The following is a 72,089-nucleotide window of genomic DNA, read 5'->3' as shown; positions in this document are numbered from 1 at the left end:
TTTATGAACCCCCATTCAACATACTGATTCAAAATGCTTCTCTAGAATGAATAATGTTTACATATTTTATATAAATTGATGACAGGAGAGCACAGGAATATTCTTAACACTGGTACACCACAGGGTTGCACCTTGAGTCCATTACTCTATACTCTTTATGTGCATGGCTACATTCTCACTCATACCAGTAATACTATTATTAAATTTGCAGATGATATAACAGTGGTGGGACAAATCTCCGGGGGGGATGAGTCTACCTATTGAGATGAGGTGGACCGGTTGCTTTCATGGTGTGGAGATAATAACTTGGTCCTTAATACCAATAAGATCAAGGAGCTTGTAGTGGACTATAGAAGGAACAGATCAGACATCCAGACTTTGCTTATCAATTGAGATGGAGTGGAGCAAGTGGCCAGTTTTAAGTTTCTGGGTGTCACCATAAAAGAGGATATGACCTGGGGCGCTCACACTGTATTAGAATTAGAAGAACTTTATTGTCATTGTACAAGTACAACGAAACTGTGGATGCACCCCAGCAACTGTTCGCAATACAATAAAACCAAAGCACTTAAAAATGAAGATAAGAAAGATAAGAGTACCCACGTCACCATTTGCAATTTGAGAGTACAATGTCTATGAATATACACAAAATATACATCCAACACTGACTGTAACCCTTAGTCAAGTATAATACACAAGAGATGGAATGTACTGTAATATGCTATTATACATCTGAATGGGGTATTGAGATTTCACATCTTTTCACATCTTAATGAGGTAGTGACTTTGTGTTTATTTGCGGTTCGGATGGCCCAAGGAAAGAAACAATTTGTTAGTCTAGTGGTGTAGGATTTTATTGACCTAAAACGCCATCCAGACGGCAGCAGGTCAAAAAGATAATTGCCAGGGTGTGAGGGGTCTTCTATAATGGCCTTGATTCTGCTTTGGCAGCGGGACCTGGCTAAGTAGCACTGGTCAAAAGGGCCCAGCAGAGATTATACTACCTGAGACTTCTCAGAAAACAACAACTAAATGAAAACCTGCTGGTGACCTTCTACCACTGCACCATAAGAGTATTTTAACTTACTGCACCTGTGTAGGGTTTGCCAATTGCACAGTTGCAGATAGGACAGTGCTCGAGGGTTAACATAATTGTCCAGAGGATCATTGGTTGCCCTCTTCCCTCTTTGGAAGAGCTTTATAGCTCCTGCTGCCTTAAGAAAATTCAAAACATTCTTAAAGATCCATCTCATCCTGGGCATCCTTTTTTTGAACTATTACCATCTGGCAGACTGTAAGGATAGTAAAAAACAAGGACAAATAGACTGAAAAACAGCTTCTATCCCAGAGCAGTAACTATACTGAATTCTACTGTATAGTGCAATATTAATGCAATATCAGGGGTTTTCAATTCAATTGTGTAGAATGTGAAGGATCTATTTGTTTTATTTTTATAGTTATAATGTACACTGAAGATGGCATTTAATTTCATTGTAGGAGGTGCAATGACAATAAACTAAACTAAACTACAAGTACATCAACGCATTAATATTCACTATACTAATCAAGAAAGCTTCAAATCTTTCAAATATGTTTTTCCTTTTGCATGCAACACATGATGACATTATTAAAAATGGCTGGTCATCAAATGAATAGAAAAAGCATATTAAATTTTCAGCAATCAATTTCTGCATTACAAATTCACTGAATTCATTACATTTATTATACTTAGCATTTACAATTTCACTGAATTGGTATTTATTACAATTAATATTTCCCAATTTCTCTGTTAAGATCACAGATCTGACCATCTATTGAACAAAATAGAAATAAAAAATTTACACTGGAGGTAGTATGAAATTATTTCAATGGCTGCATGTTGCTAATTTCTACCTGAGTGAATACAAGCAATGTATGATGCCACAGGAACACGTTATTAGTTCCAACAGAGATGGCATGTTCCTGATCCCTTCTATCAAGCAATGCTATCTGTTGTGACTAAGGCAGTATGCTTTCTATGTCGCAGTGCCAACCCTGTGGAACAGACTACTTCTCAACAGCCAGATAGCCCTGACCCAACTGAAGTTTCATAAGATTCTTAAGACTTGGCAATGCTCAAGCATTTGGCCAGAGTATTGAGTGAGTCCTAGAAAATGTGGTGTTAGACTGATTCGTATCTCTATTGCCAATTTGTTCTACTTTTAATTTTTTAATGATTGTTTTTGTTTGTATACTGCCCAGAATTGCTATAGGTTGAGTGGCCATGCAAGTGGAATGAATGAATAAATATCTTAGATTGATTAAATTATACTAACCCATTAATTATAATTGCCTGTTCTTCTATGAGATTACCTTCCCCAATCACGATTGGTCCAGCTTCTGCAATGATTCGAGCTTTGGGGTGAACCACTGTCCTAGGTCCTATAAAAAAAAAACGTATTGCTATAATGCTTATATATCATCAAAATATTTCAAGGGAATGTATTATCCTGAGAACAAATTTATCTGAAAATACCAATTTGCTTCAATCAACACAGGACTGCTGCCAGCCCTCTTCATCCGTTTTAAATGGGTGTAATATTTACACATTGAAAGAATCACAATCATTATTATACAATCATTTGTTGCAACTTACTTCATCAACATTTTTGTTGTCCTACATTTGAACCAAAAATACTTTTTTTTTACTTTATATAGTTATCTCCATTTGTTGAAAGGGCAACATGAATGATAAACAGGGTTTAGAACTAGGATTATGGCAGCAGCATTAAGCAAAGATGGGGAAAAGTGCAGATACAAGCATTATCTTTCACTACAATAACAAGGGATCATCCACATTCTTGATCAACTATTAGAACACCATTAGCTATTTACATACCTAAAATGAGTACTAACTTTCTAAGCTTTGCTAGTTTTAACTTTGGTTAGTTTTTGTGGCTTAGCACACTATATAGACGATTTGTTAATAATTCAATGATATTGTGATACCTAAGTTAATTCAATGATCAAATTAAGTGTGTTGGGCTAACCCAACTGTATCATTCTATAAAATTATTTTCTCTTACCAATAGTCACATCTCCTTTAATTTCGCTTTCCACACAAACAACAGCTCCAGGCGCAATCTTCACACTAGAAAAGACATATACAAATAGCAGTGATTTGGCATTTTTCTCATGCATTTGCTCATCACTGTCAGATAGTCCCAGATCCTTGGAAATGCATTTTAAAAAGCTCTCTACCTATCTGACTGTACCTGGGAGGGCGGGGGGAAAGTATACAAAGCAAAAGTGATTAGAAGACTCAATCATGAGTCATAGTAGTGTTCAGTAAAAGTTTAAAAGACCCCAAATGGAGAAATTCTGTAACTTGAGATTTCATATCACAGCTATTAACCAATAACTGCCTGCAATGACAGTTTAAGTTTAATTAGACGGTTTGAGGGCAGAGAGCTGTTTTGTCAGTAATAAAACATTATGTCACTTTTGAGAAACCATAATACTGCCTTAACTGTAGTTCTAAACTAAACTTCCAAACACTGGACCAGAGATTTAAGAAGACATGGAAATACATTGTTATGGACAAAACAGCTCCTAGTCTCACACTATCAGTGTTAACAATTGCAAAATCAATGGGAAGCTTTAGCTCACCTCCACCGGTAATGTTAACACTCAAGCCTAATAGTTTTTTAAAGAATTTCTAAGCTGATGAATGCAATGCACTTAAAATTCTTAGGAAAAATGTGAAATAATATTAAGTAGTAGGAAAACAACAACACATTTTCACAGTCAAGTATTTTGGATTCTCATTCATTATTTTCCACGATTTAGGAATATCCATAAGGTGGTTTGGCTTCTTCTAATATGAAGGACCTCAGTGAAATGTAAATAATAACAATAACAACAACAATAATAAACTAAATCAATGCAAGTCCTCATTCAAGATATTCCGCAAACTGTGGAAATCTTCCAGAAATCATCAATGCTCCTGTACACAGTGACATCCGAAACTGAAAAATAAAACCACGGGATGAACAGCTGGATTTCACCCTTTGGTGTAGGCAAGGGATCGGGAGTAGCAATGGCCCGCTTTCGTTCCTCGAACCGGCTCTCTCCGATTGGGCTGAATTGTTGGCGGGCTTGTTGAAAACGGACATTGACCGGCAGATCCGATCTCCTCTTTCCCTTTGAGAGGCTACCCTTATGGCAGCAGCTTGGTAGCAGCTGCTTAGTAGCAACAACGATCCATTGCAAGGAAACGGGCGTCCTTTTTTGTATCCTCACAGACAACGTAGCCTTGAAAAAAACGGACTCAAGGAGCGTCTAAAGAAAAATCACTCCAATGGGGGTTTTGGGGCGGGGGAAGGATCCAGAGATTAATTGCGCCCAGAGCCTTGGCCGCCCAGCCCCCTTACCTCTTCTGCGTCTTCTCCGCCATCTTTCCTTTCACCCATCCATCACTCGACCTGCGACGAGGCTCCCTTGCAGAGGTGGCGGAGTTAGCGGATCGAGGCAGCGCGGCTGGCAATCAACTCGTCAGCCTTGCAACTCGGTCGCCCGAGCAGCAGGAGGCGCTGGAGGCGCGTGCTCGCTTTGCAAGCCGCGGAAGGAGCGGGGGATGAAGAGCAGTGAGAAGGCCCCAACGCATCATAGCGATAGCCGTAGCACTTCGACTTAAATACCGCTCCACAGTGATCTCTAGTCTAAGAGATTGTGTTTTATATGTGTGTGTGTGTATGTATATATGTTTAAATGTATAATTATGTAATACTATTTATTGTTATTTTATTTATTGTATATGTGTTTATACAATAACTTTACTAAATAAATACAGAAATTATTGCTTACTATAATAATGCATACTGTATTTAATAAACTATTAAAATAAAGCAATACTACTGGTATTTACAGTAACCATAAGCGTCTGTTCCAAACTGGATAAAATTATTTTTTTACAGTGTTTATCACCCTGCAATACAAATAATTCCATTTTGACTGCTTTGTGGAAAGATAGCAATTTACTACTAGGTTGGGTTTAGTACTGAGTTTAAATTGTGGGCGGTAGTCTGTTCCTGGGTGGGAGGCACCAGAAAGACCCTTCGTTGGTTATCTTTCTTAGACCGGGTATCTTCTTACTTTCTCAACCAAGGCTGAATGGGTTGTTTCTTTATATCTCAGGGTAAAAAAAAACTTCATTGTAAAGCTGGACCCCCTGTTTCACGTTTGTTGGAAAAATAAGAGAGGTTGCTTTGTTCTTCTAGTTAGGTTTCTGAAAAATAAGATATTAATATGTGTCCCATTCTGTCTCTACTCACTGCCCCTCATAAAAAACACTGCATTTTATTTCAAGATGGTTAGAGGAAAGATCTCACCTTGAACAAGCTAGGATAGTGGTAGCTAACCTTTTTGGGCTCCCATGGCGAAAATTGCGCTCGTGCTCGCCTGTGTGCGCTTGCATGTCAGCACCCAGAAGGCAATGTGTGCACCCCCCACGTCCCTTGTGCATGCACATGCGACCCCTGTGCACGCTGCACATCTCTGCGCGATCCCCCCTGCGCATCACGTGTTTGCGCATGCTTGCACGTCTTCCATGCATCACCCTGCCCCCCGTGCATGCGCACCAGATAGTCAACAATCAGCTGTCGGGCGGGCGGCATGCACACGTGCAGTAGACCTGCTCTGGGCGAGGGCTCTCGTGCCAGCAGTAATGGCTCTGCATGCCACTTCTGGCTTGCGTACCATAGGTTCGCCATTATGGAGCTAGGAGAAGCCCTGGTGTTGCAAACATCAGAGAAAATGTCTTTTGCATATGCCACATTGGCATTTAGCTTTAGTAAATATGTCAGTGGACAGTTTGTTATGTGGTTGGTTGTCTCTCTTTTTATTTGCATTTAATCTAAGACCACTTCAGTAAAAATACATAAAATAATGTAATGAAAAATAATTCCAATTTAAGACCAACTTGAAAAGTTGTTTAAAAATAAATACAGCTTTCAAGTCCCAATGAACAGGATAACTATATAGTATTATGTATATTTCTTCTCTTTCTTTCAGTCATATCTGATTCTCAAGAGACTGCCTGAGCAAACATTGCCTCCTTCCTATGGCTGAGAAAAAGTGATTGGCCCAAGGGTAACTTTGCTGGCTTTGTGGACTATAACTCACAGTGTCCCAGTTTGTAAGCTCATGTCTTAATCACTACATCAAATTAGCTGTCATTATGTATATAACTGTCTCTTATTAGTCCAACAACTAAAATCTTAGTGATTCTCATTATCATCACAACTGCCTTGTCTCCCCCCATTGACGATACTGCTTAACTGACATGCTTATGATGGGAAAAATAGCAACACACACATGTGTTTCTCTCATTCTTCTTAAACATGTCATATATAATGGGAAAGTTAAAACAGTTCAGTATTGAGGCTCTCATCTGCTTCCAGTGATTCTTGTAAACAGTGTCCAGAAAGAGCCCCACAGATCAGGCAAGCACAATCTGTCAATTCAAACTTCATGACATGAAAGCAAAATGAAAATGCTGTTTTGGCAAGCAAATCACATTTCCTTTTTTTTCTTCTTAATACAGAAGTATTCAGGAAATCTAGGGCAGAGACTTAGATTTCTTAAGCAGATTGAATTGGCCGCTGTCTTACGACTCCTACTATTAGCTCATCCCATATAGGAAAAGTTCATTGCTGTATGATGAGCATTTGACTTAAGTGAGATCAAGGCTGGAAGATCACCAATAAAGCAGCATTTGAAAAGTATAGTCTCTGTGAAATGGGGAAGCCTCCCCAAAAAACATTTTTAGCTATATTCTAGTAGTTTATCTAGTGGTTTCTTCATGGCTTGTGATAAAAGGGTCATACCTCAGCTATCCATATCTACTTTTGGCTCTATTGTATAATCTATTCAGTCAGCCAACACCAGTTAGTTCATAAATGGGCATTCTTTTTCCAGATGGCTTGGCAATTAATGTGTCCTCTTTGGCTCCATTATGAAAAATGTTATTTTCAAAAAGTTATTTTCAAATATATAGAGAGATAGCACCTTTATGTTAGGGCAAACTAGCCATCTCTAGGTGACAAAGTGATTATTGCATTTTAAAGAACACTATCAAGCCGCATATTAAATAAAAAGACAGGATAAAGGAAGGTTTCTTTGTTTCTGTTGTATGCCGTCTACCCAACTCCTTAAGTGACTATAGGCATTTGTATTAGTTTTTTTGTTATAATTTTGTTTGGGTGTTTGTTTCTTTGTGTATGACAGAAGTACACAACTGCCTCTTTTGATGCATTTCAGTTTGCATACACAGGAGCAAAACAGACATGACAATAGTCATGGCATTAACTAGGTCACTTGAAATTAACAACAGTAATAGCAGATGAGTTTGGAGATACATTAAAATCAAGACATTTCTATTACAGGCATCATTTTATTATAATTCAGACCAGAATACATTTTTTATTTTTATTTTTTAAATCCCATGATTCCAAGCAGCACATTTCATATGTCTAATTTATTTTCATTTTTGCTTCAAGCAGGAAGTCACTCTGGCCTCTTTAGATGTTTTCTCAGATAGCTATAATAAATGGCAGGAGACAGCATATTTAAAACAGGGCTGCTTCTAAATTACTATAAAGTAAATCTTCTGTCATAGTACTGCACCTCCATTCCGTTTTGGGCTTTGTATCAGGTTTTTCACCCTCATAGCGAAGACTCAGAAAGTTACCTCACAGGGTTTGGATATCCATGTCACAAAAAGGCAAAAATGAAAGGTCCAAAAGAAGGGTTTCCTTGGATGATCTTATTCCAGACATTACCATATTGTACTTACCCTTCTTATCCTGCCTGGAGAACCTCTCTGTTCTTTCAGTTGGTTTCAGACATGAATAAACTTGTTCCTCTAGCTGAATTGTTATTCTCATTAGACACCCAATGAGTCTCTCTTCCTTGCAGCTCATTTGGAGCTGTGTTGGTCCTATCCAGGATGTTGATACTTATGGATAGAGACATTTGGACTCTAGAAACAGCTTACAATTGCTATTGTTACTTAGACATGGAACAAAAGTTGGACTCGGTGGCTTAGAAAACAGACCGCAGTTCATTGGAATAATTAATATCTTCTGCTGAACTTCTTTGACTTCTTAACCTGGTGCTGTGGCCTTCACTCTGTCCAGGTCTTTGGGTTTCTATGTTGGGCCTTATGGTTGAAGCTGATTATATTTTCAACACTTTTTGGTTAACTTGCAAATCTCCAATTATAGAGATGTTTGAGCTAACCGTGGCATGTGTTATATGATTGATATTGAAATAAAGAATAGCCCAATGCTTTGTTGACTGTCTTCCTCCTGTACATTTTCTTTCTCTCAGTGTATGTCTTTTTGTTTTTACTATTAGTAAAAGAAGACGAAGCATTGATCTTACTTACATATAATCCCTACAGTTAGAAACACCACCTTATGTTTTTTCCATTATTCCAAAGCAGAGGAGAAGATATAATTGTCCTTATATAGACATGAAAAATTCTGTTAAAAGTCTAGTTTTAAATGAAATCTAAATGTAATTTAGTTATTCGTTTTCCTCCTACTTTCATGCAGACGGCATACGTCTTCTTTTCTTTTTTTTAAATAAAAGCTGCTGGTGCTTATATATTTATGAGTTTATGAGCTGATTTGGACATTGCTAAGTAGCCCAACTGGATTTCTCCCCAAGGCAGAAGTTACAGGAAACAGATGCTTCCTGCCTCCCATTGGCTTAGCAGGGAAGCACCCAAAACTTTTTTTTCCAAGAGAAGGGAAGAAATTGGCAGTCAGGATACTCTTTTGAGGAAGAGATTTTTAATATTTTGTTTAACACTTGAATTGTAGGTATACATTTAGATTAGTAATATCATTCTGTTTTCCCCATTTTTAAATTATTACTAATTATGTATTTTTTTTAAAAAAAAATTGTTAAATAGTTTAGGGGCCTTGATTTTTTTTGGTAATTAATTGGGGTTTTAAAAATATGGTTTTGTATTTTAAAAACTTGTAATAAAATAAAGTGAAAGTTAATTTAAAAAAAGAATATGCTCCTATATTTTTGTTATGATGTTTATTAAGGGAATCTTTCAAAAATTGTTTTTGTTTTGTCCTTTGTGTCAATATTGGTTCCTGGTGATCACCTGGATGAATTCCTGAAGTTTTCCCACCAAGATTTCAGAAGTAGTTTGCCACTGCTTCCTTCCTAGGGCTGAGAAAGTCACCCACCTGGCTTTGTGCTTAAGGCAGGACTAGAACTCACAGTCTTCCAGCTTCTAGTCTAGTCCAGGGGTGGGCAAACTACGGCCCGCGGGCCACATCCGGCCCGTTGGTCTGTCCAATCCGGCCCGCCCCTGAAAAAAAATCGCTGGCCGTGGCGTATTGCCCTGCACCATGTGGCCCCCAAAGCTGCAAAACAGTGCAGAGCGCTCTCGGGGTAGGAAAGAAAAGAAGAACTTTGCAAAGGCCTCGGCTGGGAGTTCGAAATCACCTTCGAGTGCGACCTCTCCAAAGGTGAGTCCCCGCCGATCCCCCTTTTTTCCGGGCTTCCAGGCTTAAACTTTGCAAAGGCAAAGTTTGCAGGCGGGAGCGTCTTCCGGCCGAGGAGTGGGAGGGTTCCGCCCAGCGGGCGGGCGGGCTGCTGGAGCGGGCTGCTTGGAGCCACCTAAAGCTAGGACGCTGCTGGTGGAGCCTTGCCCTGCCTTGGTGCCCGTTCCCGGCTCGGCGGTCCTGCTCGGGCGGCACTTTAAAAGCCTGCTCCCAGCACCCGAGCAACTTCCCAGCAACTTGCGGCTTCCTTTTTCCTCGGGGCGCCGCGCCTGGCCCCGAGCCGCGGCGGAGGGGAAACCCAGAGCACCGCCGGGTCGCCTCCTCCAAGCAGCCTGCCCGCCCGCTGGAACCCTTCCCGCTCCTCGGCGGGAAGACGCTCCCGACTGCAATCTTTGCCTGTGCAAAGTTTAAGCCTGGAAGCCCGGAAACCCGAGCAACTTCCCAGCAACTTTTGGCTTCCTTTTAACTCGCGGGTGCTCACGCCTGGCCCTGAGCCGCACGGCGGAGGGGAAGCCCAGCCAGTGGGCGGGCTGCTTGGAGGAGGCGACCCAGTGGTGCTCCGGCAGCAGCAACAGGCAGTTCCGCCCGGGCTCCGCTCAGGTGTCCAGCTGGGGCTGTCAGGAGTTGCTACCGCCGGCGCAGCTCCGCGCGGCTCCAGTCCCGCGTTGCCTTGGGAAGGAAAAGGCAAAACTAGGAGCCGCTGAGCCTGAGCCTCCGGTGCCGCTGCTGCCGTTGCAAAGCACCGCCGCGGCTCTTCCTTTTTGCCTTTCCCTTCCCAAGGCAATGCGGGACTGGAGCCGCACGGAGCCGCGCCGGCGGTAGCAACTCCTGACTCAGGGGCCTCCGAGGGGAGGGGAAGGAGGAGAAGAGGGGGAGAAAGGGTGGGGGGCGATTCCCAAAAATCTTGTGCTGACCCGGCCCGTCTGTCAAATTTTAAAAGTCCATGCGGCCCCCGAGCCAAAAAGTTTGCCCACCCCTGCCTTAACAACTACAGGTATATTAATGTGGCTGTCTTCAAAATTTGGAAGGGGGCAAAGAGTCAGTTTCTATAGAACTCATGAATATTATAGCCTTATTACTGTTATTATTATGAAATCTGCCGAATTGCCTGAGGATCAGTTCAACTGTTTTGTAAGCTTATTACTTGCTATGATTAAAAGCAGACCTTCTCTTTTTTGGATAGAATTAGAGGACATTTTAAAGAAAGCAAACATATTTCACTCAAATTACGGAGATTGATGAGCTTGCCATTATTGTTAGATAGATAGCCATTTATTCATTTCCATCATGGCTAGAGAAGGATGATTATACTTTCCTATAAAAACTTTATGCCTGTCTGTATAGTTTTCCAAAGAATCACATTGCTGAAAATATAGTAACTTGACTGCAAAGCTATGAATTGTCACTAGTCAGCAGCAAAGAATTAAGAGTTTTCTATATCTTGTTTTTGCCATTGATTTGTTGTGGGTTTTTTTTGCAGCTCAGATATGCTACTTCTAGAAATTGCTCACACTATTTATCATGGTCCTGATTCAGTACAAATTACTTCAGAGTGATTTTGTTTCTCCATATGGTGTCTCAGAATTGGTTTGAACTGTAAGGTGTGTGTGTTTTACATTTGTGTATAGGCTATAGCTGTGATGAAATGATGGGTTGTTGCTATAATGAAAATTATCTATTTATTTCATTGGATTTATATAGTCTCCCCACACCTCACTTACATGACTCTGGGTGGCTCACAAGTTAAAACAACAAAGACAAACTTGTTTAAATGAATCAAAACTATTAACTGACTTAAGAGGTTGAGTGAGAGAAAGATAAAGTTGCTAAGAAAAGAACCATTAAAACCATTAAAATAGGTATTCTAATTAAACAAAACAACAAGCAAACCTGCAAGTTTAATATTTTGGTCATCGATTTTATTCCATATTTATTTATTTTCACGAGCGCCACTCTCAAACATAGAAGAAATTATGCTATTTCTTAGCAAACAAAGCAGATTTTTCTAGACTAAACAGAAGATAGATATTGAAGTTTGGATTAGTGTGCCCTTCACATTTCTTCCCTCCCTGGAAGTAATGTGCCAATTCATTGCTAGCTCCAATGTTTCTCTAGGGATGGTATTTCCCCTAAAGGAGCAGGTAGGTCTATAAATTAAATGACCTTCTGGACTCATAGATTCCAATCTCCAAACTCTGCAGATAATCCAGAAGGATAGTACATGTGGTGGTATAAAAGCCATATCAAGAGGCCCGCTGGAATCAAAAGAGGGATGTGTGTTACCCCCAAAGCTTCCTCATTCTAAGCAGTTCATCCAAAAGGAATTAACAAACATGTCAGAAGGACAATATCTCTCCCTTCATTGTCATTCCCCAGCTGCTATCATGTTTGAATATGAATATTTAGTGTCATACTAAATTAGTGTCATACATTTTAAAAACTTATGATTAGCAGCATTATGCAGGAGAGAATTGGCTTTATCCCCAATGTTCTATAGCACACTGTACTTAAAAACAGTCAAACAGAAAATTTCACTTTATTTTAGAAATCACAAGGTGGCAGTACAGTCCAAGGTTATAGTTTATTCTAAAGTATTTTGTTTCTGCAGGGATTCTTCCTGCATGCACTATTCACTGCTGATTAAGGTTGGATCATAAGCAAGTTTTCTTGTATCCCTACAGCAATTGAAACATCATGATTTTACAATCTGACTTTAGCTTTTTTTTTTTTTTTTTGCTTATAGATCTGCAAAGTTTGTAAATGCAATGATTGGTTGCAAAGGTATTTTTTTCATCACCGTTGCAAGTGTGAAAGGTTGCTAAACAAGTCAGTCACAAAAAAGGAGGACTACTATATTGTTAGCTACCCAGAGTTATGAATTTGAGATAGGTGGCCATATAAATGAAATAACAAAGGTGGGTGGGTGGCTTCTTACATTATGATATTTTATTGCTGCTAGTCACCTGTGTGAGTTGAGCAGCCATATATATTAGATGATAAATAGGTAGGTAGGTAGGTAGATAGATAGATAGATAGATAGAGTCCACAAACTATTGATCAAAATGCCCAAGAAGAGGCAATTTATCTGTCCTATATCACCATAACAGAATATGTAACATGAAGCAAGCAGCTCGGAAGTGCTGCAAATAACAACATTGTGACACAACTACCTGGCATGAGTTTGGTTCAAACAAGCACCAGTATCAAGGAAGGGTATTTTTGTATTCCAACTCCATCTATCTCTGTTCTCTTTTGCCTTCAGAAGGCCATGGGTCATCTTGTTATGCAAGTGTTTGATCTTTGCCCGAGTATCTAAGCAAACACAATACTTGCTTGTTGGATCTCATTCAAATATTTTCTTCAGGAACAATATTCTCTTCTCCTTATGACCCCAAGTCCTACACTGCCGAGAGAATTCCTAAGAAAATATTTTTGCACATCAGTTCTCACCATCTGTTGCTTGAAGCACAACATCGACCTCTTTCAGTGAGATAGTTTTATTGTGGTTTCTGGCACAACAATCCTGCAGATCTTGATTTCAGAGTATAGAACAAATGTTAGAAGTTTAAGGATTAAAATTCATAGGACAAGAATGTAAAGAAGGGACATTCAAGGAAAGGGGAGATGTAGTTCCAAAGTACATGCCTTGGTTATTTTAAGTAAATTAAATATTTCAAGTATTCATTCATTTAATAGTACCAATAATTTTAACTGTAAGCCACCCAGCGTTTTTGGGAGCTGACTTTCCCTCTTTGTTGTAGATATGCATAGGATGTTTAAATTTTTTACAGTTGGCTGGGTTTATAGTTTTGTGAGGCTGAATTTTACTCCTGTTAAAAGTGTGAAAGCTATCTAGAATTGTGGGGTTGAGTGAAATATTAATGTGTTAAAATAAATAAGAGAGATGTAGCCAGGAGATTTAAACATGTGTATTCCTCATTCTAAGATCTGATGGTGTGTACTGTAGACAGTTAAGAGGAGTTGTGGCATCTTGGTGGATATCAGTTTCTGAGCATTGTCAGCAGTAGCTAATGGGAGAAAAAGAGGTTATAACAGACTCTGTTCAAAAATAAAATCCAAAGGAATGGTTTTGCAAAAGTTAGGGGAAATAATACCTCCATAACTCTCTGGCCAATAGCGACAACCGCTGACCAGGAGCTGCGTAAAGTCAGATCTGAGACAGTCTTTCCTTGATTGGCTTTTCATATCCACCCAGACAGACCTCCTTAAAAATAAATGCACCACTATCCCGGTGCTTCTCTTGTGTCTTTAATAGCATCTGGATGTGAAGACTTTTTTTCCTTCTTCTCTCCTTGTTTCCCAGTATCAAGAGAAACTAATAAAGGATAAAAGGTAGACAATACAGTTAGTCCTTGACTTACAACCATCTGTTTACAACTGTTTCAAGTTACAACAGCACTGAAAAAAGTGACTTACAGCTGTTCCTCACACTTATCCAGTGGTTGCGGCAACTCTGTGGTAACGTGATCTAAATTCAGATACTTGGCAACTGGCGTGTATTTACAATGGTTCAGGGGTGGGATTCAAATTTTGTAACAACCGGTTCTGTGGGCGTGGCTAGGTGGGCATGGCCATGTGGGCGTGGCCATGTGACTGGGTAGGCGTGGCTTCTTCTTCTCCTTCTCCTTCTTCTTTTTGCAGCACACCCCCTCCATTTTTGGGGCCTTCTGGGCCTCAGGGAAGCCTCCTGGGTGAAGCAGTAAGTAAGCAAGGGGAATCCTGGCACAGCTGATCATAGGAACAGCTGATCATCGGGAGGGAAAAAAAGAAAAGAAATACCTTAAAGAGTGACTGGGCAGGTAAGAACGCAGTCAGCAATGTCGGGCATGCGCACAATGTTGCGCATGCGCGATAAGGATTGATTGGGCGGGGTGGGCGGAGAGGGGCGGGGCCAGCCAGGGGCATGATTTGCCAGTTCTCTGAACTGCATAGAATCGTAACTGGTTCTATAGAACCGGTCTGAACCGGTATAATCCCACTCTTGCAATGGTTGCGGCATCCTGGGGTCATGTGATTGCCACTTGCAAACCTTCAGGCCAGTTTCTGACCAGAAAAGTCAGTAGAGGAAACCAGATTCATTTAACAACTACAATGATTCATTAACAACCATGGCAAAAAAGATTGTTAAATCAGGTGCAACATACTTAACAAACACTTGGCTTAGCAACAGAAAAAACAGAGAGAACAGAACTTAGCAACAGAAAAACAAGAGAGCCAATATGCTCTAGTAGTTAACGTGACAGGCTAGAATGTGGGAAATCATGAGTTCTAGTCCCACCTTAGCCATGAAAGCCAGCAGGGTCTTTGGGCCAGTCACCCTCTCTCAACCCAACTCATCTCACAGGGCTGTTGTTGAGGAGAAAATAGGAGGAGGAAGGTGGGTTGGGTATGTTTGCCACCTTGAGTTATTTGTAAAAATAATAAATACAAATACATAAAATTAAAATAAATAACAATTATCCCATTTGTGGTCATTAATTGAGGATTACCTGTAAATACTTTGCAGATATAAAAATATCCATTGTCTTGAAAACAAAGTGTCAGATGAAAAAGCTCTTTGGTTTAGGTATGGATTTCACCCTGTATCATCACAACCAATGTGTTGTTTCTATCCCTTCCAATATCACTTCTGCACCATTTAAAGACGATGAACAGGACAAGAAAGAAAATTATTATTTTGGGTTTTGTCATTGACAGGATAACTTATTCCGATTCTCAGTGTTATCCTTGTTAAACTTTTTTTCATTTAGAATAAATATAGAAAAGAGGGAATGTGTTATAATGACAGTATTCGTTTTAAACGTGTACGGGGTCAACAAAAAATACCCTCAAGGCCCTGTCTGGTGCCACTTGGTCTCTCTAATTTTGGCCCCAGAGAGAAAACGTATGGAATAAGAGTTCTAATAAGTCTCTTTTATAACCTTTACAACATGGCTTTTCTTTTCAATCCCTTCCAATATTGAGTTATGTGAGATCAGTAAAGGAAAATGGGAAGAAATCCAAACCAATCATAGTATGACTAAGAAACCAGACGCTGCTGTTCTTTACATTACAAAGCTGGTGATATAAACCTTACATTGTTCCTCACTGCCCTCTGTAAACAATACGGCTACTGGGGTTTCAACGCTTCCTCAACGCTTTCTCAGTGCAGATATTGTAGAGATGTTATGTATCAGATCATAGGCATTCACTCTAGATAGAAACTCAGCAAGCTTGTACTATTTACATAGCTCAAAGGCTATGTGCGCCATTATACATTGCGTAATAAATATCTGCATTTTCTATTACAGAGAATAGTCTCAATAATTGCAAAATCTCTCTTATGAATTCCACTTTCTGTGCATAATGCAACAAGAAACCTGCCAGAACTGTTAAACTTTCCAGAGGGTGTTTCACTCATCCTATACACCAGGGGAGAGCAAAATTTGGTGGCTAGAGGCTCTATGTATCACTGGCTGGTGGCAGTAAGTTGTGTTCCATGACATGAAATGGATGGACCTACATTATGAACGTGAACACAAAAATTGGTGATTTATAGAGACAGTTTATTATCCTGTGATTCTGGAGAATACATCACAATTTACATGGGAAACTGTGCCATGCATCATTTAAGCATTTGTAGTGAGAAGTTGATGAGAAGGCCATAGGGGTTTTGAAACATGGGCTTGAGCAGCTATATGCAGCACTAGGCTTTGGATGGTCCCTCTCTACCTTATACTTTGAAACTTATAGGATCTCGATTCAAGAAATAGAAATAGATAATCTATATATAAACCCAAAATTGCTAAGCCAGCCCAACATAATCACATGTGGTTTCAAATGAGGCATAAATGAAGGAGTTGGTTCAAAGGAAGTTGGGGAATCAGACAGATTAGGTTTCTTCTGCCCTTGCAATGATTACTGGGTTCAGAATCACAGTAAAAGAAACTCAGTCAGATGGGGAAATGTTGCCATGCCAAGAGATTATTTGCATATTCGAGAAAAAACACAGGAAGAGAATCTTGTTTAACAAGAAGAGAAAAATCCCAAAGAAATACACATGGAGTAATAAAGAATATAAAACCAGACTTGTGGGGAAGGTCCTGTGTTGCCAGAACGTTCTTCTGCCTGCAGATATTGGGATAAGACCATTTTGCAACAATTCCACTCATGCCTAAACAGGAGTTAATAATGATGTCAGGAGATTGTCCCCCTAGGAATTCCATTATAGCAGGGGTCCCCAAACTTGGCAACTTTAAAACTTTGGGACTTCAACTCCCACAATTCTCCAGCAAGCAAACCTGGCTGGAGAATTATAGGAATTGAAGTCCACAAGTCTTAAAGTTGCCAAGTTTGGAGACCTCTGCATTATAGTGTCACCTTGCACTGGGATCATTGAATTTCAGTGTACACGGGCTGCTTTTGAACAAGAGCCTGAAATATTGCTGAATATGGGTCTGAAGCTTACCCTAAAGAAATATGCCTATTGTTCAACTTTCCATTTTTCTCTCCTCTGAAAGATCCCATCAATCCCCTGCCCTGTCTTCTCTAAGCCAGTTTTTCTCAACCCTTAGCAACTTTAAAACGTATATGGACTTCAACTCCCAGAGTTCCCACAGCTAGCGTCAAATTGAGCAATACTGCACTAAGCACATCACAACCCAAACAACCAAGATGGAATTGTAAGCTAGACTGAAAGGACTGGTTTCAGTGGTTTAGTAAGATGCAATTTCAAGGCAACGTTGTTGGGACCTGGTTGCACAGTTCTCTGTAATTTTTTCTTTCTTTAACCCACAAGAATAAAACAAAATGCCGATGTTCTTTTAACTTAAATCTATTTCATATGAAAATAACAACAAAAATCTTACAAGAACGAACTCCTTCAAATTGGGGGAAAAAAACACTTAAAAGGGACTTTCAAGAGTTTCTTAGAGGTGGAATCTAGATAACACTGTTTACATTTTTATAACATTCAAAATGACTGCATAAAATGCATTATCTTTTTTTAAAAAACAAAAATTGGTCAGTTAATGTTAAACAAAGGAAAAAATGTGATGTGTGCACCCACTTTCAATCGAGCCAACTAAGTGCACTCTTATGCAGATTCTGCCAGAACCAATGCCAGCTTTGAAAAACGCTACAGAGATCAGAGAAGATGAAGAAGTTTCAGAGACTTAAAAAGAGAGGAGGGGTCTGCAGAGGCCAGATACTGGCAACAAAGCCAGTCCTCCAGCTGAACATTGTGCTCTGCATCCACTGCCCTCTCGGCAAACTTCATCATTAACAAAGCCCGTTTCATGTCAATCCAGTTCTGAAGAGCTCCATGAAGGGCCTCCTTGTGCTTTAGGGGCTGATCCGCTATGTCTTTCCTAGGACCCCAAAGCAGACACTGAAGAATCCGCCTCGCTTCTGTGATGGAGATCCGTCGGATTGGGTCTGCTTCCAGGAGCAAATGTGCAAGTTTCTGGAGCCCGCTGGAATAAATGGAAAGATTGGGAAGGGCAGGGAGATCACCCTGGTTGTATCCTTGTTCTCTGAGACGGGTCTGAACTTCAAATGGGTTAGGCTGGTGCAGGAGCTCATAGATGAGGATTCCGGTTTGGAATTCATCAAACTTTTTGAACTGGGAGGCCGATACAATCTCTGGAGCTAACCGGGCCTGGTTCTTCTTTGCTTTGGATTCATCGGTGCCTGGCTTTTGCATGGCTTTTAAAAAATTGGTGATGAGGAGCCTTGGCAGATGCTTGTCATTTTTGGTCCTGCTGCAGCCTATGAAAGGTTTGCAGCGCACCAGCAGCAAGTTCTCCAGGCAGAGATCTCTGTGAATGACATTGTGCTCCTTAAGATGCTCCAACCCATTGCAAAGCTGTAGCAGCAGGAAACACACTCTCCTCTCATACTGGTCTGGCTCATCTTTATGGAAAGTTTCAGCAACTCCCACAAAGTCCGCAGCAGTCTGGTGTGGCACTTCGCGGGTAATGACAACCACACACTCTTGCTCCGTGGCAGCGTGGGAAGGACACTGGCTATCCATGGAAGCATTTTTCACCATGCTGGAGGGCACAGTGGCTACAAAATGCCCACAGTCCTGCTGGATATTGAAGTGAATGGGAACAGAAGGGCTAATGCAGGATGCTGCAGCTTTAACGTCTTGGTAGGTACATATCTATGAGGAAAAAGTACAAGCAAATATTTAAAATGTCGCTAACATCTGGAAACTGATTAGGAAACAAAGAAGTAGATACAGAGGCCAAGATATTCCCTAAAGCAATTAGCAAGCAAATAGATATCCAAACAGCTGAGTCATGAAAGAGGTATCTAGAACCAATTTTGAACCAAAAAGCAATTTCAGATATTTTAGCTGTGGTTCCCAGATAGCCTTTAGCTTTTGTATCATGGTTACCTGGGTCTGATATAAATTGAATTCCAAATACCTGTACAGCATGAGGTGCCGATCACTGCTAAATATGATGACAGGGAGTTACGATTGAGCAGAAGGTGAGGAAGGATCAGAACTGGAGGAATCCTCCTAGTTTTCATATTACTTGACCTTTACTGAGTAGTTTAGATGGTACTGGCTTACTCTCTTAGGTTTTTCTCATCCCCATTTCCTTTCTGTAAATCTAATCTAAATGGAGACAACCTGTCTCTAGACTACTCCTCCGCCCCTTATGATACTATGTAAAGCAGGGGTCTCCAAAAACCGGGTCCATGGACCAGCACTGGGCCGCAGCATGCCAGAAACTGGGTTGCACAAAAAAGCAAACCCCCATCCGCACCCAAAACCACACCCCCTCCGATCCGCGGAAAAATCTCTCTCCATAGAACCAGCTCCTGGTGCCCAAAAAGTTGGGGGCTGCTGCTGTAAAGAACAGTTTTCTGACATGATGATGGCATCCAGCTAAAAACTGGGAGACTTTGAGTTCTAGTCCTGCCTTGGGCTCAAAGCCACCTCGTGACCTTGGGCCAATCACATTCTCTCGTCACTAGGAAGCAGGCAGTGATAGACCACTTCTGAAAAACCTTGCCAAGAAAACTGCAGGAACTTGTTTAGTCAGGTTCCAAGAATCTGACACAATTGAATAGGGAAAAAAAAATGTAATACACATTGACACTCTTATATTGTTGTTATTACTACTACAACAATTGATATTCCTTAAATTATTACCGTGTTAATTACTCCATTTCTATTGGACTCACATGAGCAAAAAGATGATTTTCACTGCTGTTGCTTTTTAATCATTTTCTTCAAATATAAATTGATTTATTGTTTTGATTCAAGTAGACACACACACTTCAGGATCTAAAACTTTTAAGAGCTTCCACAAAAAATGAAGTTTAATTATGAATAATCTATTATACTACTTACACTACAAGATTTCCCAACAGTGTTTTAAAAAGGAGGGTTCTTTTATATCTCTTCCTGGATTACAATTTACCCAAAGAACCATCTCATTATTAACTTGGATTAAAAAAAATACAGATATGTGGACCTCCTTGTATTGTGTGCCAAAAGCCCCATATTATGCAAGGCTATCCCATCCACCTCTTGCAAATGGCAGAAAGAAAGAAAAAAGAGGAGTTTGGATACTATGTGAAATGCTCCAGATTTTCGATATGCAACATAATGACTAATTTAAATAAATCAAAATGATCTGTTATTTCATAACCAGATCCACATTTTAGCTCAAAATTTCAAGCAGGCCTGAAACTGCTGTTAAAATTGAGGGTGACTTCAAGCACTGGTGATACTGTAGCTTTCCTCTTTTATGAATTGTGCCTTCTTTTTTGCAACATAAGGCACATGGGAAAATTATTTAGCTCAGTGACTAAGTCCTGAAATATATCAATCAATCAAATATTTAAGCGGTGAAAAATGAAAGGATTGTCCCAAACTGCTTAACTAAATTTTCCCACACAGCAGTCTCACTTAGTTCTTAGTTTTCCTGGCTCGGCCTTATGATGCAACAATGTTGGCCTGAGACAATAAAGACACATTCTGTAACATAGGCATACACGCATGTGGTCTGCAATGAACACACAAAAAAGGCTTATTTCCTTTCCTAGCAATCGCACACTCTATTTTAAACACCCATTGTGCATACATGCCGTGTGATTGCTTGACTGACAGGAGAGCAAGCCCTTTCCTTTTGTGAAACTGGCATCCATGCAGACAACAGTTCGTGCACAGCATTGAAAATTAAGGCCACAATCCACAAAAGGCAAACTCAAGATCAGCGGAACTAAAGTAATGCAGATTCTTGACTTCTTTATAACGTGACTAAAACCATCTCCCGCCTCTTTGGATTGAAAAGATGTAGCCGTATCTTGAAGTAAGATCAGGAAGCGACAATCAAAATTATGTGAGTGAAATAATTTGAAAAAAAAATTTTTTTTTCTCCTTTCGGAAAGTTCAAGCACGATGGTATTTTTTTTCTTAAGGATGTGCAATTGTGCCAGGGCACCCTTTAAAAACTTACATAACTAAAAGCCAGAACGAAGGTGGCAACTGTCAGGGAAGTCCCCCAGGCTTTCTGATGGGTTTGAGCACAGGAAGATTCTGGAAGATCTGCCCCTACATGGCCAAATGCCTTGGAATGGATGACTCATTTGCACCCATGGAGGGTTCTCATGAATCACAGGAATTCAAGGCCTCATGAAGTTCTTGGCACCACTTCGTGCTCAAATAATGTTAGAAGGGTCAAGACTCACTTCCTGATTGTTCTACTCTCCTGGCACTAAAAGGGTGCCAGGACAACAATCCCAGCCACACACCCTCCTGGCCTGACTCCAGACACTTCACTTTCCTGTTAAAAGAAGGAGAATGTTAGTGCCAAGCACATCAGCAGAGACCCAAAACCACTCTCCTTTTTGATGACAGTGTCTGAGAGTTTTGGGTTTTTTTTTTTCTTTCAAATTTCTATTTGTTCTGACTTGGCATTTTGGAGTGAATTATTCCCTGTATTTCTGTTTTTCTTGATGCTCACCTTTTAAATCTACATTGGTTTCTCAATGGGCTTAATCCTGCTACTGTAGCTGCTATTCACCCCTGAATTTTGCCATTGGAAAGGAATGGTCTAATCCAGGTAAAACCTCCGAAAAGATCTCAAACAGAAGTCCAAAGTATTTTGATCAGAATAGAAAAAGAAAAAAAAAGTTGATAGTATATTTGTTTGGCCCTATATTCCAGAAACCTGGAGATTTTTTCCCCCCAGGCCATTTATTTCAGGAATTTTGAATAAGATTAACTAATGTGAGCATTTAAATCGGACTAGTGAAAATCCTTTGACTAATTACACAGGCAAAGCCAAGCCAAGCCAAAGAAACCCGGTGATATTCTCAAGGTCTCGTGATCTGCCTATATTTCACCTCAAACAAAGCCACTCAACAATGACTTTAGGAGATACATTTAAGAGCTAGTGAAGTTCTCCAGACTAATGACAGATGTCTTTTCTTAGCAGCAAGAGACCAGCTAAAAGCCACTGCGACTGAGGAGAATGTCCACTTTGGTAATCATATGGAACTTATTTTTTTTTAATCATCCTGCAGACCTCAAGATAACAGAATAACAGAATTGGAAGAGACCTTGGAGGTCTTTCCATCCAATCCCCTGCTCAAGTAGGAGACCCTATATCATTCTGGACAAACGACTGTCCAATCTCTTTTTAAAAGCCTCCAGTGATGGAGCACCCACAACTTCTGAAGGCAAGCCGTTCCACTGGTTAATTGTTCTCACCGTTAGGAAATTTCTCCTTAGTTCTAGGTTTACCTGCTCTCTGGACCTTTGCATTGCTTCTGGAGAGTTGTCTCCTCCTCTAGTTATTTGAAGTGTCACAAAGACAAAAAAAGGACTTTGCAGGATGGGAGCCCTTGCTCCTTCTCGGCTCTGGCTTTAGCTGAATGAACTCTTGGCTTGATACATTTCCTGGAGGGTGGTATAAGGCATGAGAAATGTTTCTGACCCCTACATTACAAAATGATATTCTTCAACTACTTACTTTCACTGCATAAGTGCTAGAAGGATCCTTGGCACACGTTGCACAGAAATACACTGCATCTCCCGCGTTACAGCATGGTTTGTTGCACGTCAGTTTGAAGAAAGGCCAGTAGTTCTCACTAAAACGCAGTTCACTTTTTTGATCATGCATAAAATATTCTTCACATTTGGAGACCAGGCGGCGCAAAGATTCTGCATAGAGTCCTCCTAACTTGGTATACATGCCTTCTTTGCTATTGATATTGCCGAAGAGGTTATGGAGCTGAAGGCCAGAACCTGAGGAGGCCTGGGTGGATATACTGTGCTGCGAGGAAGAACGAGATGGAAGATTTCTATCCTGAAAGCCACAGAGGCTGCTGTTCTTAGCAGAACTTGGGAACGGAGTAGCGATGGACCCTATGAAGTTCTTTCCCAGAGACTCAGGGGAGGGAATTGTATGATGGTTGATTCCCAAGTTAGAGCAAAAGAGAGATTTTTCTTGGATACAGACATTACTTTCTGATTGACTGGAGTTCAACTTGAAGCTCGGGAAGACTGCTGCTTTGGACGGAGAGGATGAGCCCCAGTAAAATCCATCGGGTGATGAAAGAGCTCTGCTGACAGTTTTCTTTTGGGGCAGAGGGGGCGGCTCCACAGTTTTGCCCGGTGCCGTGTTTTTAGTCAAACATGGGGGGAAATGAACAGAAGGCAAGGCAGGTTTCTCAGTACGGATGGAGGAATGAAGACTCATTTTGCACAATTCTCCTAAAATGTACACAGACGAGTAAGATAATTATAAGCCAGAGAATCTTGGCAGCATAGATAAACACATTTTACAGCATGAGCCTAGTATCAAGTTCTAAAGATCTATCTAAAAATGAAAAATAAGAAGTAAAGAACAGAATCAGTTACTGATAATCTCTTTATTACCAAATATGGTATGGGAATAAATGATTTCCCATATATCAATATGGGCAACAAATGGCTGTGAAGCAACCACCACCACTGATCCCTGATGTAGCAAAGCTTTTCTGAGCACCCAACTGGATTATCAGAAGACAGCAACAGTAATGGACCCAGGGCTCAATTCACTTTACATATGACAAAATCGGTCACAAACTGGACCGTTGTTTCTCTCACATGTTACAGATGTAGCATGTGATCTGTGCAACACATGTCTATGGGATCAATAAGGCAAGAACGCTTAGTTTGATAGGCTGTTCAAGAATTTGTGTGTATAAAAGTTCTGCAACCCATAGGCTGGATCTAGACCTTTCTGGTTAGCAAGGGTGGTTATGCTCACTCGGCATGACTAGATCTGGGAAATGGTTAACATTCCTTTGAGGAAGGAGGATGTGCCATCTGACGGGATCCTTTCTTGATTCAGTCATTTTGGATAACTGTTGCTTCATCTCTCACTTTTCATTTTTGGGGGAGAAGGTTTTGGAGAAGGTAGTGAGATTATATATTTTCAAATCAAACTAGTAGCAACAACCATCTTAAAATTGGAGTTTTTCTGTAGAGGGTAGAGTTCAAAGTAGATTTCCAACTAATTCTGTAGTGGAAACTAAGTATAACAACACATGTTGTATATTCATATGGGCATACCAATCTAAGACTATAATAAACTGACTAATATGGGAAATGAATCACTAAGTACAATAAAGAAAAACTACTGAAAGGTAGTCAATCAATGCCACATAGTGTTTTGAAGATCAGCGACATTTTGTCATATAGGTGAGCATTGGTGACTGCCCTACAGAAATGAAGCTGGAACAGAGTAAATATTTAAGCAGAAAGTCAGCTTTGCATTACATGCTGAAAAACCAAAGTTGGCTGAAGCATGGCATTTTAAAAAACAATTAATATATGCTTTTTTTCCTCTAAATTTCTGGAATTAAGGATCATTCCCTTTCTAAAATTAAATTCACAGGTTAGGAATATGCTTTCTCTTTCTAGTTTTGCATTATGTATAACTGATTTGCAAGTACAGTGCAGAAAATCACACAGTGACACAGCAAGCTTTCTTATCTACTTGGGAAAACTGTGGGGAAAAGGCTAATTACAGTTATATCAAGAGTGACTTGATTGTGTGATGAGCAACTGTGACAAATGAATGAATAAATTTTTATTTCTAATGGTGACATACAATTCTGTAGTGTGCTCTACCACCTAATTAGGCAATTGCTAAGTTAGGAAAAATGTATTTTTCTTTTATGACTTTCATGCTATGTCATTACATAAGCTAGTGGTACTTCAGAAGATTTTTATAAATACTTCAATTAAAAAAAATAAGGCTGGATAATTTTTTCTGAAAGGACACCTTACTTGCCTATATTCCCTTCAACACGTCTCCACATGGTGCATTCTCAATTTGCAAAGGGTAACAAACAAATGGAATAAATACATTACTGACACTCTAAATACGCACCCTAGAAAAAATTTTTTGCAGCTCATAGTGATATATACCAAAAATATGGAAAAGAGAATTTACATTTAGCTGAGGAAGAAATAAGTTCTGTAGTTTTTCAGGGGAGTGGTAATAACTTCCTTTCAAATAGTGTCCCTCTTGATGTAGGATTGGCTCCTAATCCTGCAGGTCTTTAGAAAGGTAGTTAAGATCTGGGCCTTTTCCTAGATTCTTAGATCAGGATGAGCAGAATTCCCAATTGGTGAGTTATAACATTTTTTAGTTCCAATTGCCATTTAATTGTTTTAGCCTGCTGTTGTGGTAGATATTCATTTCCTTCTATATTTTTGCTAGATGATTTTGAGACCTAGAATTTTATTTTTTTTGATTTGGGTGATCATGAATGAATGAATAAGCTGTATTATTACTTCACTACTAACTAGTGTTCTTGTAGCCCTGCAATACCTCCCCGACTCGTGAATCAACAAATTTTATAAATTACCATAAGCATGTAGTCTACCCAAGAAGATGGCTCCCAAGATTCTTTGGAAAAGTGGCAAGCTGATTTTATAGCACAAGTTTGTTTTTGGATCAACTGAAGAAATGCAAAGTACAAATCATTTCATCTGCAGAATATGTTTCTTACATAACCATCACACTCCCACACTAGTACACAAAATTTAACTACCTCCACCGCCGAGTGGATTTGTATCCAAATTCAAGCTGGCCGTTGATCCCCTGAGGCTCTCAGTAGAATCACTGTTGAGCTGCTCCAGTTCACCATTTTTTGTTGTTTGTAGATGACGCCTAGAAATTGGGGAGGGGGGGGGGGAAATATGCCATAAAAATATGGTAACTGTGTATGCAATAGATAAGTTGTATTTGAAAAATTATAGTAGGTCTGTTTGAGAGCCCCTAGATTTTGCTAGATTTGCTTCGGTTTGTATCTATTTCTCTTGTCCCTATTTTGTTCATGATGTAGTACATACAAACAAAGTGCCCTCTTACAACAAGACAAAAAGAAACAGATAGATAAAGGTGTAGTGGCATATTTATAAACTTAAGCAAGTACTAAATTTGTCAGTCTCTGGACAGATGACAGGTTAGGGACTATGATATAACTCTGAGCTAGGGTTTTCTTTTCTGTTCAATTTTGTCTGAATTTTGAAGACTGCCTGGGCAAATGCCTGCAATTTTTTTGGCAAGTTCCCCCCTCCCCTCAAAAGTGGTTTGCCATTGCCTTCTTTTTAGAACTGAAAGAAGATGTCTGGCTTAAGTTCACTACCCACTTTATTTTTGGACAGGGCTGAGTGGAGTTGGGATGGCACAATTAGTGGTGAATTCCTTCCTTCCTTCCTTCCTTCTTTCATTCCTTCCTTCCTTCCTTCCTTCCTTCCTCACTCCCCTTCTTTCCTTCCTTTCCTCCTTCCTTCCTTCCTCCCGCCCTCCCTCCGTCCCCTTCTTTCCTTCCTTCCTTCCTTCCTTCCTTCCTTTCCTTTCCTTTCCTTTCCTTTCCTTTCCTTTCCTTTCCTTCCTTCCCCTTCTTTTCTTCCTCCCTCCTGCCCTCCCTCCATCCCCTTCTTTCCTTCTTTCCTTCCTTCCTTCCCTCCCTCCCTAAAAGCGAAAATATATAGCATTCATCTTTCCCCAAAGTACAGGAGTAAAATTTGTGTTTTCTCAATCCAAGCATCTTGACTATGTATTAAACACAAACACCTGCATCCCCAGGTATTCCTAAAGTCTCATTCAACAGAAAAGATTGATCCCAGGTCACTTCCTGAAACACTTGCCATTCTAATTCTCATCTGTAAACCTTTGGGAATGTACTCAATCCCAGAGAGGGTCTTGTCCACACTCTAGTACAGGGGTCCCCAACCACCGGGCCGCGGACCGGTACCAGTCCGTGGAACATTTCCTACCGGGCCGCCGGTTTGCTGGGCGCCGCCATCTTGTTTGACGAGAAAGTGCTTCCGGGTGAGCTTTTCCGGTTGGAAAGCGGCGTTTGGGTCCTGAAGGAATCCTTGCACCTTAGTTTCATCGAAGGGGGTGGTGGCTTCGAATGAAACTAAGGCGCGAGGATTCTTTCAGCACCCAAGGCAAGGCGAGCCGAGCGACCGTCCCGAAGCCATCCCGAAGCAAAGCCCTTTGACAAAGGTACAAAGGAGGAGTTGAAGGTGGTGGGGAGAAGCGGGGGACGGCTGGCTGGCTGGTCGCTCGGCTCGCCTTGCCTTGTCATGTGTGCTGATGCCGGTACCGGGCCGTGGATCATTTTGTGATGCCGGTACCGGGCCATGGCACAAAAAAGGTTGGGGGCCACTGCTCTAGTATAAATAAGGAATTATTTGTTCCTTCTTAGAAATCAACCCTCCCTAGACATGTTACAAAAAGGGCAGCATATTAAAGGTTTGGTTGGGTTTTCTGGTTGTTAAAAAAAAACTTTTTATAGAAATGTTTCTTAAAAATTCTTCTGTTAAAGAGCAATAAAGCTCAATGGGTAAGCATAGGGGCAATTCCTCTTGCACAGCACGTGGATTCAAAATCTGTCATTGCAAGCCATGGCTATAACATAAACAAGCTTGAAAACATGGCTTCGCGTGGAACTGTTGGAATAAAAATAAACATAGCTTATTGCTTGAAGTTGATTTAGACGTTTCAAACATAAGCTAAAACTCAAAAACTTCACAATTATTATTTTTTTTAAAAAAGGATTGGTTTACTAAATGTTGTTATGGTCCATTGGTCTCTGATGTTTTGTTATTAACATATTTGATAAGTATAGGTCTGTTAAGGTTTTTATATTTTATGTTAAAAAATAAAGTTCATCATGCACAATAAAGTTCATTATACAATAATTAGTTTGACTAAACCTTAAACATACGCCATAAACTTAAATCCATGTCCATCTGATTCTGATTTTTCAAAAGCTACAGCAACAATCCAATCCTATTTATGCTTATTCAGGAATTATTTTACTTTGTTTGCTAATCTTCTGGACTGCCAAGGACTATTGAGTTTTACCTTTTAAAATTTATTAACGTTTACCTGTGCAATATGATTAACCTCTTCTTCCCATCCACAGTTCTTAATTTGAAAACTCACAATAAACATGAAAATATAATATAAAAATATAATACCCAAAAAACCCTACAGAACTAAACCAAATAGCTGGATGAATAGCAGAAACCAGCAGAGTTCACTTATTTGGCACTTAGTAATACCATCAAATGGTATGAAATGAGAAGACCTAACTTCGGTTCAAAAAAAAATATATCTGACAATGCACTAATTTCATCAAAAGAATATCATTATTCAGTGGCATCATTTCAGCCACTGAATAATGATATTCTTTTGATGAAATTCTTTTCACAAGCAAGTTAGCTGCCTTTGCAAAGCACTGCAGCACTGATCACAGAAAGTCATTGTGGAAGAGTTCTATTTGTTCCCATTGTGTTATGCTTTATATAAAGTGTACTTTCTGAATAGGAGTGAAAGTGATGTATACTGTAAAAGCATTGCTGCTTGGGGAACACAGCTCAGATATATTTTTGTCAACTAATGACCCCCTGAGCTCTCAGTGGTGGGAAGTCACAAGACCACCTTTAGAGACATTATGTTTGATCCTGTACTTCTTAAAGAAATGGACAGTGTTAATCAGCATGTTTGTTTGATGCATGTTTTACTGGCTAGTTAAGTCCTCCTGAGAGATGATTATAAATGATTGGACATAAGCAATAGCAAAAACGAATTCATATTTGAGGAGGAGGGCGTTCAATTTGCTTGAAATAAACTGTTATGGAAAGTTTCTGGTTGGTCTCCAACCTACCCATTTTTGAAACAATAGTTAGAATGCACCTTCAGACAGCCTGGGAGGAAGATTATCTGGATCTTTTTCAGTTGCTTTCAGGCTGGGGCATAGATAGCACTGATAACATTTGCTGAGAACTATTAACTATTAATCCAGGATGGGGTGATGCAATCATCTTGATTCTCCTAGATCTCTAAGTTGCTTTCAGTACCATTGATAACAATATTCTTCTGATTGTGGAGGTTGAGATGGGAAGGCAGGGTGATAGGTGGTACCACACTTTTGGCTATGCCTAGTGAATTGGGTTCTAGTCAAATTGATAGGAAAGGAAGGAGAGAGTCAGAAGCCCCTGGTTTGTATAGGATGACACAGGTTTGAAGCTCTTGCCCCCTCCTTTTTAATATCTGCAGGAAGCTACTGGTTATCCATGCAAGGTTAGGTATTATCAATCACTATCATTTGACAGTGATGCTGTCAAAGTCTTATCCCAGTGCCTGGAGATTGTTGGGGAGGAATAGGCTTAACCTTGACAAGATTGAATGGCTGTATATTCATGGTCATCCTGGTGCTTTGGATTTTCCATGCTTAGTTCTGTTTGATTGTGGCTTATTGCCCTGTTTATAGGTTTTGCATAAGGACAATAAAATGTTCTAGGACAGTGTTTCTAAACCTTCCTAATGCCGTGACCATTTAATACATTTCCTCGTGTTGTGGTGACCCTCAACCATAAAATTATGGCTCGGTTCCTAAGACCATCGAAAATATGTGTTTTCCGATGGTCTTAGGCGACCCCTGTGAAAGGGGTCACGACCCACAGGTTGAGAACCACTGTTCTAGGATGATTGTTTTTCTAAGGACAATCCACAACTGGATGTGATCCACACTATAAAAGGTCTTTCTATAGTCAATTAAGCACATATTGACTTTTTTGGTATTTTTGGTTCTTGATTGTCCAATGTCCAATGCATCAATGACAATGCCACTTCTTCTTTTGTTGGTTGCTATATTTTTATAGATATTTTATCAATCACCATAGCCTTGTGACTTGGCACTAATTGGAATTCTGATATAACTTAATCTTCTGGCACCAAAGATTCTTGTGAATGTTAATAGGGAATATCTTTTAAGATAGCTTGCATTTAAACATCTCTACTTTTTAATTTCAGGATATTCCATATTTGTTTGATCTTCTTGAAATCAGATTCTTTTCCTTAATAATTTGAATTTAGTTAGAGATCTTTCAAAAAGACATCCCTTGTTTTTCCAACTCTGTTCTCATCTTCATTGCCTTTACAGATGCCATTATGATGTTGCTTCTGATCTCTTTTAACAGCTTTTAGAACTTCTTGGTTAAGTTCCTTCTGAGAACTTAATTTAAACTCTAGTTTTCTTATTGGCTTCTCTTCTCAGCAATTTCTACCAACTGTTCTAACATCCAGTTTGCTTTCTTTTGTTTCTTGGTCTTTGGCAGTCTCCTTTTACATTCATCCTTAAAATTTATTTGATTTCATTACATAGTTCCTCTGGTTCCCATACCGCAGAAACTAATTTGGCTTTGTTCTTTTGACTTGGAACTCGCACATAAGCAGTTTTTGATCTGTCCCACAGTGAGCCCGATTACATCTTTGCTGTTACAACCAAGTTCTTCCATCCTTTTTTTTTAAAACCAAAAATATAGTCAAACAGATTTCTGGGAACTCTATCTGGTTATGTTTGCTGGTTGTCTGAAAATTGTATTTGCAATGAAAAAAATCATGGGAATTCCTAGATCATAATCTTTACAACTCACTATTTTCAAGCTTGGTTTTCCAGTCTCCAGCCATAAGCAGCATATCCTACTTGCGTGTTCTTTGAATTTCAGATTGAACTTGACCATAAAACTTATAAATGCAATAGAAAGCCCAATACTATTCTGTTAGTACCACTACAACAATGAAGTCCTGCCCCTGTAAAAAAAATATTCTGAAAAAGTCGCAAACACTGATCTTTGAAGAAGTCACAGTTCACAGAAGTATTGTTCTATTCAAAAATATTGAAACAAAAATGATATATTTTTTTCTTCTTTGTTCCTGCATTTTGCTATCTCAGTCAGTGGAATAGAGGGACATTTCTGCAAAGGCTTTAGCCGAAGGTAATATTTGAAAGAAGTGGGGCATTTGGCAGCTTTGAGGTAATGTCCTTGGCAGGTGCAAATGAGTAAACAACCCAGAAAATAGTCTTGTGCTAGTCTTAGAATAGCAATTGAGTTCACTGGATTGAAAGTGTGAAATAACCTTCATCAGCACCACTTTTTCTGTACCTATAAAAGAAAACTTCAATATTTACCTATTTAAAAAGGTAACGGTTGAAGCTAAAAAAAAAAATCAGTTTCACCAAAAAAAAAAAACCATAGATAAAGAGGTCCATTATGCTGTGGTTGAAAAAGAACTTCGAGGAGATTGACAGTCCCATTGAAGAGCATGTACCATTCCTCACCAAAAGAAAAAATCTCCTGGGCTATTGAGAGACCTGCTAAAGAATAAGAAGTTATCTTCTACCAGGACTAAAGGCAAAGGAGAATAGAAAAAGCTTTTTCTATGATCATTCCATGGTCTCTCCTTCCATCTTGAGAACAGGTCAACCTAGGTTGGATCAGTCAGTCTGACTCAATTGCGCATTACAGGTACTCCTCAACTCACGGCTGCAATTGAGCCTGGCAATTATGGTTGTAAGTTGTGAGGGTCACGTGACTGGTGATTTTTATGACCTTTTGTGAGGTGGCAGCTATTAAGCAAATCCATTGTTTGCTATGGAGCCGTTTTTGCTGGAAATTGGAAGCAAAACACCAGTTTCCAGCAAAAATATCATAAGTTATGATTGTATGATTGCGGAACATTACAAATAGCCATAAATGCAGGCCAGTTGCCGAGAACCCAAAATGCAACCACATGACCATGGAGGAAAGGACAGCTACCAGAACTTCAGAACTGGGTTGTAAGGAGCTTTTGGGAGGGGAGGGTCATCAAAACTTCAAGCGGTCATTAAGTGATCGGTCATAAGCCAAGGTCTATCTGTATTTAGTCATAAATGAGTTCTGTCCAGTTTCCTCAGTGGTTTATATATATATATATATATTTATAAGAAATATAAAAATCTGAATGTGCAAATATTTAATTTCACTTTCTCTACATCATGCATTTGGTTAGGGAGTCAAGGATACTGTTCCAGAACTTAAGGGAATGATGCAAAAGAAAGGTGGCTTCTCATTGGCACATTAAACTGCTTCACATAAAAATGGAAACCAAAGTCCCCTAATTACAATTGAAGGGGAAGATTCCATGTTTAATTGAATGGTGGTGCTTCCTTTTACAAAAATGAAACATCTTTTCAAAAAGTAAAAATGTGTATTCTGTAGATATAATGAGGAGGGAGATAACATCTGGAAGAGTGTCTATGGAGATTCTCAATCATCCAGGTCATGCTTGTCCCAAGGGTGCTTTTTTTCAGGAGACAACTGGACTTTCTTGGGTTTTTCTTTTGAAGATGTTTCGCTTCTCATCCAAGAAGCTTCTTCAGCTCTGACAGGATGGTGGGGAATGGAAGGATTTGCAAGGAATATAAATCCTTCCATTCCCCACCATCCAGTCAGAGCTGAAGAAGCTTCTTGGATGAGAAGCGAAACATCTTCAAAAGAAAAACAAGGCAGTCCAGTTTTCTCTTGAAAAAAGCACCTTTAGGACATCTGGAATAGCTTTCTTCAAAATACAGAAATGACTAATGATTAGAATGTACACAAGGAAAAGAAGCACAATGCAATCATGTATATTCTGTGTCCATATGCATGTGAAAAAGTAAGCCAGTTCTATTATTTATTTTCAGACATTACACCCTTAATGTTCAATATCCTTAATTTAGGATTTCAGCACAATTTGATTCCTAAGACTTTTTCTCCATCCTAATTTTGATGGAGAAAAAGTCTGCATTATAAACAATTACTCCAAATTACTCCGCTATCCTGGCGGGCAAATGACAGCAAACACTTCATGACATCATTGCCCAAATGATGCACTCATGCAATTTGTGTCAGCCACAGATGTGCCAGCTGCAAATTATGTAATTGCATTACCTTTGCAATGAGACAATGTGTGAGATGTCATTTTAATGTGATTGTGGCTTCTAACAGAGCTTTATGCCTCCAGATGTTCCATCAACCTTCACTATGGCCATACTGGCAAGGCTAATTGGAACGGGAGTTTAACGTAGGTTACAAGCTGCTCTTTGCCTCTCTTCATCCTCCTAAGTGATGTGATTTTATATGGCCGTTCTGTATTTCCCTCTTCAGAAAGGGTTCTGGCTTTAAGTGCTAAAAATTACTACATTTTCCTGTCAACTCTATTCTTCTTTTCTAGTCTTGCCTGCAGCACATTTGAACGATACACAAAGATCCATTTTCCTTCTACATAACAGATAAAGGATGATTATGTTTTGTGAAGTTAATTGATCACTGACTAATGATTGAAACAAAGAACTGTTCATTCCTTCTGCCACTCTGTGCAAGAGTTTAAAAATGAAGTAACACAGCCTCTAAAAATAGAAACTTTAATTCCATTTTATTTAAGCATTCCCTGAATTGGATTTTGAGATAAACAGCCAAGCAGCTTTCCTGAAACACATAATGGGGCTAATTGAATGAGTCCCTTCTATCTATTCACAAGCCAACATCTGAAGCAGGGCCCATCTTTTTCCCATGAGGAGTTTTCTCTAAGATGTCTCAAATCTATCTTCTTAGATTACAGATGGGCTGATACAGTGCTAATGGTATCAATTTTAATTCCTTCAACTCTGGAGTCAACTCTGAAACTGATGTTTAATGGTGAGGAGTCATAAACCTTTGCTCCTGATGATTTTCATTGGCCACTGACCTAGGTCATTAAAGTTTAACTGAACTTGAAAAGAAATACTAGAAACTACTACAACTCTCTCAAGTTGGAGGTGCTGTCTTAAAAATACTTCACAATAATTAATTTCTGATTTTCCAAATAAATAGGCCTAGGCCTTTCCTTACAATTTCTTCTTGGTCCTTACAGACATTCATTCATCAGGATGAACTTACTCAGAGCAACACAATGAAGTTAGTGTCAGAAGGGTGAGAAATTCAGGCACATCTGTTTTCCTCTGACCAGCAATGTGCTTTTGTTTGCACTTGATGAGAGACTGTTCCAGAAAAATGACTGATTCACTGCTCAATCATCTGAAATGCTATTTTTGTCTATCAGCTTACAGTTAAAAAAAAGTCTCTGATGCGAGAAAAAAATAGGGTTGATTTCAACTCATGCTTCAAAGAAGCTATTTAAAACATTAGCAAAATTTCACTTCCATTAAGTTGCAGCTAATGGTTTTCTGAAACTCTAGTTCAACTAGAAATGATTACAAAATAGAAGGCTGCTGTTTAAGAACACATATAGCTTATATACAAATGTTTTATTCTAGGAAACACTCAAATGTTTCCACTGGAAAGCAAGAATTAGGGGAAACAGAGAATCACCACTAGAACATCCTGAATTACATCATTTATCCTATCTACCTATCTTTGATTATTGATAAGCAACTTAAAAAAATGTTTACCTGGGTGGTTTCTTTGGAGGCAGCCGAGGAGTTATAACTTCTTCAGGTCTAGGCTCATCAAAAGCAAAAGTCGTTGACCGATTCATTTCTCCGGTCTCAATTGCTTGAATAGGGCATGGTTTCATCTGAACCGAAAAACTTGGAGAAATAGTGATTTCATTCTCCATTTCCGCTTCATTTCTTTCCTCTTCCTCCTCTTCTTCCTCAATCCTACATGGCCTATGCCAGGATGCATGGCAGTATTTTGGTCTCCTCTCAGAGCCTGAGGACAAAGAACCTCTGCTGGATTCATCAGGGGAAATGCTGTTAATCCGGGAACACAAGGGCAACAAAGGCTCAATCATAGGGCCATCGGTCTCATTCCTTGGCATGCTGGTATCCCAGGTTTCGTCAATGGAAGAACGGGCTTTAATGGAAGAATTGACTGATTGTGGAAAAGACTCTTCATGTCTAGGAGGGCTTCCTTTGGACATCTTTGGAGGAATAGCAGGACTCCTATCAATCATATTCTTACTAGACATTGGAGACTCAGCCCCTGGACTTTTGTCTCTTGAATTCATATCACATCTTTCTTGCGGCAACTCTCTAGGCTCAAAGAGGGAGGATGATTTCTCAGTATTTGGGCTAATAGTGGGACTAACGCATGGCCACTGTACCCCAACTGCTGAGTCTGGGCTGCTAAGAAAAAATGCTCGGTGGTCATCTTCTGTTTGTGGGGCCATTATAGTAATAGTTGCTGCTCTTTGTGAACCAAGATCTTGAAAATTCCTCTCGCAGCTCAAGTGGAGGGTCTTCATCCCATCATGTTGATTTTGACTTGGGCTAATAGTCAAGACAGCACTCTTCAATGTATTAGTGCTATTATGCTGCATCTTTTTCCTCTTTGAACTCTCGGCATAGATGGGTTCATTTTGGCTCTTTCCTTGAAAGGGAGGCTGTTGTTCTCTGGAATGACTTCTGCTATCTGTAGGCTTGTTTTCAATTTGATCTGAGGTTCTGACCAGAAGACAGTAAGGACTTCCTTGGGACAAATCGAAAGAACCGCTGCTTTTTAGCACAGTATCTGGTGGACATGCCAGTAAGTCTCTTTCTGGGTTTAAGGGGTTATACACAGAATCATGCACATGAAACTTGGAGAATGAGTTCAAGACCCTTCTTTTATCTTCGCTGAAATTTGTTATCCTGGATGCGACGGCCATGGAATCCTGGCCCTGCAATTTTGAAAAATAATTTCCATTATCAAGCCATGTTACACTGGTGGTGGGTTTCTCAAAGGCTTTGTGGTTTACACTAAAAGGGAAATATGCCCAACCTTCACTCTTTTGCTCAGGGAAATTAATTACATTAGTGCTTCCCTGGGGTGGACGGAAGAGCACTTTCCTTAGAAGTGACAGGAATGAAATTGAGACTCCAAATTGGCATGACTGTGTTCCTCTTACTGGGTGCTTTGACCCGTCCCCAAGGACACATACCTCTTTGCTGTATGAGGTATTTCTTTCTACCCTTTCAGAACCAGATGGGCCAAGGAATAAAGGACGATCTTCGGGGATGTTCTGGGGCTTCCTTTTGATCTCGTTGCCCTGCATTGATCAAAGATGAAATGTAGCAGGATAAACATTTCTCCAGGATGGGGATGGAGATTTATGTGTCACCTCGTACCATGAGATGAATGGCATATAAATTTTATAAATAAATAAAAGATTAAAAAATACTTCATACACAACTCAATTAGAATCTTCTATAATTTGGCTGTATCCACCTTCCAAAAATATATATATAATGATTTTTAAAATGTTGAACAATTTTTAAATATGTGGATGAACTCTCCTTTAGAATCAATGGGATTATGACCTTATTTTGTGAATTTTTTTTATTATAAAGCAATAAAACAAATCAAATTGCTAGCAATTTATATTACCTTACAGATTTACTATACTTTCCTTTCGTATACAGATTTATTGGGTATACTAAAACCAAAGATTGGTACATTTGAGTGGAACTGAATTTTACTGAAAAGAAGAAATTTTAACAATGTTGATAATCCGTCTACTATAGATATTGATAGTTCCATGATCCATCCTAATAGTAACGTTGGCAATTTTAGCATAGTTTAATTGATCAATTGTGGGGAGGTGATACAGTATTTGTTATTTCCAATTGTTTGTTAAATCCAAGGTTATGCAACCCAGTGCTCTGTCTGCTTTTAAATTTTAAAAAACTTCCTTAACTTTGTTTTCATTCTTTTTAAATTCTATCTTTGATTGTATGCTTTTCATTTGTAAATCACCAAGAGTCACATAGGTCAGTGATCCCCAACCTTTTTGACGCCGCGGCCCGGTACCGGCATCAGCTGGGCGCCGCGGCCTGGTACCGGCATCAACTGGGTGCCGCCATCTTTTTTTGACGAAAAAGTGCTTCCGGTGACCTCACCGTAGCACTTTTGTCAAAGAGATAGCGGCGCCAGCGCTCGGTGAGCTTTTTCGGGTAGAAATGGCTTTCTACCCGGAAAAGCTCACCGAGCGTGGCGCCGCCATCTTTTTGATGAAAAAGTGCTTCCGGTGAGCTTTCTACCTGGAAAAGCTCACCGGAAGCACTTTTTACCAAAAAGATGGTGGCGCCCAGCAACCAGCGGCCCGGTAAGACTTGTTCCGTGGACGGTACCGGTCCGCGGACCGGCGGTTGGGGACCCCTGACATAGGTGATATGGGAGGTGTAGAAATTTGATAAACAAACAAACAAACATATCCCTCCCATATATTCCTTGGCAGCTTAGAAGAAAACAGAGACATTGGGTTGAATAAGCAAGGTTACAGACTTCCAATGCAATTCCCCTGCACAATTTCTACCCATTTTAGTCTCACCAGGTTTCTTTCCCTACATGACTTTTAACATTAAAGAATATTTTCATTAAGAGTGTCAGATTCCAGTATCACTTTTACTTTCAAGATTGCCTTTGGACAAAAATTGAAACTGCCAAGTAGATGAATGGTTGCAGTTGGTTGCCCAATGATAGGATACAAGAAAAAAAGTTTATTTTGTAAAGCTAAGTGATAATAACTGGTTTTTGTATTGTACTACGCCATCATATTGTTTATTTGACCATGGTTCATAATGTGTATATCCACAACTGCAGTTTGGAAGGCATGGTTTATAACTTAGGATCACATGTAAAGCAGCTCACAATGGTTCTGTTGGCTCTCAACTTCTGTTTTAGCGCAGGTGCATAAATCCAGCCCAAATTTGAAATGTCCATTAGTAGACCAAGGAAAAGTGGATTCCTTAGGAAAGACAGCAAAATCTATCTGGGTATTTCTGCATTCTGGGATGATCGAAGGACATCTTTTCTATATCTGCCATGTAGAAACGCAACCTCCCCTCCAATAAAATTGAATTAAAATTTTGGATTTATTAGATAATAGCAAATGATTGAATTACACTGATCATTAGTTATAGAAGTTTTTTTTAAACAATCCTGTGTGTTGGTTTAAATAATTCTGTTTTTATCAGAGTGAGTATCAGGGGTGATACCGATAATTTTATTGCTAGTTTTGTCTTGTATTTTTTTTAACATACTTGGCATTTTTATCCATTGTTATTCTTTTAAGGAGCTGAATATGACATACGTGATTCCTTCTCCATGATTTCCTCTGTCTATACATTTATTACAGAGGCCAGGCTGAAAGATATACCGCCATGGTTTTCCAGAGAAGTTTTGTTCTTTTAACTGTGTTGGTTTTTCAACCTGGATCTTCTCAATCTGATTCCAAAACTTTAATAACAGAAGAAGCACTTTCATGACAGCTGCCTAATTAATGCTACATGTTTAAAATTGACTGTTTTAAAATATTTGCAGTTAACTAATTTGGAAACTAGCTTTCCGAAAAGGTGAGCTATAACTTTTTTTAAAAAAATTAAAGTTATAAAATGAGATAATTTTATAGCATGGGACCTTCAAATGCTTGAGCAAAATCATTAAACTAAAATAAATGAGTAAAATCTGGGGTGCATATATAAATATTTGGACATAATGGTAAATTGTATATTAGCATTTTATGAATAAGCCTTGCAGTCATTGGCTGTCTTCCCTCACCCATTCTCCTCCCATTCCTGTGGCTATAAGAAAATAACTATGCAATGACCAGACTGCTGATAGGTGCAAGACAAAGGGATCACATATCAGAAGATAAGTTTCTGTATCAGAAGATCTGTACTGGTTGCTAACTGCCAACTGGGCGCAATTTGGGATATTGGTGTCATGCTATAACATTTATGGTCTGACTACCTGCATCTCCCAATGAAACTTTTCCAGGTACTCAAAACAATAGGAAAGGCCTTTTGAACAAACTCCTTCTGAAGGTTCAATTATCTGCTACATGAGAAAGGGCTTCTTCTGCATTGCTTCCAGGCTGTGGAACACACTCCATGGATATGAGTTTGGCCTTCATTCTCCCAGTATTTAGAACATTGAAAAAGTAGATCTCTATCACCCAGCTTTTAATTGTTAACTAATTAATGTTAGTGTATGATTTTATGTGTATATTAATGTTGCTTTGTTTATAATTTGCATTTTATTACTCTTGTAAGCTCTCTAGGTTTTTAGAACGATTGAATGGCAAGATATGCATACAATAGTGAATATATAAAATAATAACCCTGTTTTCAAATCCACCTGAAATACTACATTTCAATTAAAAAGAAACTTTTTAAAATATATTTGCCTATTTGTTTTGTTAACTTGAAAGCTGTGTTGTAACATTTATCAAGGTCAATAAAACAACATTTCAACCTGCATATTAGTCCAAAATCCAATTCGTACTGAAGTTCAGAAACAGCTGATTTCTCACGCTTCTCTATCTGGGAGGCTCAACCATCCACTCCAAAAGTACAATTGCCTACAGGAGGGACGTCCTGCTGAAATCTAGACTGATAGGTGACATGGCAGGTAGAGGACTAGGCTCAATGCTCATCTAACAGCATATACTTGCCTATCAAATGCCCCAAATTTTCATTCAAGTTCATTAAATACCCACAAGTTGTTTTGGGGGAGGGGGACTCTTTAGAGACATGCAAATGCTAAAATAATACTGTTCACAGATTTTGTTTCTTTCGTACAGATTCCGAGGCGAGATTGCCTCAGAAAGATATAGCTATTTTACAACAATCAGGTGAGAGACAGAATCTCGCTCCTTTTACATGAGATCTTCCTGTTTCCAGTAGTAATGAGTAATTATTTTTTTTAAAATGTTTCACGTTGTTTTGCTTACCATTTTCATATTTCAATCAAAGGAAATTTAAACTTACATCATTAGCCAGCAAAAGGGTGGAAAACTGAGATGAGCTGATTGTGTCAATCAACACTTCTCTTTATGGAGGTATTTTTTCAAATGGAATTCTATTCATGTATTGGGAATAGGGCAGTTGACATTGTGATTCCCAAAGAATCTGGACCCAGGTGGAAAATATTTGAATCTCAGGTGAACTGAGCTCAGAAGGTTGGAAGTCAAGCCTGGGCAACTGAAAGGTGCTTTGGATTGGTCAGTGCAGTGGTGGGAACTCAACTGGATTGGAGAATCAAAGTGCAACAGATACAGTCTTTTCGTACCAAGAAGTATTTGAGCACTTCTGTTGGCTTTTAAACCGAAAACATCTTGCTCACTAGTATCATAAATGTCTGAAAAATCTCCCACTTTACTAAGAAATAGATTTTGGGGAGCCTCCTGATTGTTGAATTTCTCCCTACCTGCTCAAGAAATTGAAAGAATCCATTTCTGCAAGTCCTGCCATAACAAATACAAAGACTGCTCCCAGGCAGTTACAAATTTTACAACGGAAGCAACATTGTAAAATACACCACACCCCTTATTAATCATTACCTGTGAGACATCTGTATTCATGTTTCCATCCGCCCACACACCAGCAGCATCCGAGGTTATCATAGTTGGTTTAACAGCAATAGTTGGCTTTGAGTAAGACAAGGAAATTAGACCGTCATCCTCCCAAGGCGTATTTTCAACTTTGGCTCCAATTCCATTCAAATCCTGCAAAGCTTCACTGCAGCCTTGCTGATCAAAGGACAGGGCCTGCAGTTGGTGAAAACTTCTGGGACAGAAACAGTTTTTGCAGGAGCCAGGCTTCCAGATGTGCTCCACAAAATCACTGCACACAGACATTTTCAAGCCCTCTTGCTTCATTTCCACTGCCCTCTGCACCTTCTGTATTGGGCTGGGTGGTTCATTTTGTTCTCCTCTCTATGGCTGGATTGAATAATCCTGGACTTGTAACCAAGCTGCAAAGAAAAGAGCACAGAATTCATGTTAATAATGTCCTTTGTTTCCCAAGTTCCAATATCTCCCATTATTGGGCACCCTCACATACACCTGTTCTCTCTTAGTCACAAGATGATGGCAGCTATGCTTGCTCCTCAGAGTGATATGCTTTTCCCCACAGCCAGTTTATCATAAGTAAGGAACAGAGAAGAGTTTGCCAACGCTCATCCCAGCCCTTTTCTAGGCTCCAAATGTGTCCCATACATAGAAATTCTATGATTGTGTGTCTGTGTAAAAGACATGACAAAAAGTTCTTGCTGTTTTGCAGGAAATAACAATGTGCATATTTATTGCGCAAACTATGGAGTAAAGCTGATCAGGGGTGGGTGGGGGTGGTGTAATATTTTGTTCATTTTATTTTGTCATGCAAATCTATACAATCGGGATAAACAGATATTACACATTATTATATCACAAATGTTTCCATCACATGTTATTGCTCAAATGGTGCCAATTCCGTGATCTGGGTCAGTCATGTCATGTTGCAAATTACACAGTTGGCCTAACAATGCGGTGTTGTCTATAATGTCATTTGCTCTCTTGGCTTCTGGCACTTTTGACTAGCAACAGAGTTGATGAAGCTTCCTGGATAAGAAGCGAAACATCTTCAAATAAAAACAAAAAAATCCAATTGCCTCCTGAAAAAACACCTTTGGGACAACCATGACCCAGATGGCTGAGAATCTCCACAGACATTTAGCTATGCAACAGAGTTGATGCTTCTTATATGCATTAATTCAAAAAATACAAACAGCATTTTTTTAAAAAAAGCTGCTGCTTCCAGTATAGGTAGTTCTCATTCAGTGATTGACTTATTTAGTGACCATTCACAGTCACAATTGTAATGAAACATTAACTTTGCAATCGACTGTTGCATTTACGATCTTTGCAAGTCTAAATCAAAGAAAAGCTAGAGTAAGTTCATAGGCACAATTGCATTTCACTTAGTAACTGCTTTACTTTAAGGTTAAACACTTAACTTACTGTTTAGGCTGATGATTACGGGAGTTACAGTCCAACAGATCAAAGTACAACACAATTATAGAAAGATTGAGGGCTTGTGCTCCAAATGGCAGCTCTTTGTTGAGCACACAAATATGCATCCATGTCATTGACTATAGTTACACCAACTGCAATTTAGCAAGTTTGTATGGCAAATCATGATAGCTATTATAAAGCCAGGGCACATAACACAGAGCTCTTCTTTTTCATGACATGGAATTCTCTACATCTCCAACTATTACCCCAAAGTAAAAATACAGTCTAAATACAAGTAACTAGATTGTCTTCCACATATCACTACTATCTTTCCCATTTCTCCCCTCTTTTTATCTTCTCTCTCTCTCTCTCTCTCTCTCTCTCTCTCTCTCTCATTACCCCCTCACCCAGCACATTTCTACCTCAGAGGAAGCTCTGTTCCTGTGTGACCCCACCTGGTTGTGTATATTTGGCAACTGATCCCACTTATAGCAGTTGTGGTTAGAGGGCCTTCGCTCAACTTCCTGGATAGGGAAGCTCTCTGCTTGGTCACTCATGGCCTGGTCACCTCCTGTTTGGACTATTGCAATGCACTCTAGATGAGGCTATCATCAGAAAGTATCCGGAGGCAGGATACTTATTTATAGCAGGATATCCAAACCGTCTGTCTGTCTATTATCTATCTAGGTTTTAATTAGGCCACCCTATAAACTGAATGAAATGAATCTTTTGTTATGCAATACTGATGCTTAGGAAAGCCTCCAAAGGCAGGGGTGTCAAACTGGTGGCCCGTAGGCTGGATGCGTCACACACAGGCCATGCCCACCCCAGCTCCACAAAGGGGAAAATGTTGCAATATGTCACGTGACAGCAATGTGACACTGAGAGTTTGATATCCCTGCTTTAGAGTGTGTCATTTCTGCAGTGACCTGGCCTGCTTCGACTCCCCCTTTCTAGGCCCCAAACTCTCCTTTCCTCATTCACCTTGCAGATTCGGCAGCCATTATCACTCATCACTGACATGGCATTGCCTCCACAGATGCCTTTAATGCCACAGGAAAAAAAAAAATCTCTTTGCATCTCCCTTTTATATTTCTTTTCTAAGACCACAATGCAAATGCACACAACGTAAACCAGAATCACTGATGGGGAGATCACTGGCTGAGTGTGTTCTCTATTCTATTGGATAGCTGCGAGGAAAAACTGAATGTTTCGATGTTTCACGTCTCAGCGCTTCAGATGAAGAGGACCAAGTCATTATGGTACTGCATTCAAAGGTTTGGAAAGTAGACATAGCAGCAATATTGAATTTTTTTTTTGTTCCCATTAAGACTTTTGGGGCAAAAGATTTCCCCTGAAAAATGGAACAATTCAGTTAAATAGATGCTGAGGTATTCTGGGGGACTTTAGGGCTTTCAAACTGCAGCATTCAAGTTATTTTTTTAAATAAATACCTCAATCTTTTGGCCTTAAGCAATAAGAAATTAAAACCTGCAAAACGAATCGTCAATATAAAGATAAATTTCATATCTGTAGGAACTGGGTATTTCCTCCCTTCATATCTCTTGAATTTTTAGTACAGTGGATTTTTTAGAAAAACAAAACATGCAAGAATGGGTTGAGTACCTGGAGAAATGCTTTTTGCATGAATCAAACAAACATTTAATCAAACATAGGTATCGTTCTCAGAACAGGAAGTCAATTTTACTATGAGCTAAAATAACCAGAGCTGATAAGTCAGTAATGAACAGTAAATCTATATTTGCACACATAGAAAACCAGGTTATAAATTGAAATCGATTAAAATCAATGAATTTAAAATGAGTTTTTCAAATTTAAGGCTTTTGATTTTTAAAAAATTAAAAGAGAGATGTCTCTTTTTAAAAGGACTTGACTTACAAATATTAATGTAGAAAAATAAATATGTCTATTATCTGTTAAAACTGTGTGTGAAGTATGGCATACACATTTCTGTAGAAAAAAATAAACACTAGGGTAAATATCCAGATTTTGAAGCTATACTTATTAGTCCTAATATTTATTTTATTTTCTCATAGTAATATGTCCTTTTAAAAATCTGAGAACTGTTGATTGTACAGTAGGTCACTTCTAAGGCTTTTTAAAAATTTATGTCTAATTTTTCTTTCAATAACTTTAAACTAGAATTCAGAATACAGTAGTATTCTTGTGCCCCTTTATTCTCTCAGCCTTGCCATGTAATAGATTAGACAACAATATTATTATTGTTTGTGATGGAATGTAAAATAAATTTTAAATATTCTATTTAACACTTATTTATCCCAAAGTGATTCTGGGCACTGTACCTTATAAAATATAAAATTAAAAGATATAAATAATGCCCAGGATAGACTGAGCAGAATTTGCTACTGATTGGCAAGTCTACCCCATTTAAGGCATATTGACCAAGCTTAATCTTTTATGGCTGTCATTATGAGTGAAACCCATTAATTTCACAAATGTTTTCATCAGACCTAAATGCATAATTTTGGATTATTTTATATTCTAAAAGTTCTACTGTATATACTTTTAAAGAAGTGATACATAATATGAACTCCATGACTAAATGTTTTACACAATTCCCTTAAAGCCCAACTTGATGGCTGTGAATTCTAAGAAAGTTTGGAAGTTACTAGATGCAGGGTGGCCAGAACTGGGTTTTTAAACACAGATCTGGGTTTTTTGGTCCCTGTCTGGATTTCTAGAGTTTTTTACTTTAAAATCTACGTCTCTTCTATACATTAAGTTGCATTGTATATATAGGTAGTCCTTGATGTATAATCATTCATTTAGTAACCATTCAAAGTTACAGTGGCATGGGAAAATGTAACTTACAACAGGTCCTCATGCTTATAACTGATGCAGCATCCCTATGGTTATGTGATCAAAATCCAGGCATTTGGCAACCAACATGTATTTATGATGGTTATAGTGTTCTGAGGCCAAATTATTGCCATTAGCGATCTTTCCAGTCAGAAGCAAAGACCATGAGGGAAGCCGGATTGGCTTAATGAATACATGATTCATGTGATGACCCAGGGATACAAAACAAACACAGTCACAGAAAACAGGTGAAGCCCCCTTTATTCCTTCACTTTGCTTCCAAGCTCCGAATATTATCGACGGAAGACAAAAAAACTCCCACACAGTTACACGAAGAAGGAAAAAAGCAACACAAACCAGGCAAGATAAGAGCTGGGGGATGTCCACAGATAACACACACTGGGAAGGACGCCAAACTCAGAGAGGAACTATAAACTAGAGATATTTACATGCTTTGTTTCCAGCGTTTGCCAGTACGCAGGTCTAAACTCTTATTCAGTTGTCACACCTGCAGCCCATGTAGAGGATCAAGGCCCTCTCCTCCTGAGACGACCACATCTCTCCCTTATCCTCTCCTCCCTGCGTGCCCTAGGATGGATAGGGGATGGGCCTGGGTCCTCCTCTGACTGCTCAGCCGGCCTCTGCCCTTCCCCAGCCTCCTCCACAACCTCCGGAGCCACACTTCCACTCCCTGTTGGCTGTTCCTCCTCTCCCTCAGAGTCAGTCTCCACCAGGGGCATGACAATTCACTTCACAACCGTGGCAAAAAAAAAAAAGTTATAAAATCAGATGTGATTCACTTAACAGTGCAAATTCTGGTCTCAATTGTAGTCGTAAGTCGAGGACTGGTTGACTTCTCATATATTTCTGCTTGCAACCAGACAACAGAAACTAGGAAGGGGAGGGGAAGGGAGTGATTGGAATGTATGGGGAGCTGGGAGAGAATTGAGGAATTCAAGAGCACCGTCTTGTCTGTGGCCTGAGACAATTTCTACACCTCAAGGTCAAATGCTGAGAAAGCTCCAAATATGCACAGACTGTTCCCAAAACAAATTGACTGTATATGATTGGTGGACAATGGACAGTAGGTGGCCCAGGGGAAAAGGGTTTTTTACTTAGGGTGGTTTTCACAGGAAAACCTCAGAACTGGCTTTGCTTCTTCTGCACCTATGTAGAAATCACTAAAGTTATACTATTGGAAAAACAATCTCCTTGGAGTTTCTTTTGCTGCAATATGCCAACAGGACAGCTAACACTACTTATAGTAATTAGGTAAAAATGTTAGTTTAAAACTAATTTATTGGGGGGGGGGGGTTAAAAATCTGGATATTTTTGTGTAGAATCCGGGTTTATTTGAGTTTGTTAAGAAACTCGGTTGGCAATCCTGACTAGATACTACCTTAAAACCCTTCTTCTTTAGCCTGTTTGCCTGAACTATTATACAATTAATCACTATTCACAATTATTCAATAACTATTACAAAATTGATTCTGATTTTGACCTGAACAAAAGAAGGGTCATTTGAGTACCATATACTAGGATAACAGTAAATACTCTATAAAGAAACTACTGATTAACATTCAGCTCAGTCATATACACCCTAAACTAAACAGTGGCTAGAGCAAGCCAAAATATTTTTTTTTGTTTCCTTCACTTTCATCATTCTAAATTCAAGTAAATTATTGCTTAGCATACTACACGCTCTGTGGGAAAAGGCCTGTTTTCATGTAAAATGATTTTTCCATAGAGATGTTCTTTAGGCACGATAAAATAAATTTTACAGGTATAACTTTATTTAATTAAGGCATTTTATAAAACTCTTTTAAAATATGCTTGCTTACTTTTGCTACCTCCAAATCCTCTTACCTTTCAATTAAGCTATACTGTAGCTGAATGACACTGAAAAATGTCACCTAGTCCATGAAGAAAGGGCGTATCATAGCCTTTTCTTTTAGTTGCAATTCTTTTCCCAATCTGTAACAGTACCTGTTGAATTTTAATTACTGAAACAATAGTTTTCAATGATGGAGGCCAACTAGAATAAAAATGCTCTTTTCATTTGCAAAAATGCGTTAAAGAAAAAAAATATGCATATGTACATACTGAATACTAGCCACAATGGAAATTTAAGAAACACACATTCTGAAGACAATCCATACTACTGATCATAAGTCCATATGTTGAAGAAGCATTTTTTTTTTGCTTTACTATGCAATGAAAGAAAAGGGAAAAGGATGAAGAGTAAAAGAAAAGAAAAAAGAAAAGACATCTGAAATTGTCAGCTGAGCTATCAATGTACTGTAATATATAGATATAATGTATTTCAACTTAGCCCAATTTATTGGCATAGTTATTATGGATAAAATGGCTTGAAATTGTGATTTTTCAACTCTTTTGTAAATGTCTAAAAATATGAAGCCTGATTTTTAGAATTGTTCGAGAAGGATACAAAAACACAACATCATGGAACTTCTGTTAAATCCATTCATCAGAAAAATCTCTTTTAAAGAAATGAAATAATTCTATGCATCTGCTGCAGAAGCTGACTGCACAAAGCTGAGTGAATTCTTCTTTCAGATTTTCCAAATTCTGCCCACATGTTTCTATGCTTTAAATAATGAACTTTAAGTTTCAGAAACATATGAGAAGAAGTGGAAGGGAAGGAAAACAATTCTAAGAATTAATCACCATGATGCATACATTTACAGTGAAAAAACAGAGGGAAGCTGAGCTCACCCTGTGAAGTACAGCAGTTCCTGTTTGAGGTAACTAAATATGGCAACAATGCTAAAATCATGTGAATCTAACACATACAGAAGGTTAACATCTGGAAGTTCAAGAAAGCAACCAAATAAATAACAGGTATCTGACAGATTTTGAAACACTAGCTATTTTTTGAAGGTGTTCACAGACGTGAAAAGATAAGACTTTGCTAAAAGCCCACTATAATACTTCCTGTACATATATATTTTTAACTTATTTTATGCTTATCTCATTTTTTTAGAATTAATTTATACATATGCAGTGATTTTTTGGGGGGAAGGGAAATCTACAAAACCTGCCGACTAATATAATGTACAGTGGAAACAGAAAATTAAATGAACCAACATTTTAAGGGTCATTGTCTAGTCGCCTGACAGCAATTGTTATACACCCCCATCACAGGTGGATCAGCAGTTGTTGCTTCTGGTGCCAGGATATGCACACATGCTGCATATTAAATGAAAACTTTCTAACAAAATTATTTTGAACATTTGCATCTATTTTGTGATCATTGTTGTGCTGATGCAATGCTGACATGATGTAGAATGGTACCAAGCATCATTGCCCCACCCCAAGGGTGATTAGTCCCTATTCTGTTAACCTCCTAGGTATCAAACTCAAGAACCTTGGGCCGGATCTGGCCATGAGACCAGCCTGGAAACAGCAAAGGTGCCTCTGCCAGCGAAAACAGAGCTTTGGGGGAGCACGTGGTCCCTCCGGGGTCTGTTTTGGCTGGCAGAGGGCTGCAGGAGGCCATTGCGGCCAAGAACGGGGTGTGTGGGGGTCTCTGTTTTTGCCCGCAAACTAAAAACAAAACAAAAGGAGAAATGTTTCCCCTTTTGCATTTGAGCATGCATAAGGGGACAGGAAAGAAGAAAAGGAAAGAGGAAAGATGAAGAAAAAGAAGGAAAGATGGTAAGAAAGCAAGGAGGGAAAAATAAAGAAAGAGGGGAAGGAAGAAGTATGAAGAGGGAAGGAAAAAGAAGAAAATGAAGGAAGGAAGGGAGGAAGGAAGGAAGGAAGGAAGGAAGGAAGGAAGGAAGGAAGGAAGGAAGGAAGGAAGGAAGGAAGGAAGGAAGGAAGGAAGGAAGGAAGGAAGGAAGGAGATTATAATGAGAGTGTGAGAGGGTCTTAGGAAAGTCCTGCCTTAGCACTTGGCTGATACAAGTGCCCCTGACATGAGTGACATCAAGCTGTCCACACCATGGTCACCCTCACCCCCACCTCCAGAGACACCTCCCCGGCTCTCCGAGGTCAAACACAACCCTGATGTGGCCCTCAATGAAATTGAGTTTGACACTCCTATTCTAGAAGGCCCTTAAAATCTGATTTTGTCGCTGACTAGGGGATTCCATGGAAGGACAGAAGCTGCAAAATGATTATATTGTTTATAAGTTTAGAATGCACTCTCCTGTGTTTTTTACTTTATTATAATTTTAGCTGTTTCATTGTACTTTAATGGTTATTTTTAATTGCTTTGTTTATTCAGTTTTTGTTGTTGTTGTATTTTAATTCTGTGCGCCACCCAAAATCACTGTGAGATGGATGAATCTATAAAGTTGATAAATAAACTAACATATAAATAATGGAATACTGTCTAATAACGTACTGGCAAAACTTCTCATATTTTTCAATGATCGAAGATAGAACATAAGTAGGATTGGAAGGGACCTTGGAGATCTTCTAGTCCAACCATTCTGCTCAACTAGGAGATGCTATAATTAAATAGTCGTCCAACCTCTTCTGAAAACCTCCAGTGAAGGAACATTCACAACTTCTGAAGACAGCCTGTTCCACTCATTAATTGTTCTCACTGTTCGGAGATTTCTCCTTAATTCCAAGTTGGATCTCTCTTTAATAATTCTCTACCCATTACTTCTTGTCCTGCCCTTGGCTACTCTGGAGAATGAGTTGATTCCCTCTTCTCTGTGACAGCCTCTCAAGTATTGGAAGATTGCTATCATGTCATCCTTCTCTTCATTAGCTTGTCTAATTCAGTACCTAGTTTCCACAACCATTCATCTTAAGCATCTTTTTTGTACTTCTCTGCACACTTTCTCAGTATCTTTTTTGTATTCTAGTAACCAAAACTGGTCTCGGCATTCCAAGTGGGGTCTTACCAGTGCAGTATAAAGTGGTACTATCACATGATATTTTTATGCACCAAAAATATTCAAAACACCACACAGAAAATAGTCATAAGAGATTAAGTACTGGCATAAGAATCACATTGTCAAATGTATTCTTAATGAAAAATGTACTTCATCCCTATTACTTTAATATTTGTAATGAGCACCCTGTGAGGTTGGTTAAGGTGTTCTGCTTGGCAGCTATGGGGTTATGGTTCACAAATATAGTAATTTCCTTAATAACATACATTGATATGAGTTTTAACTGAAAAATGTCACCTAGTCCATGAAGAAAAGGCGTGTCGTAGCCTTTTCTTTTAGTTGCAATTCTTGTCACAATCTGTAACTGTCTATTTATACAAGGTTGTTTTTGCAAGAACAACTGGTGGCATTTCAATTGCTCCAAGTATTAAGACTATATAAATAATGATAATTGTTACATTAGCAACCAGTTAGTCCTGCAGAAAACTTGCAAAGTGAAATACACCAGTTTAGGATTTCTACCACTGGTGAAATACATCAATTTCTACCACTATACTTCCCAACATTCCATCTTCATTTATGGCTGCTAAGTGTGATAAGAGAGGGTTTTGGCCTATTTTGGGTAGTGGGGTAGGGGAGTTCTATTTTAAGTAGATCTATAGCACCTTCTGCAAACACTGACATTCTTTCAAGGCTATGCTATCTTTCACTCCTGTACAAGAGTGGTACCATTTTGGCCTCAGAAGGATCCAAGCTCACAATTATCTCTGGTGATGAATGAGACAAGGTTGATCTTCATTGTGATGATGTTATTGCTATACAGACACCATAGCCTCTTAAGTGTTTCTAGGTTATCTGACTAAGAAGCCAGAGTGGCCCAACCCCAGGATATCTGAAATGTTTACATTTCTCTTTTTAAACCCCCATGATATAAATTTGTTAAATTCCATTTTAGATATTTTTCTCCATTACTACATTCCAGATTGAAGTAAGACTACCTGATCTTTAATGACTAGGATCATCTTGTCATCAATTAGAAAATTCCACATAAGCTTTGAAGTCTTATTAAAATTAAGTCAGAGTAGACTGTTCTGTTATAATTAACATGATGATTTGAAGACATTTCTGTTTAGCAGATGCAATGCAGTATTATTTCTGGAATCTCCATTTACAATGTACACATCTCATTGTAGACAATAGTCAAATTCTTAATTACGTTAACAGTTTCCAGATGGTTGCCATATTATCCTACTGCAGTAATATCATATTAAAATCCAACAAATGCCTATGGCACAAACTATCACGATACAGTTCTCTTCATATTTTATGAAATTACAGTATTATCTCCCACAAGATAAGCAAGCAATAACTATGTTAGGCTTTAAAAGCAACTTGACATTTTTAGATTTGTAATTATTTTAATTAATATTTTAATATTTAATTAATATTTAATATTTTAATTAAATTAATATTTTAATTAATTTGCTTCCCGCCCCCACTCTATGACCCCATGGCCCTGTCCTGAGATATCCACAGGTCTTGGTGAAACAGAAATTATAGCTTTGTATAAAATGAATGGTATGCACACCTAATACTATTACAGTATATTCTTATTTCTTATTGCGCGCATTTGGTCATACATAAAAATCATCTAAATACCAGTAGTTCCTATGAAGGAGAAGAACTGCAGAACCAACAAACTTTCTTTCTCCTTGAAACAAAAAAAAAAAAAACACCTTCCTGCCAATGGGGACACAGAGCTGCAGCACTTCAAAGAAAGTTCTAGTTTTACTTTGATTCCAAACAACTTGTAGCTGATCATGAAATAAATTGGCTCAACTTTCAAAAGAACCAGTATGGCTCACAAAGGATGGAGGGCAGTTTTAAAGAAGAGTATACAGTCTCTGGGGCAACAATCATAGAGAAAGAAAATAATAGACCACATCTGTTTTCTTCCAAATATACTCCAATAAGCAATACTCCAATAAGCACAGGAATACAGGATTGGATCTAGAACAGAGGGGGTCCGCGGACCACTGGTGGTCTGCGAGAAAATTTTGGTCATCTGCAGAGCACCCGGAGTAGCTGCTCCAGGATAAGGTAAGGGTGGGGAATAGAGACTCGCTCTGAATTCCAGAGCGGGAGTGAAGCTCATCTCTTGCTGGGTCTTGTGGGTGTTTCTTCCATCCCTTGTTGGTGCTCCGTGCACCTCGGTTGCACGGGAGATGTGCAACTTCCTCTCAGCCCCGAGACACTGGCCCAACCCAGCCTTTTCTCTTTGCCACTGTGATTGGTGCCTCCATGGCCTGCCCACTGCTTTTTCAGCACTGTTAAATTTAGTGCGCTTCACAATGGGGGAGACAGCATTCCCTCCTCCTCGAGTCCATTACGACATGGAGCATGGTTGCAGCCAGGTTGGGGGAGTCTCTTGGGGCACAGAGCAGGTCGTGCGTCTCCCCGGGTGACCAAGGTGCATCCAACACCAACAAAGGCCGAAGAAGGACCTGCAAGACCCAGAGAGCACCAGAGAATCAGAATGACAGAGAGATGAGAGAGAAAGCAAGAGACACAGAGAGACAGAGAAAGAGAGACAGAGAGAGAAAGGAGAGACAGAGAGAGAGATGAGAAAAAGAGATACACACAGAGAGAATGAGAGATGAGAAAGAGAAAAAGAAAGAGAGATGAGAGAGAGAGAGATACAAAGAGATGAGAGAGAGAGAAAGGTAGATACAGAGAAAGAGATGAGAGAGAAAATGAGAGAGACACAGACAGAGAAAGAGAGAGAAAGGAAAGAGAAAGAGAGACAAACGAAGAGATGGGGGAGAGAAAGACATGAGAGAGAGAAAGATATTTAGAGAGAGGGAGATGAGAGATTCAGAATGAGATATGTAGAGAGAGAGAGGGAGAGAGAGGGGGGGGGGAGAAAGACAGCGCAAGGAGAGAGATACAGAGAAAGATGAGAGAAAGAGATGAGAGATCCCAGTGTTTTGTTTTCTGTGGGAAATGGGTCCAAATGGCTCTCTGAGTGCTTAAGTTTGCAGAAACAGGTGGCCAAGCTAAGTGCCTGAAGGATCCCATCCCGTCATTGGGAGTCCAGGTGATTCAGCAAGAAGCGTGCTGGATTCATATTAATGGTCTGCGGGGTTTAAAATTATGAATTTAGTGGTCCCTGAGGTCCGAAAGGTTGGTGACCCCTGATCTAGATGTTAAACATTATTTTAATTGCAGGCAATATGATGAAAACCCAGCTAGCCTGCTAAAGAACCAATGCATCATTTCAAATCAAGGACTGGCTAATCCAACCTCCTATTTCCAACTATAATCAGCCAGGACATCTGTCCTTCTACTGCAGCCCATATTTCTACAGTATGATTGAATTAATTGTTCCCTTTCTATTTGTAACGACTGTTCTGCCTTCTATTCCTCACTATTTTGTGTCCCATCTAAAAAATGATTTTTGGATGCTATACAATTTATTATCATTATTTTTTCATAAATGTACTTATTAAATTCTTTCATAAACTTTCTTAAATTTTATCAGCTAAGAACCAGGTGTGAATGTCTGCTGAAAAAGCCAAAATTCCTGTGTATAATAGTGGGCTTCTATTGGTTTCGTTATATGAAAATGAGATTTGAGTACTTAAGGAGAAACATAAAAGTGGATGGAGGGATGGGCCCAATGGCTCAGTGGTCAAAGAGGCTGAGCTTGTCAGTTGGAAAGCTGACAGCCCGGATTCAAGACTGAGTGCCACGTAACAAGGTGAGCTCCTGTTGCTTGCCCCAGCTCCTCCCCACCTAACAGTTTGAAAGCATGCAACTTCGAATAGATAAATAGGTACCACTTTGATGGGAAGGTTGTGTGCTCCTCAGTGTACAGTCATGCTATCCACATAACCGTGGAAATATTTTCAGACAATAACTGGTTCCCTTGGCTAAGAAATGGAGATGAGCACTGCTCCCTAGAGTTGGGCAAGACTGGAAAGGAGAAAACTTTACCTTTCATTGGTTACTAAGGGAAATGTGTCAAATAAAACAAGAAGAATTCAGATCAAGAATGAAGAAATGCTGAAGGAATGTGGATAAGGAACCAAACTGAGTGACCAGTATAAAAGAAGAAGGCTGACACGATCCAGCCATACAGAAAGAATGAATGAGGAACAAATGATAAAACAAATGTATGAAGGAAGAGTGAATGGGTTGAAAGGAAAGGGGAAAAAAACCAAGGATGGCATAGCTGATACAGTTAATGCAATCCTCTCAAAGATGGACATAATAAATCAAAATAAAAAAGTGATGCATGAAGCAGAATGCAGAAGCGTTGAAAACATGGTTTGGCAAAGACTAAAAAGATATGGAGAGGAGAGAGAGATCCTTCTGCCTCCAATTTATTTAACTCTTTTTCAACGCTGTGAACTTTCTTCTCTTTCTAAAAGGGAACAGCTTGAGAGGTAGGTACACATGTATTAGGTTTGGAGGCATAAAGAAAATGCTGGATATTAGACTGGCAGCTCAGCCTCTTCATTCTTCATTGCTGGATCAATAATATTACTATTCTGATCAGCTGGTGCATTAACTATCACAGGAATGGCAAATCAACAGGATATGCACAGATGCATTCATTTTTTATAGAGCTTTCCTATGCATATCAAATGAGACCCCACTCAAAAATCCCAGGAGATTGCATTCAAGACCTATATAGCCTTGTGGTAAGAAAAGTCACATAACTATCAGTGAAATATAAGAGTGATTACAAAATGACAGGCCATCTGTCATAATTCACGGTTATGGCAGATCATTCAGCTAAAATGGCTTGGGCTTTAGTCACTATAAATAAATTAGTGATTCCGTGTATTAAGGACTGGCATAATTTTGGTGCCCAGGGGACCCACTTTTTATTTTGGGGTGCCCAACAGCTACAACAAAAGAGGGACAATTTCATGCACAAAGTGATTAGTGGGTTTCTGGAAGGAATGTGGATGGTTGCAATTTACCGGTTTGCCACAAATGCAGTTAGCATCATAAAAGCATAAAAACATGGAATAGCACAGATATAAAATGGATAAAAACGTAATAAAAATAATAGGTCAAGAACCATAGACCACACATGGCCCCTTATACAGTATATGTCAGGCCTATTTTAATGGAATAATTAATCCCCAGAATCAAACTGCTAAATTCTAAAGACAGAGAATGCAAACTAACAAACAAAATAGAGTTCCATTTACTTTAGCAGAAGAGATTTAAACCCAATAAATCAATGGAACTAAAATGAGCTAAAATTTGACAGGATCATCCCCACCAGTAAAAGATAAAATTGGGTGCAGGTATAAATGTGTCTAATTTACTGTTCTTAAAATTCACTGAGATGAAAGTACCCCAGAATGTGAGAAAAATGAAATTGTAGCATGTGACTAAAAATATTACAAGGAGCCCAGACTAACCATGCTCTGTCGCCTGTCAGGTGTTTGACACTTTGTACTACCTTTAGCAGTTACAAGCAGGCAACAGAATTATGAAATGAAACAGAATTATGAAATGAAATTGTAGCATGTGACTAAAAATATTACAAGGAGCCGACTAACCATGCTCTGTCGCCTGTCAGGTGTTTGACACTTTGTACTACCTTTAGCAGTTACAAGCAGGCAACAGAATTAGCTTTATCAAGCCTCTAGCACAGTGTTTATCACAACCTAGGCAACTTCAAGCTATATGGACTGTACAGACTTCAATTCCCAGTATTCCCCAGCCAAGCATCTTGATGTGGTTGAGAAGCACTGCTCAGATTTGACATTCAAAAAATCTCTGCTCTAGTTTATAAACCACAAATTGAAAAAGTCCACTTTAGTAGGCAACTGCCCAGAAGAAAAAAAAATCCTTAATTAAGGCAAATTTAGGGCTGATTTGCAAATCAGTCAACACAAATGATTACATTTCAATATTTTTATTAGATTATTCTGCCATACACTAAATAAATAATTATTAGCTTATTTGCTTGCTTCTGTATATCTTGAAGCTTTATGGCACGGTCAGAAAGGAATGTCTTCAATAAAAATTTCCCTCTGAAACATTTTATGTCAGAGATGTTCAAGAAAGGGGAAGTGATCAACCCAAAATGAGAGTACATGGAAATGAGTCAGTGAAGAGGCCTATTAAAGATAATAAAAAATGGTCAGAGGGTTCAGCTAAACTGAAAAGACAGTTTAAAAGGTATTTTAAATACCAGCAAGCTTTAAAGGAAATTGGCAACTTTAAAACAATTGAGCAATACAGAGGTAAGAAACCTAACAAAGACTGTAAATCCTGCATTCCAGAAATACTCAGGGGGAAAGAGTTTCAAGTTTGCGGAGTTTGAAATAGAGGGGGAGATTGTTCTACAGCAGGGCTCTCCACCTTGGCAACTTTAAGCCTGGAGGACTTCAACTCCCAGAATCCCCAGCCAGCTTTGATTCTGGGAGTTGAAGTCCTCCAGGCTTAAAGTTGCCAAGGTTGGAGGCCCCTTGTTCTACAGTACCAGTTCCCACCACAGTTTCTTGCTGTACAGCTTTTAGTAACATTTCCTCTCCGTTTTTCAATTTGGGCATCTAATGCAAACCTGGGTTTAAAAGCTCAGGACACCCTGGAAAGACCACCGTTTAAGCCCTGTTTCGTTGGCTTTATAAGAAGCCTTGGGGGGAGGCGGGGGGAAACGGCGCTTATCTCTCAACTCATCGAAGGCATCGCAAGGATTCCGAAGGGAAACAGCTGACCCCTGTCACTTTGTGCCCAGTGCGGCGGGCGTCTTTTAACGCAGGGCAAAAAAGCATTGCTTTCCTTTCTGTGCAAGGGGGGCAAACCCTTGGAAACGGAACCCCCCCCCCCACCTTGGGCTCTTTTCAAGCCTCGGTTCCCCCCAAAGCGGGGAAAGGCAACGCCGCACGTGCAAGGGCTCCGAGCAAGAGCCCGGCCCCCAAACAAAAGCCAGACCGGGGTCAGAGCCTTCCTTTCCCTTACGAGAATCTTTCGGAAAGTCGCCTTCTGCACTTCCCCACTTCTCCCGCGGCGCAAAACGCAAGCTCCCTCGACCGTTGTTGCCACGAGGACTCCGAGCGGGCGCTCTCCTTTCCGGCCGCGAAGTTTGGTCCGGTGCCCTCCCCTGCAGCAAGGTCTCGCTCCGAAAAGGAAGGCACCCGAGGCGGCTGCCCGGACCTGCCGAGAATGAATGAGCGCCTGTCTCTCTGCCTTCGCAAACGTCATTTGGGGGGAAGCTGCCTCTTGCCAACCCAGGCAGGAGAAAACTTCGCCTTCCTCGCACTGCCGAGCTGCGGCGGCGGAGGAGGATCCCGGTGCACCCGCGGCCAGCTTTAAGAAGAAGAGAGAGCGCCGAGGGAAACTTACCGTCCCAGACCTTCGGCTGTAGCGCCATAAGCCAAGGCGCCCGGCTAGGCAAGCGGGGCTTCCTTCCTCCCCAAGCGCCCTGCCGGCGGGCAAGCGGCTAGGAAGCGGGACAACCTGGGGCGCTGTGTACGCTTGTGCGCCTCAGCCACGGAAGATTGGCCAGCGGCTCCTCCTCCTGCTGCAGCAGCACCAAAGGAATCCTCCATCTCCTTCCCCCACCCACCACCCCAACCCCAGTTGCCCGCCCCGCCTCCTCCTTCGGCACCGGAGGAAGCACGCCTGGGCTTTCCCTGCGAAGCACCTGGTTAGCTGGTAACTCAGGAGGGTGGCATCCCTCGTGGCAGGGGTAGAAAGCCGTCCCCGTCGCCTCCAGGTTTCTCGGTGATCGTTTTAAGGACGGTTTTGCACCGTGACCGGTTGTTTCTTTCAACTAAAGCACAGGTACTCAAATTCCCAGAATTCCCCATGCTAGGGAAACAGTGAAATCCCCATGCTAGGGAATTCTGGGAGTTAAAGTCCACGTGTCTTCAAGGAACTGAGTTTGAGAATCACAGCTTTAACAGTAGAGGTAGTCCTCCACTTAGGCCAGAGGCCCCCAAATGGGCAACTTTAAGACTTGTGGACTTCAACTCCCAGAATCCCTCAGCCAGCATAGCTGGCCGCAGGTGTACCAGGATCCGCTGCCGCCAATTGGCATAGGAATTCTGGGAGTTGAAGTCCACAAGTCTTAAAGTTGCCAAGTTTGAGGACCCCTGACTTAGGCCCACAATTGAGCCCCATTTGTTCCTTGCTTTGTGACACATTTGTTAAGTGAGTTTGACCCCCATTTTGTAACCTTCCTTGTTAAGTGAATCGCCGCTGTTTTTAAAGGAGTAACAGGGTTACTCACTTGACGGTTCCAGATTCACTTCACGTGAAACCACGGCCATGAATCTGGCTTCTCCATTGACTTTGCTGGTTAGACGGTCACAAAAGGTGATCACATGACCAGGAGACACTGCAACTGTCATAAATACATCAAAGTTGTCAAGTGTCTGTGTTTTGATCACGTGACCAGAAGGGTGCTACAGTGGATGTAAATGTGAAAAATGGTCATAAACCACTTTTTCCAGTGCTTCAAACTTCAAACGGTCACTAAACAAATGATTGTAAGTTGAGTACCTGTATAGTCTTGTTTTCACCTTTTCACCCATTACAATGCTTACTGTTGTCCCACTCATGGAGGAAGTACTCTCTCCTCCAGATTTCTTTAGTGTAACTTTCTATTGCCTCCCTCTTCATTTTTTCCCTTTCTCTTCCCTCCCCCCCCTCCTTTCCCCTTCTCCTTTGCAGTCATATCCGCTGCCTCTTTTTTCCTTTCTTTTTCACTTGTGGTTTTGCCCAGATTCATCCTGGTCCTATTTTGGGTGCAAATCTGTGTCAAAGGACAATCCACCGATCTTAAAACTAAGGGGAAAAAACTATGAGTTTCAATGGCACTGCTCTGGCATTTCTTATTCTGCCTCAGAAAAAAAGGGTTGGTGTGTTAATGTGTCTTTTATGTTTCCAATCAGAACAAGTTAAGGAAACTGTTGGAATTTCCTGGCTTTGCTGCCCTTTTCAGCTGCTGATGGAATCATTACCAATCACTTTCCTTAATATAGGATGGACTGCAGAGGTGGTATTCGGCAGGTTCTGACCACTTCTGGAAAACTGGTAGCGGAAATTTTGAGTAGTTCGCAATACTACACATCCTCGATATTAAGGTGCTTGGTAACTGGCATGTATTTGTGATGGTGGCAACATCCTGGGGTCACGTGATTGCCATTTGCCACCTTCCCAGCCGACATCTGACAAGCATGGTCAGTGGGGAAAGCTGGATATGCTTAAAGTCTGCAGCGATTTGCTTATCAACCAGGGCTAAAATGTAAAATTGGGCAGGACTCATTTAATAACTGCCTTGTTTAGCAATGGAAATTCAGGTCATAAGGTGAGGACTACCTACTGTATATATGAGAATTGGCAAAACCTGCCCACAGGCTGCTGTGAGAATCTGGAATAACATTTCACTGATAAAATTGTATTAAGTCTTTTCATGGGGAAAATATACATGTCAGGTTTTCAAGTGATGGAATCCATTTAAAAAAGAAAAGAGCAAAGTCCCATCTTCCAAAACAATTTATTGTATTTAGGAAAGCATCAAATTGGCAAAGTCCGTGGTAATTCCGGATCTGACACAACCCGGAATTACTCCACAATATTAGAAGTTAGAAACAACCCCCAAAAGTCATATTCGCCAATAGAAGTAATTCATCGTTGCTAGATGTCATAAATCTCCACCTCAAGGGGCCTCAGCATGGTCAGCTCGTGTTCCCATGGGAAGAAGAATCACCTAGCCTAAACAACTCTATCTCCACTCTTTCCTCCTTAGGAATGTGGCACAACCAGAACCCTTCCCCCATAGCCACCAAAGAGAAAGTAAAGAGAAAGAATAATAATAAGCCTAACTAAAATGGCTATACATATGTCAATTTCAGGTTTGACATTACGGAGATCACAGGGTAGAGACCTATGAGTCTTGGTGGGAATAGGGTTATTAGTTGGATCATGGAGCTGATTAACACTTTGTTAAGGGAGTGAATATTTCTTCAATGGACTATCCACTCCCAATCATCTTGGGCAACTGGATGGAGGCTGGATAGATCAATCCTACCATCAGCTGCTGAAGGACAGTCAGCTGTGATCAAGTTGGCAGGAAGCCGGAAGTTGCTCCCACTGCTTGCTTTTTTTTAACCCTTGGACATTCTCTTTCTCTGTTTAGATAAGGAAGTAACTCTAAAACAATGACTCAGTGGGTCACAGGTTGTCTAGTCATTATTAAATATGGAAATAAGAGCCACAGCTGGTTGTCATATACCTACTATGGACATTAATAAACGGGGGTCACTAGAGGCACTGCAGAAAAAATAAAAAAAATGGCATTAAATATAGATTTTATTCCCAACGTTGGATGTTTTATCAAAGGAAACATTTAAAATATAAAAAAAAAACATTTGAAAAACTTATTCTACCTCTTGAAATACTGTATAAGATAAAGACTTATCACTGAAAACCTGGGAATAACATCTATGCATATTAGCAGGACTTTTTTTTTTTTTTTACGTATATTGGTGATATTCTAAGGAAAAATACAAATTTACCTGGTTCCAGGTAGATTTTCAACAGCATGGGAAGGGCAATATGGTATAAACCTTCCAATTTTGTTTCAGACACTTTCATTGAATGACCTCAAAACAGCTCAACAATGCTATCTTGGTTTGATCCTCTAAGGCAGGGCTGTCAAACTCATGGCCTGCGGGCTGGATGTGTCACGTGCTGGCCACGCCCAAACCCGGTTTAGCAATATGTCACGTGACGATGCTGTGACGGCATGAGTTTGACACCCCTGCTCTAGAATTATACTACTGAAAAATCCAGAAAAATCAACATACTTGGAATCAGTGATCCTAAGATAATTTCATTTTGAAATGTATACCTCAAAATCAGATTAGCAAATATAAAAACCAATTGTTTGGGGGGAAAACTGTAGATAATATGTAGATTTATATTTTATGCGAAAAGATCAGCAATGACAAGCACCCTGTTGTACATTTCAGGAAAGACCGGGGTGGGTGGGCCCACATGCTCATCGCAGTGAGCCGGTTTTGAGACAGCTGATCTTTGGAGCAAGGAGTTCACCCGAACCGGGAGAATCCCACCCCTGCATACGAGGATATGGCCGAAGCCCAAAGTGGGAAGAGTCAGAGTCTAAAACGGATGGAGTTATAGCCATTCATTCACTGTGATGATCCGTAGTGTAACACAAACTTAACAAAATACAAAACGTAAATAAATGTCCTTTAATGCCTCCAACTTGGCCCCACTGTTCAATAATTCTCAGCTGGAGATAAAACTCATTCAAAAATAGTCTTCAAAAGAAAGCAATACAGTCCGAACTTAATGAGCAGATAGAGGTGAAATAAAAAACCCAAAACAAACTACAATGGGAAATTCCACAACGGGCCAGGATAAGTAATTACCAACTTCAAGGAGATAATAAGGCACAGTCTGTTGGAAGGATGCCAACCAAGATAACTTCAGCCCAAAATAAAACATGCTTTTTATGCTGTGCTTTAACCGTCTCTCTTATATACTCTTCTCCCCAGTTGCAACCAATGAGAGGGATCATGGCCGCTTCCTCTCTCGTAAGCCAAGTTGTTTCCTTCTCCATTCCTCCCTGTGTGTCCTAGGATGAAGAGGGGATGAGCCTGGTTCTTCCGCTGACTGCCCAGCCAGCCTCTGCCTTTCCCCAGCCTCCTCCACAACTTCTGGAGCCACACCTCCACTCCCTGTTGGCTGTTCCTCCTCTCCCTCAGAGTCCGACTCTAACAAGGGCATGACATTCACCTACTAACTAATGTTTACTCAATCAGAAAGAAAACAGCACTGAAAAAGTGACTTATGGCTATTTTTCACACTTATGAAGCACCCCCATGGCCACATGGATGCTTGACAATGGATTCGTGTTTATGACAGTTGCAGTGTCCTGGGGTCACATGGTCATCCTTTTCAACCTTCTGACAAGCAAAGTAACAACCGTGTTACTCATTTAACAACTGTAGTGATTCAGTTAACAAATGTGATAGGGAAAGTAGCAAAATGGGGCAAGACTCACTTAGCAACATACATTTTGGGCTCAACTGTGCTCGGTAAGTCGACGACTGCCTGTATAAGTCTTCAAGATGGCTCAATACTTGGTTTATTTGTTTAAAGGTTTCTAGGCTGCCTTTAGGGAGAATAAAAGCAGAATGGTATAAAGGAGCCCCCTTCCATGGCCCATTTGGTGAGAAAATAAAACAGCCCAGTGCTGTGTTCATTTTTTCCCCTCTCCCAGACCCAGAACTGAGAGATCCCTTTGGGGAGGACAAGGGCCCCCGGCTTTGCCAGCATAATCAGTGGTCTGGATCTGCTTTGCTTCCATCCTGTTTCAAGTTGGTTGAGCAACAGTCAGGGTGGAGCCCAGGAGAAAGTGCTGCAAAGAAAGGGTTTCAGCTCTTTCCCCCTGCCAATCTCCTTTCCTCTCACAGCTCCTTGGTGGTTTCCCAGCTGAGCAGCGCTGAAGGGAAAGATTTCTTTGGGAACATTGTTTTAGGTTCCTCCAATGGCCTGAGATCATGCTTCCCCCAAACAAGCCATTTTCTTCTGCTTTCCTCCCTTCCCTGAGCAGGCCGGATGGGAAGGACTCGGGCCCATGGCCTGAAGGATCCGTGATCCTGTTCTCAGAAGACGTCTTCATCTAATGAGTATGGAACAGCAACATTTTTTTCATTTTATCCAGCTAGGCTCCAGGACAGAAATCTTTTGGGAATGTACATAGCTCAGTGTAAAACAACATCAACAACAACAAAAACATTAGGAGTGCAAGCTGCATATACTCCAGTGCAAGGTTTCCAAAAGGGGATTTCTCCAGCCCTATCTTGGTTTGATTGAAGGCAAAAGGAGAATGTGAGGGCCTAGGGTAAGATGGTTAGACAGTGTCATCAACACTGAACATGAATTGGGACAAAGTCCGAGGAACAATGGAGGTTGGGGAGGTTTCTGCAGCCGTGGGACTCTACTGGTTTGGACCGGTTCTATAGAACCGGTTGTTATGATTCTGTGCAGTTTGGAGAACTGGCAAATTGTAACCCCTGGCCGGCCCTGCCCCTCTCCGCCCACCCCTCCCTTCTCAGTCAGTCCTTATCACGTATGTGTGACATCGTGTGCATGCCCGACATCGCTGACTGCGTTCTACTCCGCCCAGTCACTCCTTCAGGTATTTCTTCCCCCCCTCCTGATGATCAGCTGTTCCAATGATCAGCTGTGCCGGGATCCCCCTCGCTGTCTTACTGCTTTGCCCAGGAGGTTTCCCTGAGGGCCAGGAGGCAAAAACAGGCGTGCAGGGGGAGTGCTGTGCGCCCCCCCGTGCTCTGTTTTTGGCCTTCTTGGGTCCCAGGGAGTCCCTGGGAGCAAAAACTTCCCCCAGAAGGCTTCCCAGAAGCCCAGGAAGCCCAAAAATGGAGCACAGGGTGTGGGTGCTGTGCGCCGCCCCATGCTCCATTTCTTGCCTTTCTGGGTCCCAGGGAAGCCTTCTGGGAGCAAAAATGCCCCCCAGGAACTCCCTGAGGTCCAGGGGGCAAAAAAAACTGGTGGGGGGGGGGCTGTGCTGCAAAAAAAGAAGAAGCCACACCCACCCAGTCATGGGCACACCCACCTAGCCACACCCACAGAACCAGTTGTTAAAAAATTTGAATCCCACCCCTGGGTTTCTGATGTGTTATGGGGACGCAAATAGTCAGAGACAACTTAGTGACTGAACAACAACAATTTTGTTTTACAGCACCCTGTGCTTGCTACTTTTATGAAGCAATGGGTGTCCTGCACCAAGCAGCAAAAGCATACTTTTCCAACTTTGGGTTATCATGAGACAACTTCTCCTTATAGTTAGCAATAGTAAAAATGACCACCACTTCAGCAGTGATACACCATAAAAGTAAAGAGAGGGGAGAAAGGAAAGTAAAAGTGAAAAAAAAAAACTTTTTTGGGGTGAAGTTACAAACCACATTCAACAGGATAGTGCCAGCCTCATGCACTGTTCTGATCCTATGTAAAATGGCATGTAAAAATGTACATCTCTTTACGGAGAGGAATTTTAATGGTTTTTTTTAAATGATTTATATTAAATAACTAAATATTTTGTGTATCTCTTCCATAACATGCAATTTGGAGTGTCTCTTCTGGGATAGAAAGAAATGCAAAATTATAGGAACATTCGGTATATTTCACTTACATCAGTGGTGGTGTTCAAATATTTTTACTACTGGTTCTGTGGGCGGGGCTTGGTGGGTGTAGTGTGGTGTGGTGGACATGGTGTGGCTTGGTGGGAATGGCTTGGTGGATGTGGCAGGAGAAGGATACTGTAAAATCCCCATTTCCCTCCCACTCCAGGGGAAGGTTACTGCAAAATCCCATTCCTTCCCCATCCCACTAACCTGTTTTTCAGCTCCGTTCTCCTGTGCAGGGCAACAAAAGAAGACCCAGCCGATCAGCTGGGACTCCGATCAGCTGGGACTTGGGAAGTAGCAAATAGATGGGGGCAGGGCCAACCAGAGGTGGTATTTACCAGTTCTCCGAACTACTCAAAATTTCTGCTACCAGTTCTCCAGAACCTGTCAGAACTGGCTGAATACCACCTCTGACTTACATTCTATATGAAAGGGTGAAATACCATTTTTCCTCATAATTGCCACTTGCATCCTCATGACTTTTTCAGACTGGTGACCCCTCCATGATATTGTATGTTCAAAATATAACCCAATGCTTACTGATTTTGAGGCATTTGGTAGCATTTTTCTTATTAACGCATTTCATTCAAAGGCATGCATTTTTGTGAGAGACAGTTCACATCATCAGATGCCATAGAGAGGCTAAACCTCTCTCTATGTAGGGTTTAAGTGGGAGGAAGGGAAGATAAGTTGGTTGTGTAGATGTAGGTTACTTTTAAAACAGATTACAAGTAACTTATCAATTAACTTGTGTGTAGTATGTTAAAAACCAATTGCATTTGTTGAGAACTTCTGAGATTGATCAAAACTTTTTGATGAGTTCAACATTTCTTGCCACCCTTTTCTAAAACAACCCCTTTGATGGGTAGCTATGGAGGGCTCTGTGAGGATGAAATGCTCTGAAACTATCTTGTTCTTCTTTTGAGTCCTGATGTCAAACTTCTGTCCATTAATTCTTTTGCTGATTTGTCCAACACATCACATTGGAGAAGAGCATGTGAATCTTTCATAGGTAGTTCCTGGGATCTATAATGATGTGTTGGCATAGATGTGGGGACATTTGGGTTAATGCACTGTCCGGTTCCGTGTTGCCATAATTGTCCTAGTGTTTCTTGTTGTTTGTGAGAACGTTGGGTGGTTGTCTGTATGCAAATATGGGCATGCCATCCAGTACCTGAGAAAGTACAATATCATTGTCCCATATTGGTTGCAGCCTATTAATAATGCACTTGTGTGGCTTGAGCTGTGAGTTGTAGAGACAGGCAATGGGGTTCTGCTGTTCTACAGCAGGAGTGTCAAAATTAATTTCACTGAGGGCCGCATCAGGTTTGTGTTTGACATCGGGGGGGGGGAGCTGGGGTGGGCGTGGCCAGGGTGGGTGTGCCAGCATGACATCACTCATGTCAGGGGGCGCCTGTGGTGGCCTGAGCGCTCTGCCAGTGAAAACGGGCTCTCAAGGCTAAGGATGGCCTCCTGCAATCCTCTGCCTGTGAAAACAGAGCTCGGGAGGGCTTCACGCAGCCCTTGTGAGCTCCATTTTCACTGGCAGAGGCACTGTGGGGTGGTCCTTTGCTGTTTCCAGGGCAGCTCTGTAGGCCGGATCTAAGCACCCCGTGCAGGGGTGGGATTCTACCATTCGCTAGAACCGGTTGTTAACAGTCTAAGAAGTTCGGAGAACCGGTTGTTAGAAGAAATTACTGGCCTAATCCTGTAAGGAAGGCAGGAAGGAAACATTCTGGTGTTGCTTACAGAAACTGCCTCTCCGTTAACCCTTATTACATTCTTGGCAGGACTAGACTTCCTGTCTCTGGAACTTCTCTGGAGTTTTTCCCCCCCTCCTTTGCTGGTACTTTGCTTGTGTGGAGTGACCATTCAAAGTTCAAAGGCACCGAACCATTCAAAGGCACTGAAAAAAGTGACTTATGACCATTTTTCACACTTACGACTGTTGCAGCATCCCCACAGTCATGAGGGGCCAGGTGAGGAGATGCGTGCCTTGATGTGAGTGATATTGAGTTGGCCACGCCGAGCCAGTCACATGACCACCAAGCCATGCCCACCAACTAAGCCACACCCACAGAACCGGTTGTTAAAAAATTTAAATCCCACCCCTGAGCCCGTGGGCTGCATCCAGCCCCCAGGCCTTGTGATTGACACCCCTGTTCAACAGTTCTGTTTCTATGATCTGTCTTTTAATAAGTCCTTCCTGAGAACTCGTCTGGTTTTGTTCAGTTGCCTAGTGATCTCATGGGTGGGTAGTTAATTTCCTGGATAAACTTTTAAGACATTAAAAGTTACAACCATTTGTCTGAAATGGTATAAGGTTTCCTGCTCAAGCAAGAGATAGGACTAGAAGTCCTCCAAGTTTCCAGTCCAACTCTGTTATTCTGTTATTTTGTTATTGTAATATGGCTATCCTAAACACAAATTTATTTTGTGTGTTTTTTTCTCAATAAAATGTGTGGGAAGAAAGGACAGCAAGAGTAAGATTCCTGTTGAACCATTTGCAAAATCAGTTGACATTATGCAAATGAATTTTAAAAAGAAGCTTATGTTATGGGCATGTATTTTTTTTTCATCCTAAATTTAGAATGTAGAACTTGGCAAGTTTAAGACTTGTGGACTTCCAACTCCCAGAATTCCTGAGCTAACATGACTGGAGGACTGTCAAGTTTGTCTGTCATGACTGTCAAGTTTGTCTGTCATGACTGTCAAGTTTGAAGACCCCTGATACAGAATATAGAATGTGTTTAGAATGTGTTTCTTTGATAAGATAAGATAAGATAAGATAAGATAAGATAAGATAAGATAAGATAAGATAAGATAAGATAAGATAAGAGAATAGATTGCTTCGGCTATAGACAAAGCAATTTTTTACACCCTAGAAAATTTAAAACTCAAGGCAGTTTGAAAGAAAGATATTTGCTTCTATATTTACTCCATTTTGAGTTTTGATAAATACATAACATTTTTATTTGTTTCAAAGCTACAAAACCAATTTAATCATGAACACCTTTCTTTTATGAGAATGGGATTACAGTTCCCATAATTCTCACCTATCAAGGGTAATCATGCAACAGTGAAAAAGGAATCAGTTTTTGACATACACAGCTGCAAACAAATTTTGTTAAATTTTATTTTTAGTCATAAAGCAGAACACCACTGAAAATTTACCCTGTGGTAAGATGGGTGACCAATACATTTTACAAACAAACAAATTCTTAGCTATAGACTCTTGCTGTGTTATAGGCCAGGTTCTCTATGTTCATAATATGATAGGAGGAAAACCATGTTAATTTATGATCGTAAAAAATTCAAAGGACTAATTTCATGTTTTCTGACTTAACAAATATTATTTATGTTAGTAATAGGAAGGGAGGACTTCTGTAGTTTTCATGCTTTCAAACTCCATGTCATTGTACAAACTTATATATCATTTCTCTAGACCTTTAACAGGAAGGAAAGGGGCAGGAAAAAGAAAGTTGCCTGTTTTAGCAAAATCTAAAAATAGTTTTTTTCAGTTTCATGGGCAATCTGTCAAAATGACACAATCACATTCAACCAAAAAAACCAAATGAATGCTATATTGTTTTGTGTGTAATTATTATGTAATTTTGTATGTAATTATTTGGAAAATACCGAAGGATTTTGGAAGCTAGTCCAAACTAGAAGAAAGGGTAGGGGAAAAGAATAGTGAATGAATTGCTGCTTCTTGAGTCTATAGCTTCAGGCCAATGTGAGTCAGTCTGCTTCGAATAATGGATTCCTGGGATCTGGGGTTCTGGGGTAGAGAGGCATATTCTACACAATATGCATATGAATGAAACTGCATAGGCAAATCATTCAAAACTTTGGATTGAACTATCATAATGATGCTGATGGTATCCAGCATTATTGTTCCTTACCATTTAATTCCAAAGAATCAGTGGATAACTTTGAATATCACCCCAGCTAATGGAATAGGGGACAAAGAAAAAGCTGAAACTAAGGTTAAATGTTGTGCTGTTGCCAAAAGGAAATTGGGCTAAGTTTTGCAGCACAGTGAGTGATGCATTTCCACAGTTATAGCTAGAACACCTATTGTGAGGATTTGTATGCCAGTTGGGTTTGCAACAGTTATTCACATTTTGATTTCAGCCCATCTAAGTGTTTGGAAGTTGCAGTTGGTGTAAAATGTAGCAATTAGCCTGGCAGCCATGCATATTATGCAATTTAGGGTGGACTTGGCAATGAAGCACCTATAGACCACAAAGCTTCTATAATTGCATAATTGGATTGACAATTCCAAAATGAAATCTAATTAATAATAATAGTAATGAAAAAATGTGGCTGAAAACTTACAGAAACTCATACAAAAATAAGGCTTTATGCACGATGGTCTGAGTTTGTTGGTGTTCTCACCAAGTCCATTGGAATTGGACAGCTAATAAATTCAAATAAAATGAATAACTGAATAAGACTTTGCAAGTTTTCAGGAAATGTTTGTCAACATTTCGCAAATTTTGGGGCAGTGAGCACTGAACAAATTTGTGTAACCTAGCCTTGGCTCACTATTAAGATCACCACTCTCTGGTTTAAAAGGAAACAAAGTCATTCTTGTTTTCTCAAACCTTTATCATCATCTCCCTTAAAATGAATATATCTGTGCCCCATTGTTTTTTTTTTTAAAGAATAGGGTCTAGTGTCATACAAATAGACTTCTACTAAACTAGAATTACTTCCTTTCCTCTTTCCATCTGTGTACTTTTTGTATTCCCACAACTTTTATGCTCATCATAGTGGTGTTGGGGTGTGTGTGTGTGTGTGTGTGTTGGGAAGGAGTGAAGAGTGCTTGGGAATTAATGGCAAAAATATATAATCGCAGAAGGTTCATGGAAGGCATGAAATTGCGGCCTGACTCAGAAACTTCCCTCCAAAAAGGGCAGATTGGAGACTAGCCACAAATTTTCCAGAACTGTTGGTTTCAGCTATATTAGAACCACTATTTCCTCACTCAACTTCATCATTGCATATACCCAACCATATATAATAAATATCTCAGGAGGACAGCCAATAGAAACATGCATGAAAAAGTCAAGTCAAGTCCCAATGATTCTGCCTATTTCTTCAGAAATTACAGGATCAAACACCACACAATTAACAGGAGAAGCTCCAAATCCATCTCCAAGCAGGTCAGAGCAACTGGTACCTAGAATATATGTACTTCACAATGCCCCAGAAGATGTTCTTCTGACCTCTTGTTTTCCAGCAACAAAAAATGTGCGGAGAAAGGAAAATATACTGACCATGTTGGAGGGTATTTTCTAAATATATCCAAGCTGCTGATCCCCAAAGCATCAGTGCTTTTTATCTCACTTTTTTTTCCATTCAGAAAATGTATTTTATATAAAGCATAATAGCAATGGGTACTTCATTGCACCTGTGGAGTGGAGCTCACCTCACTAATAAATAGAAACCTCTGGATTTAATCCAATATATTGTATTCTTATTTCTCATCATTTTACTATAAATCACCTTCAGTTAAAGAAATAATACTGAAGGTGATTTATAGTACAACAATGAGAAACAAGAAATTTTCTGACTGGGAATAAAAGTGAGGAAAAAATCCTGGATCCTCAAGGATTAACAGTTGGATATTTTAGCCAGGTCAGAAAATAACCTCCAATAGTGTAACTGTATGGTAATTTTGTCAATGCTGCAGCAAGGTCTGTTAAAAAGATTGATACAGTATTACATGGATGGAAGAAAAGATACTCATTCTCCATCAATTATGCATTTTTTTTCTTCCTTGTGTTTTCCCCACTAGTGCGGGGTCTGCTTTTTTTCTGACCAACCAAGTGTCGATCCCTTGATTGTGACAGGAATTGACTAACCTGAGGCGGACATTATGGGATGAGAGAGAGTGACTGTCCCAAAGACATCCAACCAGCTTTCAGGCCTAAGGTAGAACTAGAGCAAACCGTCTCGTGGTTTCTAGCTTGGTGCCTCAACCACTAGTCCAAACTGCCTCTCACTTTCAAGTGTGTAATAATCACTCTAATCCAGGGCTGGGATTCTACTGGTTTTGTCCGGCTCTGTAGAACCAGTAGCTCTGAAGAGCAGCAGACACAGAACCGGTTCTGTGTCTGCTGCTGTTTTGGCCCACCCGCCTGCCCGGGCTCTTACCTGACCTTTATTTCCTGCTTTTTCAACCTCAGCTGCTTTGCACGGCACAGCTGTGGTTGAAAAAGCAGGAAAAAAAGTGCTTTTTCAAATGCTGCGCACCCGCGCGCAGCGCTGCTCAGCTCTCCAGGCAGCAAGCTGACGATGTTTCACATGCGCACGTAAATCACCGAGCCGGTAGTTACACTGGTCGGATCCAACTCCAGCTCTAATCCAGTATTTTTCAACCATGGAAACTTTGAGATGCTTGGACTTAAACTTGAAGTCTAGACAACTTAAAGTTGCCAAGATTAAAAAATACTAATTGATACAGGAATTCACTTATTCTGCATTTGACCACATATTTGTCCATCAGCAGTGCCATTTTGAAAACTGGAGCGTGTTTAGTAGTTAATAGGCTTAATTTCCCCACTGTTTCTATTGGTTAAATGATCCGACTTAAATATTAATATCTTACTTATTTCATCTAATAGTTCTATAGTGTGAAAACGATGGACTAATTATAGCTTTTTTGTGTATAGGTAATCCATGAATTTATGGAGTGTTTTCCATTTTTATTTCCTTTTTTTACATATAATTTTTTTTTTAAAAAAGTAAATGATTAATGATAGATCCTGTGATCCATTTTTACTCTTCTGAAAAAAAGATAAAGCCACAAATGTTGCCAAGCATTTTGATAGTGGCTCTTTAAGTTTCAAAAGATTGGAAGAAAGCTATTATTCTGGCATCTCTGCCATCTGCCAGTCTGGTATCCTTGTATAACTTCTCTTGGCGTGCCTTAATCTTGTGGTTGTTTTTTTTAAATTCTTTCAAAGGATCTTCAAACTGAGCAGAAGCCAGAACAGCCACTGTACCCATCTCTTAGTTCTGGGCATCAGGCGAAAGACAGACTCCCTGCTTTACATACCTACCAAGGACAGTAGTTGCTAAGAAAGCCAAGAAGAATGGCTCTTTTGACTGAATGTGTAGATTTTGCTTTTGAAGGCAGTAGCGATGGCTGGAGCAGGGCACCGCAGGCCATGGGACAAGGGCTGATTCACAAATGAGCTTTGTCATATGCCACTGCCCGGACACCTGCAGCTGCTCCAGAGTGCTGCTCACAATAGGGGCACTTTGTTTGGAGTCTAGCCTCCCAAAGAGAGAACAAGCGAACATAAAAAGGCAAAGTTTAAGTCATCGAATCCCCTCCAAATAAAGCTGTGGGTCGAACTCTTCCCTTCAGTCAAGTGTTCGTCTGGAAGTTTCTAAGTGACTGAATAATAGAGATGATTCTCTATTTTTCTCAACCTCAATTCATTCTAATCTGCTTCACATTTTTGATCAGAGCTGGCACAAAATTCTCCATCAGAACGGCTCAGAGTTTCTGTGGTAGAAAAAAAATATGCCATTCTATGAACAGAGAAGCATTGGACTGTTTTAAGTACTGGTGTTATAACATAATTGAGGCTTGTAGTCTTTATAGTTCAGGCCTGATTGAGGTCCTGCTTATAATAGATTATTTTTCTTCTTCTTTTCTCTGGTTTATCCTGACCCAAAGATGCTTTTTTCAAGAGGCAACTGAACTTTTTGTCCAGTTTTATCCAAAAGTCTAGTTGCCCCTTGAAAAAGCACCTTTGGGATAACTGTGACCTGGTTGACTGAGAATCTCATAGTCCAAGCATTTTCCTTTATTTATATATGAATATTTTGAATTCAGTGTATTGTCCGGGCATATTATTTTACAAAAGAAAAGAGGGGGGGGTGGAAATGTTATTAGTAACATATATGCTAATAACAATAGTAGTGGTACAACAGAATGATTTTAACCAAACTTATAATTATGTTGGTTTATTTATAATCCTATTAATTATATTAGCATACTTATAGTTATAAACCATGTTTATGTTTAATTTATACATAGCAATATTTCTTCATCTAATTGCTTATTTGATTGCTTATTATACCCAATGACTTATTTGATTGCTTATTGTACCTTATGACTATCATTAAGTGTTGTACCTTATGATTCTTGACTCTTGATGAATGTATCTTTTCTTTTATGTATACAGAGAGCATTTGCACCAAGATAAATTCCCTGTGTGTCCAATCACACTTGGCCAAGAAAGAATTCTATTTTATTCTAATTTCTACCTCTTATCTCTAATCACTCATAAAATCTATTCCATGTTAAATAATACTCTGTATCACCTTTATCTTTTATTTTCAATGTCAATCTATCAATTTCTGCACAGTCCAATATTTTTCGAATTATATTTTCATCTGATGGGGTGTTCTCATTTTCCCAATATTGTACAAATACAATTCTCATGTAAAATCAAGTACAGTATA

General features: G+C 39.9%; 2 protein-coding genes across 3 annotated transcripts in view; both read right to left on the bottom strand.

Annotated features, from left to right (window-relative positions):
• Positions 1 to 4,628, bottom strand: part of DCTN6 (dynactin subunit 6) — a 13,105-nt gene extending 8,477 nt beyond the window's left edge. The window contains exons 1-3 of the mRNA XM_026672909.2: positions 4,413 to 4,628; positions 3,066 to 3,130; positions 2,316 to 2,421 (exon numbers count right to left, since the gene is read on the bottom strand). Coding sequence (XP_026528694.1) covers positions 2,316 to 2,421; positions 3,066 to 3,130; positions 4,413 to 4,435 — 194 coding nt within the window. The 5' untranslated portion in view covers positions 4,436 to 4,628. The remainder of the gene's footprint in view (positions 1 to 2,315; positions 2,422 to 3,065; positions 3,131 to 4,412) is intronic.
• Positions 4,629 to 17,406: 12,778 nt separating this feature from the next.
• On the bottom strand, positions 17,407 to 56,966 carry PRAG1 (PEAK1 related, kinase-activating pseudokinase 1). Of its 2 annotated transcripts, none has more exons than XM_026672885.2 (7): positions 56,758 to 56,966; positions 40,238 to 40,650; positions 35,837 to 35,944; positions 34,365 to 35,575; positions 25,644 to 25,762; positions 22,568 to 23,310; positions 17,407 to 18,735 (listed from the first exon to the last, which is right to left on the bottom strand). In XM_026672885.2, the coding sequence occupies exons 2-7, from the start codon at positions 40,553 to 40,555 to the stop codon at positions 17,716 to 17,718; spliced, it is 3,519 nt and encodes a 1,172-aa protein (XP_026528670.2). In that variant the 5' UTR covers positions 40,556 to 40,650; positions 56,758 to 56,966; the 3' UTR covers positions 17,407 to 17,715. The 2 variants fall into 2 exon arrangements, with proteins under 2 accessions (XP_026528670.2, XP_087813481.1); XM_087957355.1 differs by lacking the exon at positions 56,758 to 56,966 and adding an exon at positions 56,374 to 56,508.
• Positions 56,967 to 72,089: the final 15,123 nt, after the last annotated feature.

This window comes from Notechis scutatus, chromosome 2, assembly GCF_049901735.1.
Source record: "Notechis scutatus isolate UNSWTSFEM ecotype Mainland chromosome 2, rNotScu1.2, whole genome shotgun sequence".
NCBI classification, from domain to species: Eukaryota; Metazoa; Chordata; class Lepidosauria; order Squamata; family Elapidae; genus Notechis; species Notechis scutatus.
Note: the sequence above shows the minus strand (reverse complement) of the source record. Positions and strands in the feature narration are given on the sequence as shown.

Bases quoted from the DNA above. Each gene is read 5' to 3' on its own strand.
- PRAG1 (XM_026672885.2), bottom strand. From the start codon at position 40,555: ATGAAGCAAGAGGGCTTGAAAATGTCTGTGTGCAGTGATTTTGTGGAG. The intron at 25,763-34,364 runs GTAAACATTTTT...CCCAATTTCTAG, and splicing joins CCTCCAAAGAAACCACCCAG to GCGTCATCTACAAACAACAA. The intron at 18,736-22,567 runs GTAAGTAGTTGA...TTTTCCTCATAG, and splicing joins CTAGCACTTATGCAGTGAAA to ATATGTACCTACCAAGACGT.